General features: G+C 45.9%; 2 protein-coding genes across 2 annotated transcripts; both read left to right on the top strand.

The window, feature by feature from the left end:
• Positions 1–20262: 20262 nt before the first annotated feature.
• Positions 20263–21210, top strand: LOC142202484 (olfactory receptor 11A1-like). Its single transcript, XM_075272617.1, has one exon. The coding sequence runs from the start codon at positions 20263–20265 to the stop codon at positions 21208–21210; it is 948 nt and encodes a 315-aa protein (XP_075128718.1).
• Positions 21211–37174: 15964 nt separating this feature from the next.
• LOC142202483 (olfactory receptor 5G9-like) lies at positions 37175–38122 on the top strand. The gene has a single exon (XM_075272616.1). It carries the CDS (start codon positions 37175–37177, stop codon positions 38120–38122), a length of 948 nt encoding a protein of 315 aa, XP_075128717.1.
• Positions 38123–51523: the final 13401 nt, after the last annotated feature.

Here is a 51523-nt window from a genome sequence, read left to right as displayed (position 1 = left end):
TGGGACATAATACTGTGTGCAGGGGCCACTATGGACATAATACTGAGTGCAGGGGGCCACTATGGGCATAATACTGTGTGCAGGGGCCACTATGGGACATAATACTGTGTGCAGGGGCCACTATGGGGGATAATACTGTGTGCAGGGGCCACTATGGGGCATAATACTGTGTGCAGGGCTTACTAAGGGACATAATACTGTGTGCAGGGGCCACTATGGAGGATAATACTGTGTGCAGGGGCCACTATGGGGGATAATACTGTGTGCAGGGGCCACTATAGGAACATAATACTGAGTGCAGGGGCCACTATGGACATAATACTGAGTGCAGGGGCCACTATGGGACATAATACTGTACGCAGGGGCCACTATGGGGACATAATACTGTGTGCAGGGGCCACTATGGGACATAATACTGTGTGGCAGGGGCCACTATGGACATAATACTGAGTGCAGGGGCCACTATGGGACATAATACTGTGTGCAGGGGCCACTATGGGACATAATACTGTGTGCAGGGGCCACTATGGGGCATAATACTGTGTGCAGGGGCCACTATGGACATAATACTGTGTGCAGGGGCCACTACAGACATAATACTGTGTGCAGGGGCCACTATGGACATAATACTGTGTGCAGGGGCCACTATGGACATAATACTATGTGCAGGGCCACTATGGGGTATAATACTGTGTGCAGGGGTCACTATGGACATAATACTGTATGCAGGGGCCACTATGGGACATAATACTGTGTGCAGGGGCCACTATGGGGAATAATACTGTGTGCAGGGGCCACTATGGGGGGATAATACTGTATGCAGGGGCCACTATGGGACATAATACTGTGTGCAGGGGCCACTATGGGACATACTGTGTGCAGGGGCCACTATGGGACATAATACTGTGTGCAGGGGCCACTATGGGGAATAATACTGTGTGCAGGGGCCACTATGGGGGATAATACTGTATGCAGGGGCCACTAGGGGACATAATACTGTGTGCAGGGGCCACTATGGGACATACTGTGTGCAGGGGCCACTATGGGGTACAATACTGAGTGCAGGGCCACTATGGACATAATACTGAGTGCATGGGCCACTATGGACATAATACTGAGTGCAGGGGCCACTATGGGACATAATACTGTGTGCAGGGGCCACTATGGCGCATAATACTGTGTGCAGGGTCCACTATGGGGGATAAAACTGTGTGCAGGGGCCACTATGGACATAATACTGTGTGCAGGGGCCACTATGGACATAATACTGAGTGCAGGGGCCACTATGGGACATAATACTGTGTGCAGGGGCCACTATGGGACATAATACTGTGTGCAGGGGCCACTATGGGACATAATACTGTGTGCAGGGGCCACTTTGGGACATAATACTGTGTGCAGGGGCCACTATGGACATAATACTGAGTGCAGGGGCCACTATGGGACATAATACTGTGTGCAGGGGCACTATGGACATAATACTGAGTGCAGGGGCCACTATGGGACATAATACTGTGTGCAGGGGCCACTATGGGGACATAATACTGTGTGCAGGGGCCACTATGGGACATAATACTGTGTGCAGGGGCCACTATGGGACATAAATACTGTGTGCAGGGGCCACTATGGACATAATACTGAGTGCAGGGGCCACTATGGGACATAATACTGTGTGCAGGGGCCACTATGGGACATAATACTGTGTGCAGGGGCCACTATGGGGGATAATACTGTGTGCAGGGGCCACTAAGTGGCATAATACTGTGTGCAGGGCTTACTAAGGGACATAATACTGTGTTGCAGGGGCCACTATGGGGGATAATACTGTGTGCAGGGGCCACTATGGGACATAATACTGTGTGCAGGGGCCACTATTGGACATAATACTGTGTGCAGGGGCCACTATGGACATAATACTGAGTGCAGGGGCCACTATGGGGCATAATACTTTGTGCAGGGGCCACTATGGGGCATAATACTGTGTGCAGGGGCAACTATGGGGATAATACTGTGTGCAGGGGCCAATATAGGACATGATACTGAGTGCAGGGGCCAGTATGGACATAATACTGAGTGCAGGGGCCACTATGGGACATAATACTGTGTGCAGGGGCCACTATGGGACATAATACTGTGTGCAGGGGCCACTATGGGACATAATACTGTGTGCAGGGGCCACTATGGACATAATACTGAGTGCAGGGGCCACTATGGGACATAATACTGTGTGCAGGGGCCACTATGGGACATAATACTGTGTGCAGGGGCCACTATGGGGCATAATACTGTGTGCAGGGGCCACTATGGACATAATACTGTGTGCAGGGGCCACTATGGACATAATACTGTGTGCAGGGGCCACTATGGGGCATAATACTGTGTGCAGGGGCCACTATGGGGCATAATACTGTGTGCAGGGGCCACTATGGGACATAATACTGTGTGCAGGGGCCACTATGGACATAATACTGAGTGCAGGGGCCACTATGGGGCATAATACTGTGTGCAGGGGCCACTATGGGACATAATACTGTGTGCAGAGGCCACTATGGGACATAAAAACTGTGTGCAGGGGCCACTATGGGGTATAATACTGTGTGCAGGGGCCACTATGGACATAATACTGAGTGCAGGGGCCACTATGGGGCATAATACTGTGTGCAGGGCCACTATGGGGGATAATACTGACTGCAGGGTCCACTATGGGACATAATACTGTGTGCAGGGGCCACTATGGGTATAATACTGTGTGCAGGGGCCACTATGGGACATAATACTGTGTGCAGGGGACACTATGGGACATAATACTGTGTGCAGGGGCCACTAAGGGACATAATACTGTGTGCAGGGGTCACTATGGGACATAATACTGTGTGCAGGGGACACTATGGGGGATAATACTGTGTGCAGGGGCCACTATGGACATAATACTGTGTGCAGGGGCCACTATGGGACATAATACTGTGTGCAGGGGCCACTATGGGGGATAATACTGTGTGCAGGGGCCACTATGGGACATAATACTGTGTGCAGGGGCCACTATGGGGTATAATACTGTGTGCAGAGGCCACTATGGACATAATACTGTGTGCAGAGGCCACTATGGACATAATACTGAGTGCAGGGGCCACTATGGGACATAATACTGTGTGCAGGGGCCACTATGGGGGATAATACTGTGTGCAGGGGCCACTATGGGACATTATACTGTGTGCAGGAGCCACTATGGGACATAATACTGTGTGCAGGGGCCACTATGGGACATAATACTGTGTGCAGGGGCCACTATGGGCATAATACTGTGTGCAGGGGCCACTATGGGACATTATACTGTGTGCAGGGGCCACTATGGGGGATAATACTGTGTGCAGGGGCCACTATGGGGTATAATACTGAGTGCAGGGGCCACTATGGGGTATAATACTGTGTGCAGGGGCCACTATGGGACATAATACTGTGTGCAGGGGCCACTATGGGGTATAATATTGTGTGCAGAGGACACTATGGACATAATACTGAGTGCAGGGGCCACTATGGTGGATAATACTGTGTGCAGAGGCCACTATGGACATAATACTGAGTGCAGGGGCCACTATGGGACATAATACTGTGTGCAGGGGCCACTATGGGGGATAATACTGTGTGCAGGGGCCACTATGGGGCATAATACTGTGTGCAGGGGCCACTATGGGGGATAATACTGTGTGCAGGGGCCACTATGGGACACAATACTGTGTGCAGGGGCCACTATGGGACATTATACTGTGTGCAGGGGCCACTATGGGGCATAATACTGTGTGCAGGGGCCACTATGGGGCATAATACTGTGTGCAGGGGCCACTATGGGGGATAATACTGTGTGCAGGGGCCACTATGGGGGATAATACTGTGTGCAGGGGCCACTATGGGGGATAATACTGTGTGCAGGGGCCATTATGGACATAATACTGTGTGCAGGGGCCACTATGGGGCATAATACTGTGTGCAGGGGCCACTATGGACATAATACTTTGTGCAGGGGCCACTATGGGGCATAATACTGTGTGCAGGGGGCCACTATGGGGGATAATACTGTGTGCAGGGGCCACTGTGAGGGATAATACTGAGTGCAGGGGCCACTATGGGACATAATACTGTGTGCAGGGGCCACTATGGGGGATAATACTGTGTGCAGGGGCCACTATGGGGACATTATACTGTGTGCAGGGGCCACTATGGGACATAATACTGTGTGCAGGGGCCACTATGGGACATAATACTGTGTGCAGGGGCCACTATGGGACATAATACTGTGTGCAGGGGCCACTATGGGGGATAATACTGTGTGCAGGGGCTACTATGGGGGATAATACTGTGTGCAGGGGCCACTATGGACATAATACTGAGTGCATGGGCCACTATGGACATAATACTGAGTGCAGGGGCCACTATGGGACATAATACTGTGTGCAGGGGCCACTATGGCGCATAATACTGTGTGCAGGGGCCACTATGGGGGATAAAACTGTGTGCAGGGGCCACTATGGACATAATACTGTGTGCAGGGGCCACTATGGACATAATACTGAGTGCAGGGGCCACTATGGGACATAATACTGTGTGCAGGGGCCACTATGGGACATAATACTGTGTGCAGGAGCCACTATGGGACATAATACTGTGTGCAGGGGGCCACTTTGGGACATAATACTGTGTGCAGGGGCCACTATGGACATAATACTGAGTGCAGGGGCCACTATGGGGACATAATACTGTGTGCAGGGGCCACTATGGACATAATACTGAGTGCAGGGGGCCACTATGGGACATAATACTGTGTGCAGGGGCCACTATGGGACATAATACTGTGTGCAGGGGCCACTATGGGACATAATACTGTGTGCAGGGGCCACTATGGGGGATAATACTGTGTGCAGGGGCCACTATGGGGCATAATACTGTGTGCAGGGCTTACTAAGGGACATAATACTGTGTGCAGGGGCCACTATGGGGGATAATACTGTGTGCAGGGGCCACTATGGGACATAATACTGTGTGCAGGGGCCACTATTGGACATAATACTGTGTGCATGGGCCACTATGGACCTAATACTGAGTGCAGGGGCCACTATGGGGCATAATACTTTGTGCAGGGGCCACTATGGGGCATAATACTGTGTGCAGGGGCAACTATGGGGATAATACTGTGTGCAGGGGCCAATATAGGACATGATACTGAGTGCAGGGGCCAGTATGGACATAATACTGAGTGCAGGGGCCACTATGGGACATAATACTGTGTGCAGGGGCCACTATGGGACATAATACTGTGTGCAGGGGCCACTATGGGACATAATACTGTGTGCAGGGGCCACTATGGACATAATACTGAGTGCAGGGGCCACTATGGACATAATACTGTGTGCAGGGGCCACTATGGGACATAATACTGTGTGCAGGGGCCACTATGGGGGCATAATACTGTGTGCAGGGGCCACTATGGACATAATACTGTGTGCAGGGGCCACTACGGGACATAATACTGTGTGCAGGGGGCCACTATGGGGTATAATACTGTGTGCAGGGGCCACTATGGGCATAATACTGTGTGCAGGGGGCCACTATGGGACATAATACTGTGTGCAGGGGGCCACTATGGGGTATAATACTGTGTGCAGGGGCCACTGTGGGGCATAATACTTTGTGCAGGGGCCACTATGGAGGATAATACTGTGTGCAGTGGCCACTATGGGACATAATACTGTGTGCAGAGGGCCACTATGGGGGATAATACTGTGTGCAGGGGCCACTATAGGACATAATACTGAGTGCAGGGGCCACTATGGACATAATACTGAGTGCAGGGGCCACTATGAGACATAATACTGTGTGCAGGGGCCACTATGGGACATAATACTGTGTGCAGGGGCCACTATGGGACATAATACTGTGTGCAGGGGCCACTATGGACATAATACTGAGTGCAGGGGCCACTATGGGACATAATACTGTGTGCAGGGGCCACTATGGGACATAATACTGTGTGCAGGGGCCACTATGGGGCATAATACTGTGTGCAGGGGCCACTATGGACATAATACTGTGTGCAGGGGCCACTATGGACATAATACTGTGTGCAGGGGCCACTATGGGGCATAATACTGTGTGCAGGGGCCACTATGGGGCATAATACTGTGTGCAGGGGCCACTATGGGACATAATACTGTGTGCAGGGGCCACTATGGACATAATACTGATTGCAGGGGCCACTATGGGGCATAATACTGTGTGCAGGGGCCACTATGGGGACATAATACTGTGTGCAGAGGCCACTATGGGAACATAATACTGTGTGCAGGGGCCACTATGGGGTATAATACTGTGTGCAGGGGCCACTATGGACATAATACTGAGTGCAGGGGCCACTATGGGGCATAATACTGTGTGCAGGGGGCCACTATGGGGGATAATACCTGACTGCAGGGTCCCACTATGGGACATAATACTGTGTGCAGGGGCCACTATGGGGTATAATACTGTGTGCAGGGGCCACTATGGGACATAATACTGTGTGCAGGGGACACTATGGGACATAATACTGTGTGCAGGGGCCACTAAGGGACATAATACTGTGTGCAGGGGTCACTATGGGACATAATACTGTGTGCAGGGGACACTATGGGGGATAATACTGTGTGCAGGGGCCACTATGGACATAATACTGTGTGCAGGGGCCACTATGGGACATAATACTGTGTGCAGGGGCCACTATGGGGGATAATACTGTGTGCAGGGGCCACTATGGGACATAATACTGTGTGCAGGGGCCACTATGGGGTATAATACTGTGTGCAGAGGCCACTATGGACATAATACTGTGTGCAGAGGCCACTATGGACATAATACTGAGTGCAGGGGCCACTATGGGACATAATACTGTGTGCAGGGGCCACTATGGGGGATAATACTGTGTGCAGGGGCCACTATGGGACATTATACTGTGTGCAGGAGCCACTATGGGGGATAATACTGTGTGCAGGGGCCACTATGGGACAATTATACTGTGTGCAGGAGCCACTATGGGACATAATACTGTGTGCAGGGGCCAATATGGGACATAATACTGTGTGCAGGGGCCACTATGGGGCATAATACTGTGTGCAGGGGGCCACTATGGGACATTATACTGTGTGCAGGGGCCACTATGGGGTATAATACTGAGTGCAGGGGCCACTATGGGGTATAATACTGTGTGCAGGGGCCACTATGGGACATAATACTGTGTGCAGGGGCCACTATGGGGTATAATACTGTGTGCAGAGGACACTATGGACATAATACTGAGTGCAGGGGCCACTATGGTGGATAATACTGTGTGCAGAGGCCACTATGGACATAATACTGAGTGCAGGGGCCACTATGGGACATAATACTGTGTGCAGGGGCCACTATGAGGGATAATACTGAGTGCAGGGGCCACTATGGGACATAATACTGTGTGCAGGGGCCACTATGGGGGATAATACTGTGTGCAGGGGCCACTATGGGACATTATACTGTGTGCAGGGGCCACTATGGGGCATAATACTGTGTGCAGGGGCCACTATGGGACATAATACTGTGTGCAGGGCCACTATGGGACATAATACTGAGTGCAGGGGCCACTATGGGACATAATACTGTGTGCAGGGGGCCACTATGGGGCATAATACTGTGTGCAGAGGCCACTAATGGACATAATACTGTGTGCAGGGGCCACTATGGACATAATACTGTGTGCAGGGGCCACTATGGGGCATAATACTGTGTGCAGGGGCCACTATGGGGCATAATACTGTGTGCAGGGGCCACTATGGGACATAATACTGTGTGCAGGGGCCATTATGGGACATAATACTGAGTGCAGGGCCACTATGGGGCATAATACTGTGTGCAGGGGCCACTATCGGACATAATACTGTGTGCAGAGGCCACTATGGGACATAATACTGTGTGCAGGGGCCACTATGGGGTATAATACTGTGTGCAGGGGCCACTATGGACATAATACTGAGTGCAGGGGCCACTATGGGGCATAATACTGTGTGCAGGGGCCACTATGGGGGATAATACTGACTGCAGGGTCCACTATGGGACATAATACTGTGTGCAGGGGCCGTTATGTGGTATAATACTGTGTGCAGGGGCCACTATGGGACATAATACTGTGTGCAGGGGACACTATGGGACATAATACTGTGTGCAGGGGCCACTAAGGGACATAATACTGTGTGCAGGGGTCACTATGGGACATAATACTGTGTGCAGGGGACACTATGGGGGATAATACTGTGTGCAGGGGGCCACTATGGACATAATACTGTGTGCAGGGGCCACTATGGGACATAATACTGTGTGCAGGGGCCACTATGGGGGATAATACTGTGTGCAGGGGCCACTATGGGACATAATACTGTGTGCAGGGGCCACTATGGGGTATAATACTGTGTGCAGGGGCCACTATGGACATAATACTGTGTGCAGAGGCCACTATGGACATAATACTGAGTGCAGGGGCCACTATGGGACATAATACTGTGTGCAGGGGCCACTATGGGGGATAATACTGTGTGCACGGGCCACTATGGGACATTATACTGTGTGCAGGAGCCACTATGGGACATAATACTGTGTGCAGGGGCCACTATGGGACATAATACTGTGTGCAGGGGCCACTATGGGGCATAATACTGTGTGCAGGGGCCACTATGGGACATTATACTGTGTGCAGGGGCCACTATGGGACATAATACTGTGTGCAGGGGCCACTATGGGGGATAATACTGTGTGCAGGGGGCCACTATGGGGTATAATACTGAGTGCAGGGGCCACTATGGGGTATAATACTGTGTGCAGGGGCCACTATGGGACATAATACTGTGTGCAGGGGCCACTATGGGGTATAATACTGTGTGCAGAGGACACTATGGACATAATACTGAGTGCAGGGGCCACTATGGTGGATAATACTGTGTGCAGAGGCCACTATGGACATAATACTGAGTGCAGGGGCCACTATGGGACATAATACTGTGTGCAGGGGCCACTATGGGGGATAATACTGTGTGCAGGGGCCACTATGGGACATTATACTGTGTGCAGGGGCCACTATGGGACATAATACTGTGTGCAGGGGCCACTATGGGGCATAATACTGTGTGCAGGGGCCACTATGGGACATTATACTGTGTGCAGGGGCCACTATGGGACATAATACTGTGTGCAGGGGCCACTATGGGGCATAATACTGTGTGCAGGGGCCACTATGGGGGATAATACTGTGTGCAGGGGCCACTATGGGGGATAATACTGTGTGCAGGGGCCACTATGGGGGATAATACTGTGTGCAGGGGCCATTATGGGACATAATACTGTGTGCAGGGGCCACTATGGGGCATAATACTGTGTGCAGGGGCCACTATGGACATAATACTGTGTGCAGGGGCCACTATGGGGCATAATACTGTGTGCAGGGGCCACTATGGGGGATAATACTGTGTGCAGGGGCCACTATGAGGGATAATACTGAGTGCAGGGGCCACTATGGGACATAATACTGTGTGCAGGGGCCACTATGGGGGATAATACTGTGTGCAGGGGCCACTATGGGACATTATACTGTGTGCAGGGGCCACTATGGGACATAATACTGTGTGCAGGGGCCACTATGGGACATAATACTGTGTGCAGGGGCCACTATGGGGGATAATACTGTGTGCAGGGGCCACTATGGGGGATAATACTGTGTGCAGGGGCCACTATGGGACATAATACTGTGTGCAGGGGCCACTATGGGACATAATACTGAGTGCAGGGGCCACTATGGGGCATAATACTGTGTGCAGGGGCCACTATGGGGGATAATACTGTGTGCAGGGGCCACTATGGGGGATAATACTGAGTGCAGGGGCCACTATGGGACATAATACTGTGTGCAGGGGCCACTATGGGGGATAATACTGTGTGCAGGGGCCACTATGGGACATTATACTGTGTGCAGGGGCCACTATGGGACATAATACTGTGTGCAGGGGCCACTATGGGACATAATACTGTGTGCAGGGGCCACTATGGGACATAATACTGTGTGCAGGGGCCACTATGGGGGATAATACTGTGTGCAGGGGCCACTATGGGGGATAATACTGTGTGCAGGGGCCACTATGGGACATAATACTGTGTGCAGGGGCCACTATGGACATAATACTGAGTGCAGGGGCCACTATGGGGCATAATACTGTGTGCAGGGGCCACTATGGGACATAATACTGTGTGCAGGGGCCACTATGGGGGATAATACTGTGTGCAGGGGCCACTATGGGGCATAATACTGTGTGCAGGGCTTACTAAGGGACATAATACTGTGTGCAGGGGCCACTATGGGGGATAATACTGTGTGCAGGGGCCACTATAGGACATAATACTGAGTGCAGGGGCCACTATGGACATAATACTGAGTGCAGGGGCCACTATGGGACATAATACTGTACGCAGGGGCCACTATGGGACATAATACTGTGTGCAGGGGCCACTATGGGACATAATACTGTGTGCAGGGGCCACTATGGACATAATACTGAGTGCAGGGGCCACTATGGGACATAATACTGTGTGCAGGGGCCACTATGGGACATAATACTGTGTGCAGGGGCCACTATGGGGCATAATACTGTGTGCAGGGGCCACTATGGACATAATACTGTGTGCAGGGGCCACTACAGACATAATACTGTGTGCAGGGGCCACTATGGACATAATACTGTGTGCAGGGGCCACTATGGACATAATACTATGTGCAGGGGCCACTATGGGGTATAATACTGTGTGCAGGGGTCACTATGGGACATAATACTGTATGCAGGGGCCACTATGGGACATAATACTGTGTGCAGGGGCCACTATGGGGAATAATACTGTGTGCAGGGGCCACTATGGGGGATAATACTGTATGCAGGGGCCACTATGGGACATAATACTGTGTGCAGGGGCCACTATGGGACATACTGTGTGCAGGGGCCACTATGGGACATAATACTGTGTGCAGGGGCCACTATGGGGAATAATACTGTGTGCAGGGGCCACTATGGGGGATAATACTGTATGCAGGGGCCACTAGGGGACATAATACTGTGTGCAGGGGCCACTATGGGACATACTGTGTGCAGGGGCCACTATGGGGTACAATACTGAGTGCAGGGGCCACTATGGACATAATACTGAGTGCATGGGCCACTATGGACATAATACTGAGTGCAGGGGCCACTATGGGACATAATACTGTGTGCAGGGGCCACTATGGCGCATAATACTGTGTGCAGGGTCCACTATGGGGGATAAAACTGTGTGCAGGGGCCACTATGGACATAATACTGTGTGCAGGGGCCACTATGGACATAATACTGAGTGCAGGGGCCACTATGGGACATAATACTGTGTGCAGGGGCCACTATGGGACATAATACTGTGTGCAGGGGCCACTATGGGACATAATACTGTGTGCAGGGGCCACTTTGGGACATAATACTGTGTGCAGGGGCCACTATGGACATAATACTGAGTGCAGGGGCCACTATGGGACATAATACTGTGTGCAGGGGCCACTATGGACATAATACTGAGTGCAGGGGCCACTATGGGACATAATACTGTGTGCAGGGGCCACTATGGGACATAATACTGTGTGCAGGGGCCACTATGGGACATAATACTGTGTGCAGGGGCCACTATGGGACATAATACTGTGTGCAGGGGCCACTATGGACATAATACTGAGTGCAGGGGCCACTATGGGACATAATACTGTGTGCAGGGGCCACTATGGGACATAATACTGTGTGCAGGGGCCACTATGGGGGATAATACTGTGTGCAGGGGCCACTAAGTGGCATAATACTGTGTGCAGGGCTTACTAAGGGACATAATACTGTGTGCAGGGGCCACTATGGGGGATAATACTGTGTGCAGGGGCCACTATGGGACATAATACTGTGTGCAGGGGCCACTATTGGACATAATACTGTGTGCAGGGGCCACTATGGACATAATACTGAGTGCAGGGGCCACTATGGGGCATAATACTTTGTGCAGGGGCCACTATGGGGCATAATACTGTGTGCAGGGGCAACTATGGGGGATAATACTGTGTGCAGGGGCCAATATAGGACATGATACTGAGTGCAGGGGCCAGTATGGACATAATACTGAGTGCAGGGGCCACTATGGGACATAATACTGTGTGCAGGGGCCACTATGGGACATAATACTGTGTGCAGGGGCCACTATGGGACATAATACTGTGTGCAGGGGCCACTATGGACATAATACTGAGTGCAGGGGCCACTATGGGACATAATACTGTGTGCAGGGGCCACTATGGGACATAATACTGTGTGCAGGGGCCACTATGGGGCATAATACTGTGTGCAGGGGCCACTATGGACATAATACTGTGTGCAGGGGCCACTATGGACATAATACTGTGTGCAGGGGCCACTATGGGGCATAATACTGTGTGCAGGGGCCACTATGGGGCATAATACTGTGTGCAGGGGCCACTATGGGACATAATACTGTGTGCAGGGGCCACTATGGACATAATACTGAGTGCAGGGGCCACTATGGGGCATAATACTGTGTGCAGGGGCCACTATGGGACATAATACTGTGTGCAGAGGCCACTATGGGACATAATACTGTGTGCAGGGGCCACTATGGGGTATAATACTGTGTGCAGGGGCCACTATGGACATAATACTGAGTGCAGGGGCCACTATGGGGCATAATACTGTGTGCAGGGGCCACTATGGGGGATAATACTGACTGCAGGGTCCACTATGGGACATAATACTGTGTGCAGGGGCCACTATGGGGTATAATACTGTGTGCAGGGGCCACTATGGGACATAATACTGTGTGCAGGGGACACTATGGGACATAATACTGTGTGCAGGGGCCACTAAGGGACATAATACTGTGTGCAGGGGTCACTATGGGACATAATACTGTGTGCAGGGGACACTATGGGGGATAATACTGTGTGCAGGGGCCACTATGGACATAATACTGTGTGCAGGGGCCACTATGGGACATAATATTGTGTGCAGAGGACACTATGGACATAATACTGAGTGCAGGGGCCACTATGGTGGATAATACTGTGTGCAGAGGCCACTATGGACATAATACTGTGTGCAGGGGCCACTATGGGACATAATACTGTGTGCAGGGGCCACTATGGGGGATAATACTGTGTGCAGGGGCCACTATGGGACATAATACTGTGTGCAGGGGCCACTATGGGGGATAATACTGTGTGCAGGGGCCACTATGGGACATTATACTGTGTGCAGGAGCCACTATGGGACATAATACTGTGTGCAGGGGCCACTATGGGACATAATACTGTGTGCAGGGGCCACTATGGGGCATAATACTGTGTGCAGGGGCCACTATGGGACATTATACTGTGTGCAGGGGCCACTATGGGGGATAATACTGTGTGCAGGGGCCACTATGGGGTATAATACTGAGTGCAGGGGCCACTATGGGGTATAATACTGTGTGCAGGGGCCACTATGGGACATAATACTGTGTGCAGGGGCCACTATGGGGTATAATATTGTGTGCAGAGGACACTATGGACATAATACTGAGTGCAGGGGCCACTATGGTGGATAATACTGTGTGCAGAGGCCACTATGGACATAATACTGTGTGCAGGGGCCACTATGGGACATAATACTGTGTGCAGGGGCCACTATGGGGGATAATACTGTGTGCAGGGGCCACTATGGGGCATAATACTGTGTGCAGGGGCCACTATGGGACATAATACTGTGTGCAGGGGCCACTATGGGACATTATACTGTGTGCAGGGGCCACTATGGGGGATAATACTGTGTGCAGGGGCCACTATGGGGGATAATACTGTGTGCAGGGGCCACTATGGGGGATAATACTGTGTGCAGGGGGCACTATGGGACATAATACTGTGTGCAGGGGCCACTATGGGGGATAATACTGTGTGCAGGGGGCACTATGGGACATAATACTGTGTGCAGGGGCCACTATGGGACATAATACTGTGTGCAGGGGCCATTATGGGACATAATACTGTGTGCAGGGGCCACTATGGGGCATAATACTGTGTGCAGGGGCCACTATGGACTTAATACTGTGTGCAGGGGCCACTATGGGGCATAATACTGTGTGCAGGGGCCACTATGGGGGATAATACTGTGTGCAGGGGCCACTGTGAGGGATAATACTGAGTGCAGGGGCCACTATGGGACATAATACTGTGTGCAGGGGCCACTATGGGGGATAATACTGTGTGCAGGGGCCACTATGGGACATTATACTGTGTGCAGGGGCCACTATGGGACATAATACTGTGTGCAGGGGCCACTATGGGACATAATACTGTGTGCAGGGGCCACTATGGGACATAATACTGTGTGCAGGGGCCACTATGGGGGATAATACTGTGTGCAGGAGCTACTATGGGGGATAATACTGTGTGCAGGGGCCACTATGGGACATAATACTGTGTGCAGGGGCCACTATGGGACATAATACTGAGTGCAGGGGCCACTATGGGGCATAATACTGTGTGCAGGGGCCACTATGGGGGATAATACTGTGTGCAGGGACCACTATGGGACATAATACTGTGTGCAGGGGCCACTATGGGGCATAATACTGAGTGCAGGGGCCACTATGGGGCATAATACTGTGTGCAGGGGCCACTATGGGGTATAATACTGTGTGCAGGGGCCACTATGGGACATAATACTGTGTGCAGGGGCCACTATGGACATAATACTGAGTGCAGGGGCCACTATGGGGGATAATACTGTGTGCATTTTTTTAACTGCTAATGAAGAAGACCGTTTTAGGTGAATATATATATATATATATATATATATATATATATATATATATATATAGCGCCAACATATTCCGCAGCGCTGTACAATTTGTAGGGTTCAAGTACAATCAAAAAAGATACATTGCAAATAAATAGTCATTTCACACAATGGGACTCAGGGCCCTGCTCACAAGAGCTTACAATCTATGAGGTAGAGGGGGTGACACAAGAGGTAGCAGGGGCGGTATTGCTTATACAGGGGTCAGACACTTTTGTAATAGAGGTTGCAGCCATTACACAAACATAAAGCTGTCACCAGTCGTGTCCTGTAACATGTGGATGGTGCCTGGACATATAAAGTTAGCCTGAAATGGCCTCATACCGTGTGGGGTAATGTGGGACCACAGAGTGATTCAGTGACAGATTGGGTAGGCCAGTGACACAAACTGTACCCGCTGACGATGGTGGCTGTAAGAAGGAGCACTTGGCATCAGATATGTGGCATCAGGAGGGTGACAGCATCAGAATAGTAGCTGAGGCAGGTAGCCAGAAGAAACTGGTCTCTTATGTTAAGGTTTGGGAGAGGCGGCATAGGTGTTTTCATCTTATGCATCAGGCAATGGTGGAAATCCTGGCTGATCCCATTCCTGATTCATCTTGACAAAGGTCAGTCTCTCTACATTTTGGTGAACAGGAGAGTTCTCCTTGGGGTAACTATGGCCACTGCCACACTAAAGACACACTCTAATGCCACAGTACTAGCCGGCAGTACAGCTTTTCCAGGGTAAACTTGTCCAGTTGTGGCCACAAATCCATTTAGGCTACCTAATAGTCAAGCAGATCTTCAATGACGGGTGCCAGGGTGCATTCCAAGTATGCCACCACTTGCTGGATTAGATTCTGCTTCATATCTAGCTTCTGGTGAGTAGTTTCTTCACTACGTAGGCAAAGAAAGCTGCTTATCAGCGACTCTAGGCTCAGGCTGCTGCTGATGGAGCTGATACTGCTCCTGCCCATCCCCCCTCCCATACTATCCATGGTTGTGCAATTTGAGCGCCCAGGGCACCCCCACCCCCGATTAGACCTGCGAGAGGATGGACGATGGTGCAGATAGGCAGTGGCCAACTGTCTATATAGGATGTGTCTATTGTAGTTCAGTTTGTCCTCCTTCTCAGGGGGTGTAAAAAAAGGCCCCCATTTTTGACAGGTAGCAAGTTTCTAATATGGTGGGGAGCCAGTAGTCATTCCTCTGCTGCCGCTATGAAAGCAAGTGAGCATGCATCATGCATAAGTCACTCAGATGGACTCCCTGCATCCATTCCCTATTGCTCTTCCTGGCTGCTCCTGCTGTTCCTCTCCTGTCACCTGTGTTCAAAAGCCAACCATTTTGCTACACATTGCTTGTTCTCCAATGTCCTCCTTCTCCTCCAGTTAAATAGGGCTCATGTGGCCAAGAAATGTAGGGGCCACATCTCTAATCTGCTGACCAGTGAGATTTACCAGCATCTTTCCCAAAGGGCAAAAAAGTGGCCTCCTCAAAGGACACAAGCAAATGGCAGGTGTCACGCATAAGCTGCCACTGACTAATATTGAAGATACACAGGGGAGCAGCTCTGTCACCTTGGCTCATCAAGAAATTGTTTTTGGCCTTTCTGTGTTCATGCAGTTGGTCCAAAATATGAAGGGTAGAATTTCAATGTGTGGAAACATCCCATATTAGACAATGTTGTGCGAGTGCAGTTCAAGGGTGATTTACTTGACAGTGTATGAGTGGCTGAAGTGTATGCAAAGTTTCCTTGACCTTTTTAGGATGTCTTGCAGATGGGTGGAAGCCTTAAAGAAACACTTGACAACCAGAATGAACATGTGCAGCAGATCCACACGTTGGCGCTTCCATGCACTTTGGCAGACACCAACAGGTTCAGGGACTGGCCCACCTTCTGTTCTACTTATTTATGCAGGGCTGTTGCTGCCTTTTTGGCAAACAAATGATGACGTGGGACCTTCCACCTTGGCTCGGCACAAGCCATCAGTTCTCCGAAAGGTGCAGAGTGCACCAATTGGAAAGGGAGGGACTGCAGCACCAGCAACTTGGACAGGAGTATGTTCAGCTTCTGCACATTGCACCATTAGATGAATGCACACATACTGTTATCTCTTCTAAATAGCTTTGGTGATCGAATGCTGATGCAATGACTGACTAGGAGGAGGAGCAGGGGCAACAGAACTGTCAGATGATGGGAAGGACACATACCTTCCTTTAGCTGAGATGGTGGAGTCTTAACTGCTTGAAATGGGGTGTATGCCACTGGGTGATGGAGCGGTTGCTACAGCAGGCTGGCACCCCACCTTGGAGCCATAATGGTTCTCCCAAGCCACTTTATGGTGATGCTGCATATTTTGATGCAGGGCTGTGGTGCTAACATTGGCACCCTAGCCATGAATCACCTTCTGCAAACAGATTTGACATATGGCCATGTTCAACACCCCGGTGAATTAACAAAAAAAAAAAAATCACAATGTCGAGTATGTGATTTTACCCTCAACACTCTGCACTAACTGATTGTCATTGCCTCTATCTCCATGAGACCCTGTACCACTTCTTTCTGGGCAGGAAGGCTCCTTCAAATCTGGTGGTCTACGCCGGGCACATTTGGCTCCCGCCTCCCACTGCTGCCACCCTGCTGAGTCCCCGGCCACACTACCTACTTGCTGATTCTGTGTTAAGACTGTGCGGCAGGTGCGGCCAAGGGATTAGGGTCGCAACCTGTTCCTCTGTCATTGATCAGTGGCAGGGGTTAAGTCCTTACAGCTAGGTGGGCGTGGTTGGTCGCCTGACTGATAGGGGTGTCGACCAGTGAGCACCTTGGCTTGGGCAGCTGGGCTGGCTGCTTGGGACTGCCATTCCTCTATTTAATGAGGCAGGTCACTCAGTATGTGGGTCACTCAATATGTGGGTGTGTGACTCAGGTCACACACCCACATATTGTAACACCAAAGACAATGAGGAGAGAACAGAACATATGATAAACCCGGGCTGCCTCGAATTCTGTGGAGGAAAAACTCAGTGACCACATGGCTGGTTGCTGATTGGCTGCACGCATAGCATTGTGGATGATCCGAAATTCCTAGATTTTGTGTGCCCTGTCTTAACAGGTTACGACTAAGGGGATCATCCATCCTCGAGACACGTCAGCTAGGACATTGCTGATATGTTCAATATATGAATCAGATTCAAAGAATATTCCTGATGTATGGTCTTTAACTATGGAACAATAAAAGCGAAGTTTTAAGAAACATCACGTTGGTGCCAGATCCCGTTTTGTGAACTATTCGCCATTATCCAAACCGATGGAGCTCCATTTTCCTGGACATCCGTGATTGTTTTTAATACTGCACGTGTTGACATACATTTTGTTGCCATCTGATACAAGTAAGTGGGTTGTGATTTTCCCTTTTTCCCCTTTCCCTTTTCTTTCATATATGTCTTAACATGTGCAGCAGCCATTTTAGAAAGAAATGTGATTCGTTACCACGATGCGCGTGGAAATCTGGATTAGAAGCAAATCGAATTTTTCCCAGAAATTTGGAATGAATTCCACTTCATCACCTTTGGTTCGCTCATCTCTAATTACAATTCTTAATGACGACATCATCCCACTGGCTTTTGTCTAAGCACTTTCTCTTTATAAAGATGTGTAACTGTCAAGCTTGTGCCTTCACTGGCTAATGGTAACCATGTGCTAGTTGCCTATGGTGAAACTTTTCTGATAACTTTGTTGTGTCTTTGCCTCAAGTTCTAAGTAAGATAACTAAATAACTGTCCCTGTTATATACAATGTATGGTTGAATCATTGTGCCATTCTTACGTGGGACCCACCACATGATAAGGACTCATCCCATACTACTGCTATAGTAGGGAAAGTTACTGTTAGGAACCTGATGCAACGAATAACTCAGTAAGTCCTGGGCAACTAGAATCCCCAAGTGATGAGGCAAAAACAGTCCTGAGTGTGCCTTGCTCTTCCAACCAGAGCGGAACCAGACCCCGGAGTTCTTCACCAGAGCTCCTAATGGTGGAGTTGGACTTGGTAATAGTCCAAGGCTCGGACCCACAACTGCCCAGAGAGTGACACACACTCAGCGAACCTCAAGAAGGAGGACCCAGAAGGAGGCAGACACTATCCTAACTGTGAAGTCCAAGAGAGCGGGAAGGAATGGAGTCGCAGATGAGCAGGAGAATAATCCAGGGAATACACAAAGATATCCGGGGAACAATTCTGTGGACAAGCAAGCCGGGTCAATAACTTGAGGAAGCAGAAGGCAGAGGCAGAAGCATAGTCAGGGAATCTGGATCATACATAGGAGGTCAAAGGAGTAGCCACACCAGGATCCAAAAAGGAGGTCAGGAGGGAGCCAAAAGTCATACACAGGAGATCAGGATGGTGCCAAATCAGGATCATGGAAGAGAGGTCTGTAAGGCAAGTTGGGTAAAACAATCCTGGGAATCCAAGAGCAGGGACAGGAGGCAGGAGACAGGTGAGAGTAAAGGATCATCAGGAGAGGTGGCACTAGGGAGCTGATACCGTAGGAGTAACAAATAACTAGACCCCTGACCCAGAAATGCTGGCTCCGGCACCAGGGGAAAACTGGAACCTCTGCAAACTCCAGCAGAGTCCTGCGGTCTATCCTGTGCTGTAACCAGCATTCATTCCGGCGCTGGACACAGAGTGGACTGGGAGCCTCCGTTCAGCACAATGGAGGCCCCGGCCCGACCTCACAGTTACTTTCTCCGGCTCCTCCTCCTGAAGTCCGCCTCTGCTTAATTATTACATCCTGGCTGTATTACAGATGGGAAACATCTAGAACTCTGTATGCAGAACATAGACTTAACACTATGCTTATCAAATAGAGGTAACAATTTCCTCGTGCAATAGAAAAAAATTGGGGCAACAAGTTTGCCTTATCTCACATCACTCAACTTGTGATATATTGATTCCAAAGTAAAGGTAGGGAAGGACAAATTTCTTTTATTCTTTCATTGTATCCATTTTACATATCGAATATTAGACTGTAACAAGAATCTCCTAAAGCCCAAATCAGTCAACAATTATGGAACCCTCCAGTGTCCTCTGTTTACTTCATCCTCTTCAGTAGGATTATTATATCAGAATCTTCTGGGGATTTTCTTGTTTATCTGACACAATAAAAACCTCGACATCTATGCAATATCCTCATTCACATGTGAAGCCTCGGCAATGCTTATACATCATGTCTGATTATACCTCAGACCTCTTGGGAGCCTTTACATCTTAGATTTTCTAAATTTAAGATTTGTTAAATTTATTTTTTGGAAATTCAACCATACAAAAAATATGTGCGAGGAGAACCAGACACAAGTCACTCAGATACGTCTTCTTGGATTCCGAGGTCTACACAAATATAAAATTCTTCTGTTCATCGTGTTCCTCTTGACTTACATATTTATACTGGCCGGAAACCTTCTGATCATCCTATTAGTGACCACTATTGACCACCTGAAGACCCCAATGTTCTACTTTCTGAAACATTTATCCACCGCTGATGTCTTACTCACTACCAGCGTTGTTCCCGTGATGTTGGACATAATATTTGTTGAGGAGGGTATTTTGTCTCTTTGGGGCTGTATGATACAGTTGTATTTATTCGGCATATGTGGATTTGTTCAATGTTTCCTCCTTGCCGTCATGTCCTATGATCGATATTTGGCCATTTGTCATCCATTACGTTACTCTTCACTGATGAGTCCATACCTTTGCCTGCAGCTTGTCCTTATATCGTGGCTCTTAATCAATGTGGCAATGTCAAGTGAGTTCATTATTGTTACTCAATATAACTACTGTGGCCTGAATTCCATCGACCACTTCTTCTGTGACTTTGGACCCATCGTGGCGTTGGCCACTTCAGATACTTCTCCCTTGTTATTACAAGACTTTATAGTTTCCATTTTTGTGATGTTTTTCCCATTTGCTTTTATCATTGTGACCTACTGTTGTATTTTCTTCACCATCCTTAAAATGTCTTCAGCTTATGGTAAAAGAAAAGCCTTCTCCACTTGTAGCTCCCACCTGATCATAGTGTGTGTGTATTATGGAACCCTGATGACAGTATACATGGTCTCAACCGATGAGAGCGCATCCAATATCAACAAGTATATATCCTTGTTGTATACAGTAGGGACACCATTGATGAATCCCATTATCTACAGCCTGAGGAACAAAGAGATCAGGAGAGCTATGCAGAAAATGGTCAGTCACATCTATAGTAATGGATGGAAGAGATGAAATATTTGAGACAAAGGTATCATAGTGTATGATTCTCTTACTGTAAGGTAAAAGACTTGTGTAGTAAGTATCACATTGCTGACTACAATAAAACATTGAAATACACTACTTTGGTAAAATTTCTGTATGTGAACACTCTTCTAATAGTACGGTACAATAGTTCATAGCTGCGGTTCAAGGTTATGACTAGAGTTCTCAGTGATGGGTAATGCTACAAGACATGAAGATATGTTGGATGATTGTCCCTGACAATAATTTGGTTGAAGGCCCTGTGTAAGCTCAAAGTGAGATCAATAAATCCTTAAGGTGCTGAGTTTGGGGGGAAAGAAAATAAATGGCAGCTGAGAGCTGCGACCTCAAAAAACTAAAGCAAAATTTGAAGCAGAAGAAGTCACTAAAATTCTCCATGTCTGTCCAGCCATTACCAGGAATGAGGTCCAGTTCCCGATTATGGCACAAGGTTTTAGATTGGGTTGTCCAATGAATTCAATACAGGTCTGATGTCCATATTCTTTTAGTCAGACAGTGAACTTTGCAGGACAGTCACAAAACAGAAGTATAACCCTACATTCTGGAAATGTTCCCTCTAGAGTCAACCAAGCTTCTATACAGTAGAAATCTATCAGAAAATGCAAAGAGCTCTTATTATAGATTAGATTTATTATAGTCCATATTTATATTGTCTACATCTGATCACATGAGATGAACTTTTGTATCAATTATTAATTTGGGTTAATAGGTATGGTCAATGACATTCAATAAACAATACAAATGATGTTCTTCCAATTCCTTATATACAAGTGCATGACCCTATTTAAGACTCTGGACAATGGAATGAATACATCACATGTGTTCATGTCATTTTATACAAATCACTGAACTAAGACAGCCATAAAGATAAAGAACCTGGGGACTGGGAATTGATTATTTGTTTTTATATGTATATAGTAATAAGCCTCTTCCCCCCTCCCTCCTGTAATCCTATCCCTGTGTCCTGTTATACATAAATATGCAGCCTGAAGAAAGTGTTTTTAGATATATCTGAGGAAGAAGCCCAGAATAAGCTTCGAAACGTCATATTCTGTCATCATTATGAGTTAGCCATTAAAAAAGGTATCACCTACTGAAGACTTGCAAGTTTTTTTTGTTTTTTGTATACTGTAGTGCCTCAATCTGCAAGGGACATAACTATGAGGTGTGTATAGGTTGTAACTGAAGCCAGATCCTGTGGCTATGAAGGTACTCAGATATGGGAAGAATATGCAAATCTGTCTTCCCTGATGTAATTAGGAAGTCAGATGCTGCCTCAGTATTGCAAACCAATAGAGGGCGCTCACTGGAATGGGCAAGCCTATCTTCCCTGATGTAGTTGGGAAGACAGAATTCCAGTGAAATAACCCAATAAAGGTTGCTCCCTTTTGCATCATGCACGACCTTCCAAGAGGCCTTTGTTTTGCAATGACGCTGGGATTATTACCAGGTATAGTCTCTCAATCAAGGACAGCTGTTTCGATGTACTTGGAAGGTCGGGCATGATGCAAAAGGGAGCAACCTTTATTGGGTTATTTCACTGGAATTCTGTCTTCCCAACTACATCAGGGAAGACAGGCTTGCACATTCCAGTGAGCGCCCTCTATTGGTTTGCAATACTGAGGCAGCATCTGACTTCCTAATTACATCAGGGAAGACAGATTTGCATATTCTTCCCATGCTCCTTTGCAAAGTGGAGTGCTAAAGGCCTAATGAGTCTCCACACATGTATATGGTGGTCTCTCCCCAAGGAGTGACAATATCCCCTTAACCCGGTATTCAGATAGTAACTGTAACCCTTAGTAGTACCAAAATACTAAATATGTTCCAGAATTGTCGGGGCCCAAAGCTTCACCTAACGCCTTTGCATGTACGATGGCCTTAGGGTCACAAAGAGTCTTTATATACATCAGTCTATAGTGTTTTCTCAAAGCGCCGCACCCAGTATTGTAGGACCCACTAGAAAGAGGTTGCCTTGAAGTAGCTAGTCGGCTTATACACCTTGATCAATATGTATATTAAGAACCTCATGTTCAGTATTGTAGAATCTCCTGAGAAGCCGAGATCCTGTCCATAGCATGTGGTCTGTGTGGTGGTCAAAATACATGGATTGAACTCAGCCGTATGCATAGGAGTCACTACGTCATAGTCAATTGTGATGCAGTGAGATTCCAAATGGACTGGTCTCTACAGTAATGAACTGATGTAACATCAACCATTTTCCATGTACAGGACACATATGTAAGGGCCCTAAATGGAGAGGAGCTTATTAACCTGTTCTCAGTCTACGACGTACTAATATGTTGAGCTGAGCACATAGCTAACACTCAGCTCAGTAATAGTATAGCTTTGTAATGCCACAAGCACAGAAGCTGACATCCCACTAGAGGAAGGTCTTAGAGAGACTGGTCGTGGCAATTCTCCGCTTTTTAGTGAGGTCCGCTCTGGACCCCCTCCAGTTTGCCTATCGACCGGGCATTGGGGTAGATGACACCATCATCCACCTTCTTCATAGAGCTCTCTCTCACCTGGAGAAACCCAGGAACACTGTGAGAATAATGTTCTTTGATTTCTCCAGTGCGTTCAACACCATTCAGGCAGGGCTACTGAGGGAGAAGCTGAACCTTGGTGGTGTGGACCACCACCTGTCCTACTGGATCCTAGACTACCTGACAAACTGCCCTCAGTATGTGAGAGCCCAGGACTGTGTGTCTGACACTGTGATCTGTAGTACGGGGGCACCACAAGGTCCAGTTCTTGCCCCATTTCTCTTCACACTGTACACTGCTGACTTTAGGCACAACTCCTCCAGCTGTTACTTACAGAAGTACTCCGATGACTCTGCTATAGTAGGCCTCATCACTGATGGCGATGATAGGGAACACAGAGACTTAAACCGGGATTTTGTGGAATGGTGTCAGCAAAACCACCTCAAGATTAATGCTGGGAAGACCAAGGAGATGGCGGTGGATTTTAGTAAGTGGAGGAGTGCCCCCGAATCCAGTGGAAATCCAGGGGACATGCATTGAGATAGTCAAGACCTATAAGTTCCTGGGTGTGCTCCTCAATAATAAACTGGACTGGGCCGATCACCTGGATGTGCTGTACAAAAAGGGCCACAGCAGACTGTACCTGCTCAGGAGGCTGAGGGCCTTTGGAGTACAGGGGCCACTTCTTAGGGCGTTTATCAACTTTGTGATAGCATCAGCCATCTTCTTCGGAGGGGCATCTGAGGGAACAGTATATCAACCAGGGACAGAAATAGACTTGACAAGCTGGTTAGAAGGGCCAGTTCTGTCCTAGGGAGCCCCCTGGACGCAGTTCAGGCGGTGGGTGACAGAAGGACACTGTCCATAGTGAGCTCCATGCTGGAGAACAACTCCCACAGTATGAGGCTGTGATAGCACTGGGCAGTACCTTCAGTGACCGACTGCTTCACCCCAAGTGTGAGAAGTAACGCTATCGGAGATTCTTCCTTCCAACCGCTGTCAGGCTGTATAATCTACATCAGGCTAAGTAAAGATCACTCCGCACAGAGAATTAAATGATCCTGAGTCTTATATATATATATATATATATATATATATGAAGAGCTCAACGGAAAAATGGCCTAAGTCCAAAAATCAATATTGTGAGAAAAACGAAATTTAAAGTTTTAGCCTAAAGCAAACGGGCATTATTGTGGAATATATCTATCCAATGTAATCAGCTAATGAACACCGTTAATCCTAATCATAAATTGTATTATTTATTAAAAAAATTGCAGCTTCATGTATAAATATTATTTATTTAATATTATTAATTAATTACTACTATTATTAAACGATGAAGAATAATAATTACCTGCCTCCCTTTTCGGCGCTAAATATGTGCAAAAGTCGATTTCGAGCCTTTTAAACAATAAGACAAAGTTTTTACACTAATATAAACAACAGACCGGAAGTCACGATTTCAATGAAAAAATGACCAACGAGAGTGAAGTAAGTAAGTTTGTATTGGACTTAGGCCATTATTCCATTGAATGTAAATTCTTCTGCATTGAAATATATGGACTTAGGTCATTAATCCTAGGTACCTTGTAAACCCAATGCATAGAACGAGGTACAAAGAAGCTTTCTAGGTAATAATTTGAAATATGACAAAATGTGGACTTAGGCCATTTTTCCGTTGAGCTCTTCATATATATATATATATATATATATATATATATATATATATATATATATATACTGTTCAAAAAAATAAAGGGACCCCTCCAATAACACCTCCTAGATCTGAATGAATGAAATCTTCTCATTGAATACTTTGTTCACTACAAAGTTGAATGTGATGACAACAAAATCACACAAAAATCATCAATGGAAATCAATTTATTAACCAATGGAGGCCTGGATTTGGAGTCACCCCTAAAATTAAAGTGGAAAAACACACTACAGGCTGATCCAACGTTGATGTAATGTCCTTAAAACATGTCAAAATGAGGCTGAGTAGTGTGTGTGGCCTCCACGTGCCTGTATGACCTCCCGACATCGCCTGGGCATGCTCCTGATGAGGTTGTGGATGGTCTCCTGAGGAATCTCCTCCCAGACTTGGAGTAAAGCATCTGCCAACTCCTGTACAGTCTGTGACGTGACAGGTTGGAGGTGCTACCAGGAGACAGGGCAGTAGACCAGGAGACATGGAGGGGGCTGTAGGAGGGCAACAACTCAGCAGCAGGACTGCTTCCTCCGCCTTTGTGCAAGGAGGAACAGGAGGAGCACTGCCAGAGCCCTGCAAAATGACCTCCAGCAGGCCACAAATGTGCATGTGTCTGCACAAAGGATTAGAAACCAACTTTATGAGGATGGTTTGAGGGCCCAACGTCCACAGATGGGGGTTATGCTCACAGCCCAATACCATGCAGGGCACTTGGCATTTGCCACAGGATTGGCAACTTCACTACTGGCGCCCTGTGCTCTTCACAGATGAAAGCAGGTTGACACTGAGCACATGTGATAGAATCTGGAGACGCCATGGAGAATGATCTGCTGCCTGCAACATCCTTCAGCATGACTGGATTGGCAGGTCAGTAATGGTGTGGGTGGCATTTCTTTGCAGGGCCGCACAGCCCTCCATGTGCTCGCCAGAGGTAGCCTGACTGCCATTAGGTACTGAGATGAGATCCTCAGACCCCTTTTGAGACCATATGCTGGTGCAGTTGGCCCTGGGTTCCTCCTAATGCAGGACAATGCCAGACCTCATGTGGCTGGAGTGTGTCAGCAGTTCCTGCAAGATGAAGGCATTGAAGCTATAGACTGACCCACTCATTCCCCAGACCTGAATTCAATTGAGCACTTCTGGGACATCATGTCTCGCTTCATCCACCAACTTCACGTTGCACCACAGACTGTCCAGGAGTTGACAGATGCTTTAGTCCAGGTCTGGGAGGAGATCCCACAGGAGACCATCCATACCCTCTTCAGGAGCATGCCCAGACATTGTAGGGAGGTCATACAGGCCCGTGGAGGCCACACACACTACTCAGCTTCATTGTGACACGTTTTAAGGACATTACATCAAAGTTGGATCTTTGGATTGGCCTTTAGTGTGCTTTTCCACTTTAATTTTTGGGGGGACTCCAAATCCAGGCCTCCATTGGTTAATACATTTGATTTCCATTGATGATTTTTGTGTGATTTTGTTTTCATCACATTTAATTTTATACTGAACAAATTATTCAATGAGAAGAATTCATTCATTCAGATCTCGGAGATGTTATTTTTTTGAGCAGTGTATATATTAAATGTTATGTTATATTAGGCGCCAGATATGTAGGTAATTTAGTAGGCATAACCTTTTTGGTATCTCTTTACATATTCTCTATTATAAAGTTTTTTGTGTGGGTTCAGGATTTCTGCACTCTGCACTATTTTATTTAATGGATGCATGTTTAATACATTATGGTAATTCTGATTGGAAGCGACACCCTAAAGACATCATTTACATTGGATGATATCACATTTGAAATTTTAATACTATTACTATAAAAAATATTGTTTCAAGGTCATTTAGAAGATTTTGGACATGCTCTGGAATATTCCCTTTCCCCCCAGAAGGATACTTAACAATTAGAAGCTCACAGAGAATAAGTCTGACGATTATAACCAAATTCTTCCATTCCACATCAGATGATATAACACAATAGTTTTGAATGTTTAGTTACAACATTTCCTCCCTCATTCATTGCCCAGAATGCAACAACATCAAACTGTTCCATAATGCAGAACTACATATGTGTCCTTCCGTACTGTTCAAGGTTTTTGGTTCGTATCAGAAATCATGGGATATCTTCAGACAAGAGGGAAGATGAGGAAGAACACTTGCTAAGCTAAGAAAATAAAGAAGGTTTTGTATTATTTATTATTAAAGGGATCCTATCATTTAATCACTTTTTTTTTTTTATCATTAATACGTTGGAATAGCTATAAGAAAGGCTATTTGTCTCCTACCTTTCGTTGTCATCTCCGCGCCGCCGTTCGCCTAAAATTCCGGTTCTTGTCGGTATAAAAATGAGTTCTCTCGCAGCACTGGAGACGGAGCCCAGCACTCAAGCTGCACTGGGGGCATCCCCATTGCTGCGAGAGAACTCTCCGGCGCCGCCTCCATCTTCTTCTGGAACGGGGTCTTCACCGTGTCTTCTTCTGGTACGGCTTCTACCTTCTAGGCCTCGGGCCTATGGAAAAGCCGACTGTGCATGCCCACTGGCCACAAGGAAAATGGCTGCTTCCATAGTATTGGAAGTGGCCATTTTCTTGTGGCCAGAGGGCATGCGCAGTCGGCTTTGCCCTAGGCCCATGGCCTAGAAGGTAGAAGCCGTACCAGAAGAAGACACGGTGAAGACCCCATTCCAGAAGAAGATGAAGGCGGCACTGGAGAGTTCTCTGGCAGCATTGGGGATGCCGCCATTGCTGTTTGAGTGCTGGGCTCCATCTCCAGAGCTGCGAGAGAACTCATTTTTATACCGACAAGAACCGGGATTTTAGGCTAACGGCGGCGCGGAGGGCATTTTGTCTATTTGGTGCTGTATGATACAGTTTTATTTCTTCGGTGTATTTGGTTTTGTTCAATGTTTCCTCCTTGCCGTCATTTCAGACGATCGATATTTGGCCATTTGCCATCCATTACGTTACTCTTCACTGATGAGTCCATATCTTTGCCTGCAGCTTGTCCTTATATCGTGGCTCATAATCAATGTGGCAATGTCAAGTGAGTTCATTATTGTTACCCAATATAACTACTGTGGCCTGAATTCCATCAACCACTTCTTCTGTGACTTTGGACCCATAGTGGCGTTGGCCACTTCGGATACTTCTCCCTTGTTATTACAAGACTTTATAGTTTCCATTTTTGTGATGTTTTTCCCATTTGCTTTTATCATTGTGACCTACTGTTGTATTTTCTTCACCATCCTTAAAATGTCTTCAGCTTATGGTAAAAGAAAAGCCTTTTCCACTTGTAGCTCTCACCTGATCATAGTGTGTGTGTGTATTATGGAACCCTGATGACAGTATACATGGCTTCAACTGATGAGAGCGCATCCAATATCAACAAGTACATATCCCTGTTGTACACAGTAGGGACACCATTGATGAATCCCATTATCTACAGCCTGAGGAACAAAGAGATCAGGAGAGCTATGCAGAAAATGGTCAGTCACATCTATAGCAATGGGTGGAAGAGATGAAATATTTGTGCCAAAGGTATCATAGTGTATGAGTCTCTTACTGTATGGTAAAACACTTGTGTAGTATCACATTGCTGACTACAATAAAACATTGAAGTACTCTACTTGGGTAAAATTGTTGTATGTGAACACTCTTCTAATGGTTTTCAGTGATGGATAATGCTACAAGACATGAAGATATGTTGGATAAATGTTCTTGACAATAATTTGGTTGAAGGTCCTCACAATCTGGGCACTAATTCTGAGACACAGTTGGACATATGCTGCAGAGTGTGGCGGATATGTCTATGGCACCGACAGATGAACGTACAACTGATGGGGCCTATTATAAATTACCTTGCCAATATGTACTCACTTTCTCTGACCACTAGCACCACCCTGGATGAAGGCTCAGCATCGTAACATGCATTGGGTTGGGTCAGCAAGGTAGAGACCATTCGTCCATCCTCCTGAATCACTTGATTGATTTGTTCATTCCATTGTATGTTTGGATGTATATATGTTTCCACCATATATTTGGGGTACATGATTGCAAGCTTGACATTATGCGCCTCTTTATATGTAGATCTGCATTTCATTATTCTTGACTACCATAATTCTTTTGTTGCATGATTGTTTGTTATAACGTTTTGTCCATCCCAATTTCTTGACTTGTCTTATACTTTTGAGGAGTCCATGACTGCGCCCCTTGATGTTGTTACTTATTGTGGATTATCCATTTAGTTATGGTCCTTAACCCATGCTGTTTTTGTAATTGTCTTATCTCTAATATCTTTACGTACTTTTTACTTGATTCCAATAAATTTTTATACATTTTTAATACTATGTCCTGTGAGTTCCTCTCTCCATGTATCTTTTGGTCTGTTGCGTTGTACGTTGGTGCTTTTGGTGCGTTTTCCAAACATGGTCGGCTTCTGTTACTAAAGTGATCACATCAACGTTTACATATACAATATTGTTTATACCATGTCCTTGTTTCTATTGTTCCATATTTATATTGTCTACATCTGATCTCATGAAATGAACTTTTGTGCGAATTATTGATTTGGGTTAATAGGTATGGTCAACGAAATTCGATAAGCAATAAAAAATGATGTTCTTCCAAGTTTTCATAAACTGTAGCACCTCAAACTGCAAGGGACATAACTATGAGGTGTGTATAGATTGTAACTGAAGCCAGATCTTGCGGCTATGAAGGTATCTCTGACCTTTAGTAGAAGTCAAACACTAAATATGATGCAGAATTGTTGGAGCCCAAAGCTTTACTTAACCCTTTGCATGTGCCTTAGGGTCACAAAGAGTCTTTACTTCCGTCAGTATGTCGTGTTTTCTCAAAGCGTACTCAGTAGTGTACGGAAACACTAGAAAGAGGTCAATTTTTTAAATTACATTTTTATTGTTTTTTTCAGAGCCATAACAGTAAGTAGAAGCAAAAATATGCAAACCTGTACATAATAACAGCATAACATTGAATCTCGCCTAAACTTAACAAGCGAGCAAAGTGGTACACAGATAAAGAAAAAGAGAAAATACTTAATGGAATAGGAACGTTAATAGGGATATACCAAAGGTCTCATAATGTCAGTGGGGATCAATCAAGGGGTCAGCCCATAGGTGTGACAAAGTAGAGTCACAGTAGGGTACCCATGAAGTGGGTAGCGCATGATGGAGATTGAAGATTCAGAGGTCCAGTTCAGGGGAATCAAAGCTTGGTAGCTGAAGGTAAGTAGAGCCATAGTTTGATGTAAGAACTAGGAAGGAATTTGGGCCAAATATTCATGAAGATGCCTCAGAGCTAAAGCTTGGTTGGCAAATTTCTGTAGAAGCCATGAGGCTTCTTTAAGAGGGAGGCCCACCTTTATTTCCTCCACTGGCACATGTAGTCTAGTGGAATATGATGCAAATTAGTCAAGTGCCTTAGAGAGTTGGGCTGCTTGGTAGTACGTTTCAATGTCTGGGCGGCCTATACCATCTCGTCGTTTAGTCCTGGTGAGCGATAGAAACGCCACTCTAATATGGGAATTGTGCCAAATATATTGTGACAAGAGTCTGCATAACGAGGTGAAGAAAGAGAGGGGAAAAGGTTTGGGCAGGGATTGGAAAAGGTACAGAACCTTGGGCATAATCATCATATTAGTTAGGTTAAATCATCTGATCCATGAAATATATTGGATCTGCCAGGATGATAGAAGCATCTTAATATGTGAAAGGAGCGGATCATAATTAACAATGATCTGGTGAGGGCATTAACATGAGGTCAAGACATTTGATGGAATTGGTGTGAAGTGAGAATGGTGAAGCTCTATCTAGAATTGATTGGAAGGCATTCTTCACCCAAAGTCTTCCTAATTCTAGGAGTCTAGTCTAGGAGTCCCAGGTCTTCTACCATACTCCAGTGACCTAGATCCAGTTTATCATCTTCCTCCAGTTCTCTTTTTCATCACCCTTGGTCAATGACAGTGGCCAAGTGGATGGATGCTGTTCTTCTTCTTCTTCCATCCTTTGTTGCATGAGAATAAGTGTTTCCTTTAAGCTATAATTAAAGGGAGATCATTAATAATGGTGTTGTCCATGTTATCAAATTTGGTGGCCTTCTCAAAGGGCATGAGAAGGTGACACAATTCTCTCATGAGCCTCAAATGGTAGATTTCAATGTAACAAATGTCATCACTTAGCACTTTCCCCAACATGAAATTTAAACATGTTGAAAAGTCACAGATGAGGATGAGCAAGGACGGGTTTTGTTGTTGCAAGTCCAGAAGAGCATTTTAACCACATAAAACTGCTGAAATGTGCAGATATGTATCTGGTCATAAATATTTCATCCATTAAGTCACTATAAGCATTCATCTTCATGAGTATCATAAAATTCACCACAAACAGAAAACAGGGACAATGTTCTACTCAACTGCAGTGCAGCCACAATGTTTGTTCTATCATCACTGGCAGCACTCTCTAGGTGTAGCTGACAGGGAGCCATTCAGTGGTATTCTTACTGCAGGATACAGCAGAGCAGCTCCTCTTCTGTATAAGTTCAGTAATCCATGCTTATTCGATGTAAAACTGCATGGCAGAATTTCACCTTACACCCATGAAAGAAAGGAGGGAGGTAATGTCTTGTAAATTTGGTAAGGAATGGTCTATCGAGGAGGAATCGGCAGAGGCAGATGGACACTGTCTGCTATTTTGGAAGTGGACTTGCACAAATGGGGTGGTACTAGTACCTGGTCTTGTATTTGTGGACTGGGACTGCAAATGCTTAAAGCATTGACTCAGTTGGACATGGAAGAAATGTATTTTCCTTTCCCATAATTTCTGCACCTCGTGTCAACTTGGGCGTGCACCTGTTCCCAAGGAATATGCCCCTATTCTCCGACACATGGCAATATCCAGCAGGGACATCTTTCCTAAAGAAACTATGACAACTAATGATTTTCCTTCTACCTCCATATTTTGTCCCCTTTTGCGCCACAAATTCTCCCATAGTCCCTACTTGACTATATGTTGCTCATAATCTGCTCCTTTTGAAACTAAAACCTTAAATGCATCCGTTCTGACAGCAAAATCTTTTCTATCATCTTCACCTGTCACCCAAGTTGTCAAGGATAAAGCATTGATGAGTGCCGGTCACCAAAGGAAATCAGAAAGGAGATCAAAGAATTTTAATCCGTTTTAGCATGGGAAGGGGAACCTTTGGACCCTCCATGATGGAACCACTGTGGCTCCATTATAGTTCCTGGCTCCAGAAGTGACTGCATCATCTGCAGTCCCAATTTTAATTTTGTTAAGGACTAAACTTGTTCTAAAATTGTTCCTGCTTCTAGAAATCCCAAGATGAGTGGCAGAAGATGACCAGCTTTAACCCCTTAATACTTTGTGTTGTATTATTACATTGCGCATAATAATATGACTTATTAGTATTATGTAGTATGTGTTATACATCCAAGACCCTGGACTAGCTACCAGAATCAGAAAATACTCTGACTCCAGCAGACTAACCCTGGGATACTGTGATCAATAGAGATCATATTATCCAGTGGGTCTGGGTCAAGATCACCACCGCCACCACTCTTATCCACTCCAATAAGAATTGCGGGTTCGCACGGGTTGCCCTGGTAGCCAGGACTGTCTACTGACAGCTTATGCACCTTCCCCATAGGGAATCTATGTGTGATGATTCTATTGCTCTAAAGATCAGAGATCCAGCTTCAAGTCCCCTTGTTTATATTTATATTTTACCTATATTTACATTAAAACATAATAAAAACCAATATTAGGGCTCATTCACACGGAGTAAACGCATGAAATGAATGGGCTGCTTTTTTCACTACGAGCAGTCCGATTGAAGTGAATGGAAGTGCACGCGTGTACGGCTCGGCATGAGCAGAGCTAGCCGTATATGCGGGCACTTCCCATTCACTTCAATGGGACTGCTCGTAGTGAAAAAAGCAGCCCATTCATTTCTATGGGGAGCGCTCGTATGCCGGCTCCCATAGAAATGAATGGAGCTGCTTTATACGCCGCTTATTCTGAACGTGTTTTACGTTCAGAATAAGCTGGTGTTTACTCCGGGTGAATGAGCCCTTAATCTGATATTGCTGTAATTGTAATGACCCACCGGACAAGGTTGCCATGTCCTTGATAGAGATGAGCGAACACTAAAGTGTCCAAGGTTCGAAATCCGATTCGAACAGCCGCACACTGTTCGGCTGTTCGAACGGATTTCGAACCCCATTATAGTCTATGGGGGGAAATGCTCGTTTCAGGGGTAGGCAAAATTCGATAAAATCATACTTACCAAGTCCACGAGTGACGGTCGGGCTGCATTCCCCTTGAAGTCTTCTCCCGGCGCAGGGTCCCCACATCCTCTTCCAGGTGGAATTCACTCTGCCTAGGCATCCGGCCTAGGCAGAGCCGACTGCACATGCGCGTGCGGCTCTGCCGGATGCCTGGGCAGAGTGCTCAGCTTACATTTATGCTCTTGCATAAATGTAAGCTGCCAGCTCTCCCGACTAGAAAGGATTAGCCTGCTGCAGAACCAGCGTTGATTTGCCGAATGCTATACAGTGTATAGCATTCGGCCAATCAATGCTGGTTCTTCAGGATGAGTAAGGGCCGGTTTACATTAGCGCTTGTCTCCCGTCTGGAATGAGTCCGCAGGAGGACCCCTCCAAATGGAATATCAGCGCAACTGTAAGCGCTGTGCAGTTAAAGGGCACAGACCCCATAGACTATAATGGGGTCCGTGAGTTTTAACTGCACAGGGCTCCTCCTAAACACTCTCCTCCTGCTACAAATGGATTTGGTGACTCTCCTTTAGTTGAATAGTGATTTCCCCTGAAACAAGCATTTTTTCCCATAGACTGTAATGGGATTCGATATTCCATCAAGTAGTTGAATATTGGGGCTCTACTCGCTCATCTCTACTAGGCAGCACTGTAAGTGACCGACTACTTCACCCCAAGTGTGAGAAGGAGCGCTATCGGAGGTCCTTCCTCCCCACTGCGGTCAGGCTGTATAATCTACATCAGACCAAGCGAAGAGAGAGCTAAATGATCCTTAAGTCTTCTTTCTTTTCATCCTTAGCTGCTATGGATTCCAAGTATTTTTCTCAGCCTATGTGTGTCTCCTCCTATAATATATTACTGTCAGTGGTGTAACTAGGAATGGCGGGGCCCCGTGGTGAACTTTTGACATGCCCCCCCCCCCTTCCTGACCGAAGACCTTGACCGACCGACCCCCCCACACACACGCCGCATTCCTGCACACTCTATTATGTCCCTCAGTTTCCCCTGCACACAGTATTACACCCCATTGTGGCCCCTGCACACGGGATTATGCCCCATAATGAACACCCATGAACAAATATTATACTCTGGGGTATTTTCAGACCCCAGAGTATAATAATTGGAGACCGAGGGTAGATACAGACATAAAAAAAGTTACTTACCTGTCTCCGGCTCTGCTGCAGTCTTTGGGGGTGTTGGCCATCTTTAATAACGCACAGATGTCACATGACATTTCATGTCCTCCCTCCATCTGCCCCCAGTTTCATGCACCCCTCATCTCTACCTCCATTTTCATGTTCTCCCTCCATCTCTGCCCCTAGGTTACTGTTGCTCCTCAATTGCTCCATACCACACATACATACACACTCACACTCTCCATTCTGCATCTCACATTAATCCCTCCCCTTCAGTACAATACAATACACAGAGCACCCCCTGACTACTATTAGACAGTCATTAGTAACAGCAATTGCAGGCAAGTCTGAATACAAACAATGTGCAGATTACTGATCCCTCTACTGACACTGACCTCCCCCTCCTCATAATACACAGATATCAGGACACTGTCCTCTCCCCTCCTCCTAATACACAGATATCAGGACACTGACCTCCCCCTCCTCCTAATACACAGATATCAGGACACTGACCTCCCCCTCCTCCTCATACACAGATATCAGGACACTGACCTCCCCCTCCTCCTCATACACAGATATCAGGACACTGACCTCTCCCCTCCTCCACACCACGCATACATACACACTCACACAGACACACACCCTCCATTCTGCATCTCACATTACCCCTCCCCCTCAGTACCTAGCACAACATCTCTCCTTCTCTTCATCTCTTGCAGGACTGCACAGGCTATAAAGACACGCCCATCTAGTCATGTGACGGCTGACGTCACAAAAGGGCCTTCATCTACAGGTCCTACAAGCTTTCCCCCGATCTTATCGTAGTTACAACGGTTTGTCTGTGATAAGAGCGGGGGTAGCAGGGGTAGCTGTCACCAGACCCCTAATGTCCCGGGACCTGTGGCAGCTGCCTCTGCTGCTATGGTGGTAGTTACGCCACTGATTACTGTGTTTTATCCTGTATCTGTATTACTATGCTACTGTAACACACTGAAATTTCCCCAAGGTGGGACTATTAATGGATTATCTTATCTTATCTTAAATTTAGAAACTGCAAGGAGTCAAAGAAAGATAAGATCAATTGTGTTATCATCTTCATATGTGCCAGAAAAGGAAAGTTGTGAAAGACCAAAAGAAGCGGTTACTGAGAGAAAGTGTGAGGCAGCTGGGGAGACAGGGGTGTCAATAGGGATGTTAAAGTCACATATGATTGAGGTAGGAATTTCACAGGATAGAAAGAGGGGAAGCAAAATGATCCTGAAATTGGTAGGGTGAGGAAGGTAAATGGTAGATAACGCCTACGCGTTAGGAGAGTGGGCAGAAAAGTCTGATGGCATGGATTTCAAATGAGGGGAAGATGATTGAAGGTATCGAGGGAATGACCTGAAAAGTGCACTGTGGTGATAAAAGTATGCCTACCCCTCCAGCCTATCTGTTGTCAGGCCTAGAAATTTTGTGAGAAATGTAGGCCACCATGAGCAGCAGGGGAGGCCGTATCAGACTGTTGGATCCAGGTTTCAGTAAGGGAAAGCAGGTTTAGAGATTTACTAAGGAATAAATGATGAATATACTCTAGTTTGCTACACACTGAGCAGGCGTTCCAGGGAGAACAGGTATATGGAACAAGAGAAAGATAAGAAGAAGAGAACATGGTGACTATTGATGAGGTTAGTTTGAGTTCTATGTGTGCCGGAAGAGGAAAAGCTAGAGAAAGAAGAAGGGCCGTGGTTAGGAGAAATATCCCCAGCATCTAGTAAAAGCATTGGAAATGTTTCCCCCATAAAAATGATGGAGAAACTTATTTATCTAAACACAGGGTTGCAACATAACAAAATATGAAAAACATGAAAGAGTCTATAGACTTTTCCAATCTATTGTAGAATATTAGGACATAACAGGCATCTTCTAATGAGAAAATTAACGATCAATTAATGTAACCTCCAGTCTCACCTGTTTACTTGTTTCACTTGTTTATGATCATTACTTCCGGATCCTTTGGGGATTTTCCACCTTTATCTAACACTATAAAAACATCAACATCTGTGACATTCACCATTTACTGTACGTACAGGAAGCCACGACGCCTGTATGTCTTATCTCCACTTAACATGGCCTAAAATCCTCTCGAGAACCTCCTCTAAGAGGAACCATTCGTAAGTAGAATCTACTGCACAATGTAATATTATTTCCATGTGATACATTTCAGGTCCTTATAGATACATTTCTGCTTAAGTAGTCTCAATCTATAAGAGAAGAACAATTTCTGGATCATCCTCAAGATTCTAAAGATGTGCGAGGAGAATCAGACACAAGTCACTCAGATACGTCTTCTTGGATTCCGAGGTCTGAACAAATTTAAAATTCTTCTATTCATCGTGTTCCTCTTGATTTACATATTTATACTGGTTGGAAACCTTCTGATCATCCTATTAGTGACCACTATTGACCACCTGAAGACCCCAATGTTCTTCTTTCTGAAACATTTATCCACAGCTGATGTCTTACAAACCACCACTGTTGTCCCCGTGATGTTGGACATAGTATTTGTCCATGAGGGCATTTTACCCTTGTGGGGTTGTATGATGCAATTGTTTTTGTTCGGTATATTTGAATTTGTTCAATGTTTCCTCCTTGCCGTCATGTCCTACGATCGATATTTGGCCATTTGCCATCCATTACGTTATTCTTCACTGATGGGTCCAGATCTTTGTCTCCAGCTTGTTGTCTGGTCATGGCTTATAATCATTTTCATGATTGTCAGTGAGTCAGTTGTCGTCATCCGTTTTAACTACTGTGGCTTGAATTCCATTGACCACTTTTTCTGTGACATTAGACCGTTATTGGATTTGGCTACGTCAGACATTTCTATGTTCATTTGGCTAGACCTTGTTCTTTGCATAATCGTTCTTTTTCTCCCATTTGCTTTTATCATTCTGACCTACTGTTGTATTTTCTTCTCCATCCTTAAAATTTCTTCGGCTTATGGTAAAAGAAAAGCCTTCTCCACTTGTAGCTCCCACCTGACCACTGTCTGTATATATTATGGAACCCTAATGACAGTATATATGGTCCCAACTGATGAGAGCACATCTTATATCGGTAAATACAGATCCCTGTTGTACATTATTGTCACCCCATTGATGAATCCCATTATCTACAGCTTGAGGAACAAAGAGATGAAGAGAGCTATGGAGAAAATGATGAGTTGCATCTGTCACAATGGATGGAGAAGATGAAACATTTGACTCATATTATTTGGCTAAATTATGTGGACAATCTTCTGTTTATTGTAAGGGTTAATCATGTAGAACTGTGTTTCAAGGTTTGGACAAAATTTGCTTTTGTAACAATTTTATTTTGGATTTAACAGTATATAATATAAGCTGGGTACACAGACCCTAATATTACAGAACATACCTGCAGACGTGTGAGAAAGTAGTAAGTAACAAACAACTATAGAGTATCATTCTAAGCACCTAGTTTAAAAAAAAATTGGTAAGCTCCATTGGGGAAGTCTCATCTATCTCATATCCTGGAATAAAGAGTTACTTTGTAGTGGAACATTAAAGAACATGGAAAGAACCAATCGATGGACTTGTGTCCAATGGGTTTTTGGCCCAAGACCATTATCCATTATATAAATCCATAAGTTATGTTGTTGACAGTTCGGGCAATGTATCAGCTTATCAGGTTTGGTGGGGCTTGGGGAATATCAAAAGCTAAGAATGCTTTATACATGATTCTACAATGGATATAGAATCTCTGAGTATGCTTTAGCTTCTGGTTCTATTACCTGCATCAGTTACATTAAACTGCTTGTACCATTAGCAAAAAGAGTATTGGGATGACTAGTGGGCCACTAACCTCGTAGTTTGGCATGTATCAATATCTCATAGATCGTAAGCTCTTGTGAGCAGGGCCCTCAGTCCTATTATGTGAATTGATTATTTCTGTGTAATGGATCTTTATTTCTGGACTTGAACCCTACACATTGTACATTGCTGCAGAATATGTTGGCTCTATATAAATAAAATATGCATTAAAAATCAGTCTACTAGATGGATGGTCTTCGCAAAGAACATGGTTGACTGTGGAAAACTGAAAATCCATCACAGAATGTGTGGTTTGGGTAAGGGGGAGGTCTCTATTATGAAAATTGAATTAAGCTTGATATAGTAATCATATAGGAATGTCTATGAGCCTATATATAAGCTATAAGTGTATGGGGTCATTATTGTGCATAACGGAAGAAGTTAAGGAATGTGCTGAGTGGTGTTTGGTGGGTGCAAAAATGAAGACAATAACATCCCGCCTTGTAGATAATGGCCAAGGTTCGAACTGATAAGTTTTATATATCATAACTATCTTCTTGGGTATTTAATAGGGTTGAGTGATTGGGATCGGCTGGAAAATGATCATAAAACAGATTTTGAAATCTCATAGAGAAGCATTGACTAGTGTTGAGCGATTGGGATCGGGAAAGATCAGAGCCCGATCGAGTAAATTTCACAATCGCGATTGGGATCGTCTGGAGAATGTTCAGATATCGAATTTTAAAATTCATCCTTGAAATCTCAAGATCAACTCAACCCTAATAATAATTAGACAGGGACATGAAGACATCCAAATAGATATGAGGAGCTGGAGAACGTATCTTTCCTTAACAAAACAACTGTAAGGGATCAGTCCTTGAAGGGTCCCACATAACGATGGCGCAGTAATTCAACCACTCACTGTATATAACAGGAACTGTTGCTTTACTGGATGACCATTTGGCAACATTACATATTTTTTCAATTATTATTAATATTTATATTCTTTTTATTTTAAGTGGAGTTATTTCTCTATTATGTAACCAACCAGTAGTACTAAGCTAGCATTATGAGGCTCATGATTTTTGGCTCTTCCTAGCATAATAATAATAATAATAATAATAATAATCTGTGGTTTCCCCAATATCTTTCTATCACTTTAGATTTCAACTGATACCCAGCTCTTCACGGTGCCCCTGATGTTGGTGGGTATCTCGTTAATAACTAGAGATTAATGTTAGCATAGTAACTAATACTAAATCTCACCTTACTAATGCACACTGTCATTAAGATAGTGGCCATTACTACAGAGACAATAAAATTCCCATATACAACCTTGAATGAAGATTTAATTAAAACCAAAATGATGAACATTAATAATGTCCAAGGAACCCTTCATGGTCTAAATGATCTTACAGTAAGTAATTTGCAAAAAGAAAAAGAAAGGTCACCAGCAAAAGTATATATTTACTCGCCTAAAGTGGCCTACTATCTACTTCTAAAATACCTTTGGATGACAGGTTTTATCTTTTCCATCCATTGTGATAGATGTGACGGATCAGTTTCTGCATATCACTCTTCATCTCGTTGTTCCTCAGGTTTAGATAATGGGATTCATCAATGGGGGTCACTACTAGGTACAACAGGGATCTGTATTTACCAATATAAGATTGACCCATATATACTGTCATTAGGGTTCCATAATATATGCAGACAGTGGTCAGGTGGGAGCTACAAGTGGAGAAGGCTTTCCTTTTACCATAAGCCAAAGACATTTTAAGGATAGTGAAGAAAATACAAATATCTTGAGACATTCATGGTTTGTTATAGTTTGGTTGAACTCTACTACCTGTTTGATATTTGTTGTACTGTCTGTTATCGTATGTTTCTTAATTGTTGCAAAAGAAAGGGTTAAAGTCTGTCACGGTTAATCATGGATGAAGGACCCCACTGTCTGAAAGATGTGTTTAGGTAAATTATGTAGGAGCCTTCTGGTGTCTGAAAGTGGACAACCATATAAGACTTTACCAAAATGCTTAATTCTTACAATAACTAAGTTTCAGTCTTGAGGCAGTTTCCCTGGTTTTCTTGGTAAGGCTGTATGACCTAGCGATACCTTCTGTAGAGAATACAGTACACTAACTATGGTAATGTGACATAGGGCGACAGTCCAATAATCGCCAATGTCATTAGTCTTTGCCCTGAGTATTATACAAAAATGATAACATATCTGTTATAAGATAACTAGGATATAGAGGCTTAATAATTATTAATTATTATAATTTGATGACCAGAGGAAAAAATGAAAGTTGAAGATGGCTCCCAGAAAAAGAAGAGAGCGCCCCACTTGCTATGTCGCTGTGGTTCCCCCGCTCATGCCGCTCCCAAAAGGCAGTCCTCTACCCATTGTTGCCAGATACAACTATCTCTTGGATAGAATTGATGGATGCGCTGCTTCCATCTCCTTCTCCTGTTTTGCCTCTAAATTTGTTACCACACTTGCTTGGACTACCTTCAGACGCCTATGGAGATTTATATATCAGATTTCGTGGTCTCTCTCTCAGGGATGTTGTCACCCCCTCTGGCCTGATATCGGTAGATGACCTCTGTGCGCTTGTACCAGAAAAACACTTCTCCTTCCTACACAAGAGACATCTCTATGGATCTTTCCAAAAGCTGAAACAACAATTTTCGCTTCGTGTGAACCTGACGGCATTTGAGAAATTGCTTCTTTCCCAGACCAAGATGTTGCGGAAAATCTCGCATTGTGTCACTCACTTCGTAGATCCTCACCGGTCTTATGAGCCCTTGTATGTACTGGAATGGGAGAAGGAGCTACAGATTTCTCTCTCAGACGATGAGGTGGACACTGTTCTGTCGCAATCACACGGTTTCTCTCCGTGTATTAGACTCCAGGAGAACAACTACAAACTGGTCTCTCGATGGTACAGGACACCGGAATGGTTATTTCGTAAGGGCCTACACGATTCGGATAGCTGCTGGAGGTGCCGGTCCGATAAAGGCTCATATCTTCATATATGGTGGTCCTGCCCGATCATCCGGGACTTCTGGGAAAAGATACAAGATGTAATCCGAGATGTAAGTTATACATACTTTCAACTCACGCCTGAAACGATCTTTCTCTTTCTACCGTCTGGTGACTACAAACCCGGTAAGGATAGACTGGTTACACACCTAATTTCGGTCGCAAAATCGCTTATCCCTCTGTATTGGATGAATCCAGCTGCTCCTCTTTTCCCGATGTGGGTAGACAAGGTTAATCAGGTGGCGCGATTCGATAAACTGATGTGTTGGCCCGAAAGATCTCATGATCGCTATGTGAAGACCTGGACCCCTTGGCTTCTTCATAAACATTGAGACTATCATAGTGTAGGAAATGCGGTTTTGTTGTCTCATGCTTTTATGCTCTGGCCTTCTTTCCTTCCCCCCCTCCCGTTTGCCTCAGTCCACCCCCTCTTTCTCCCCCTTCTCTCTCATCTTTTGCCTCAGCCTCTCCATACCCATTATTTTTTCCTCTATCCCCTCCGTTTCGTATTATCTTACCCTTCTCCTTCCTCCCTCTTCAACTCTCCTCCCATTCTCTCTCTTCTTTCACCCTCTACTTTCTTGTTATGTTCTCCTTCACCGTTGTCTGTTTTCTGCGCCTGTTTTCACATCCTACTTTGTTGCCAAACGTCCCCGATAATGTATGCACAATTTTTCTGACTCTTGATAGATTAAGATGACACCTAGCTATCTTAAGTGTTATGTATTATTTGTAGGAAGATATCGATCGGACACTTGTTCTAGTCTTCGTAAGCTGTTGTGTCGCCAATCTTGCTACTTGTCAGGTGTCACATTTTGACACCATCTGTTATGTTCTTTTACAAATGTTATTGAAAACACAAATAAACATTTGATTGAAAAGAAAAAAAAAAAAAAAAAAAGAAGACAGCTGCTCGTTCTTCAGGCCATTTCACCTCGCGATTCGGCCTGAGGACACTCCCTCCTCCGGACTAGGCCCATTCATTAGGCCTAATCCGGACAGGAGTGCTATCATTTGCGGCGACCCGTCTTTTGGGCCGGAACCTGAGGCGGTCCAAAAAACTCTGTGTGAAGTTACCCTAAGAAAGACTGTGAAAGACCTGAGAAAGGTCTATCCCTGTGCTAAAAGAATATGATTTGGATGGATGTCTTGTCCTCCGAGTGTCTTAGGACTAATACTGACTATTTCTGCCGAAGGTCGGAGAAGTCGTTGATGTGAGTGAAGCTTTCATAGAGAATAAAACAGAATATTGTCATTTAGATCACAGACATCTTCTGTACAAACACCTGTAGGAAGTGTCACATTGTAGACGGTCGTATATTCGCACCTAAAGATACTATTTGTAGGTGGCCACTGAATAAAGAGAGACCTGAGGACTTTTCTACTTTAGCTAAATTGCCGGACCTCAACTGGGGATACAAATTGTAAAATGGGAAACTGTGTGACAAAGGCATCAGGATGGGGTTGCTTTTTCTTGTTGCGTCGGTCAGCAGATCATCCTGACCGGTGATGGTAAGTAGATGCATAAGGTAGAGCTGGAAGGGGCTCAGTATGTGATGATGTGACAGATAGAGATGTGAATGCTGAAGATGGAGAAAACATATTAATATAACATAATGGAGGATAATCAGACAAGGATGTGACTGACAATATAACTCTATATAAGTCTATAAGGGCGGATCTAATTCGGGGAAATGAACAATGTTCCCCTATTCCCGATTTGCGTATGGCTATTTTGTAGTGATAAGTTCTGTTATGGGGAGAGTTCTAAGGAGCTTGTGTGGGTCAAGGTGATCAGGGGATTGATGTGAGCCCGTATTTAATACTCTCCCATCTCTATTGGTTGCTATATTCCTGTATATAATTGATGTCATTAAAGTCTCTGCATTGCTGGTACTTTTTCCTCTCCTTACACTGAAGTACCTCATGCGGTGACAGTAATTCTGTTGCAGAATAAAATCTCATATTTATCACCATCAAGACACTTATCCTGCTTGACACTCCTGCTATCCTAACCACATCTCACTCTTGAAAGATGTAATAGTCTAAATCCATCCACCCTGTTACCCCCATCCTCTGATGGGGAACGACACAACTGTCTATCAGATATGGCAGAGTGAGTGTTACCATGAGCAGACCTTAAACATACTCCTTATGCCTGGTCCACATCTGCATTTCATAACCTGTTTGGGGAGTCTTCATGGGATCCCCTGCTTTCTGAACAGAATACCGAACGCATTGGCAAGTGGAGAACTTATGAGAGCACACGGACCCCATAGACTATAATGGGGTCCATGTGCTTTCTGCGTGGTGTCCGCACAAGTCATGCGGAGAGAAAAGTACCTTGTGCGGGCAGCGCGCGGAAAGCACACGGATCCCATTATAGTCTATGTGGTCCATGTGCTTTCACTGCTCACCTCTTGTCAATGCATCCCCATTCGGACTCCCGGAACAGGTTAACAAACGCAGATGTGAACCAGGAGTTACCTAGATAGGGAGATAACTTTATTTGTTGATGGATCTTTCAAAAAGTTCCTGATGGAACAAATGCAGTCGGCTATGCCGTAGTCACACAAGAAGAGACACTTGCCGCTATATCACCCCCACAACGTTATGGAGTTCATTGCACTGGCAGAGGCTTGTGAGATAGCAAAAGAAAAAAATAGCCACTATTTCCACATCCAATATGCTTTCTCCACAGTTCATGTCCATGTCTTTACCCAGGAGTGGAAGAAGAGAGGACTGGAAAACTCCTCGGGGGAAGGGCATAAACAGCTAATACTGCAGATATTGGATGCAATACGGCTCCCAAAGATAGTGGCCATCTGTAAATGTGCAGCACATACAAGAAAAGATGGCCCGGTCTCTGTAGGAAATGAGAAAGCTGATGTGGCAGCAAAGCAGATACTCCCACTCCAAACAGAACCAGAGGTCATAGACTTAGACATACTCAGGGGTATACAACAATCCTTACCTAACTATGAGCAGAACAAGTGGCTTCATAACGGAGCCACATTACAAAATGGTATTTATGTATCACCACAAGGGAATATATATTACCCAGTAACCTTTTTAGATACGCCGCCATCTTGTGTCATGGGCAGAGCCATGTGCCAAGTGGAGAGATAATGGGTGTTATATCTAAGATGTTACAGCGTACGGGTTCTCCAATTATTCTAAACTTGTTCTTTATCCTGCACTAGATGTGCAAAGCACAAGCCACAAGGTAGCCTAAGACCAGAAGAGTCACTGTCCACAGCCACAGTTTCCATTCCAACACTTCTGAATGGACTTTGGAACCTACAGTGATAATGGGGCACATTTTGTGAATAAATTGATCTCCTTGATAGCTCAGAACTAAAAACCCCTGAGCTTGGTGAGAAGACATAACGGGATATTAAAAAGTAAAGTAAAGAAGACAATGGATGAGATGGAAAAATTGGATCTATTGTTTACCTTTAGTAATATTGCATATGCACGTGACTCCTACATCACAAGGACTTACCCCATTTGACCTTATGTGATTCCACAACTTAGACCTTTTACTAGACCAGATGAGTATATTGATCAGACCTTATGCCTGGTTCATATCTGCGTTTGGGAATCCGTTCTAGGAGTCCACATGGAGGCCCCCCGAACAGGATACCGAACACATTGACAAGTGGTGAGCAGTGAAAGCATATGGACCCTATAGACCAGGGGCGCTCACACTTGTACAGGGGTTGAGCTACTTATAAATTGACCAAGTCAATATGATCTACTGTGTTGTCGGGGCCTGGGTCTGCTGTGTGGGTGGGGCCCACAAGTCTAACAAAACTGGGCGGGGCTTAACAAGTCAAGGGGTGGGGCCTGCTTTGATGTAGACATTCTGATTTGCTCAGAGCTCACATGGCACCCAGCACAGAGCTGACACCACTGCCAGTAATGCTGGTGCCTGCAGCACAGACCCCAGCCTGGAAGGCACCTGCCCGCGTGGAGACTGGAGAGCGGAGAGCGCATCATCCCCCGGAGCTGCTGCTGCTTCTGTCTCGACGGAGCGGAGGGAAAAGACACACGGGACAGAAGCAGCAGCAGTTCCGGGGGATGACGCGCTCCCCGCTCTCCAGTCTGACACGGTAACTAGGCGGGGCTGCGGCCCAGGCCCCGTCCACACAGCAGACCACACCCAGAATATGTCTGCGCTCTCAGCCTCACGATCGACCCATACTTCCTTCGCGATTGACTGGTAGATCGCGATCGACGTATTGGGCACCCTTGCTATAGACTATAATGGAGTCTGTGTGCTCTCTGCTTGCTGCCTGCATGAGTTAAAAAGTAGATCACAAAGTACTTTTCTGTCCGCATGTTCCATGCGGACACTGCACGGTATGTACACGGACCCCATTATACTCTATGGGATCCGTGTGCTCTCATCAGCTCTCTGCTTCGGTATTCCGTTCAGGGGGTCCCTATGTAGGCTCCCCGAATCCCCAGGCATTAGCTGACTATATGGTAAAAATACTAAACCATAAAAAAGTTTCTGTTCCAAATTTCATTCCAAGGCTGGATAAAAGTAATTAAGAGAAAAAAATGGAACCATCCCAGGTGGGGAGAACCATATCAAGTCCTCTTAACTGCCCCTACAGTGGTAAAAATAGCCGAGGAACCTTCCTGGATTTATATTTCCCACTGTAAGATAGCCAGTGGGTTAGAATAAGATTTGGTCTGATTTGACAAAAGACCCGCAACAAATGGCAACTTTCCATAAGGGAATATGGGAATATATTCCCAACGATATTCTCGACCAACAAAGGCAAATTCAAGAATATCAGGGAAAGATAAAAATGAATGGAAAGCATTGGGGAGTTGGACTCGGAATCTTGTTTGTTCTTGACTTCCTCTTTCTGATACAGGTAACCTGGCCAAGACTTGAAGGAGAACTTATAGGGAAAAGGAAAAAAGATCAGTCAAGAGTAGGGTTGAGAGATCGGGATCCGAAAAGATCGGATTCCGATCGACGATTGAGTAAATTCCGATCCCGATCTTTTTAGGCGGGATCGAGGTCGGAGGTTATTTCCCACAATGCTTTGCTATTGGCCAAGCATTTAGGGAAAAGCTAACAATGTTAGCTAGGTCCAATAAAATGTGGATTGTATCCAAACAATTGGTAGGTTATGCGCTCACACGGGATAAATTAGTATAATGAATATGTTGGCAATAAACACTTTATTTGGAATATGATAACGTGTTTCTTGGTGTTGAAGTCATACAAGTGGCTTCACCCCTTCATCAGATCTTTTCCTCATGAGCTGACTAGCATTTTATTTTTAGCCAGGTCCCATAGGAATGAATGGATGCACGTAGACTGTGTCGGCGTCCGGCCGCTTAACCCCCTGCATGCCGGCTATGTCCATTCATTCTAATGGGAGACTAGCTAACATCTCTAGTAGCTAACACTTACCTGTACAGATCGCTGGTACGGTCCCCGCTGTTCTCGCTCCTCTTCCCGCCTTGCTGCCCCCGCCTCCCAGGTTAGTGTTACAGACCTAAGAAGAAGGCAGGGCTTGTGGCTTAGGAGAATGTGGGTGGGTACATTCCTCGGCCTTTCCCACACTAGATCATTTCTGATGAAGGTCGCCTGACCGAAACGTCAGTATTTCCTGATCTAGTCCTCAACTTGTTCATAAATACGATTTTGCAATATGTCTATGGCATAATTACTGTAATAATCCCTTGCCTTTCTAATTAATGATTGCACCCTTTGGAACATTTAGTGTGTGCAGCAGTATTTATCCTCATTCATACAGTAAATTAGTGACAGAGATGTATAGATTGCAGAAGCCTTATGAGGCCATATAGTAACCCAGTGGCAGAGTGTGGAGATTGCAGTAGCCTTATGAGGCCATACAGTGACCCAGTGGCAGAGTGTGGAGATTGCAGTAGTGTGAGGAGGCCTTACAGCGAACCAGTGGAAGAGTGAGGAGGTGGCAACAGCGGGAAAAAGTCATACAGTAACCCAGTGCAGAGGGTGGAGATTGCAGCAGCCTTATGAGGCCATACAGTGACCCAGTGGCAGGGTATGTAGATTAAAGCAGTGTGAGGAGGTCATATAGAGACCCAGTGGCAGTGGCAGCAGTGTGATAAGCAACAGAGTGGCAAGTCGATATATTGTGGAGGTCACAGCAGCCTTAGGAGGTCATACAGTGACTTGGTGATAGAGTATGGTGAGGCAGCATGGATCATTAAATTTGCTGCATCAGGCATTGATGGGTAGAAATCCTGGATGATCCAAGCCTGATTCATCCTCATAAAGGTCTCTGCAAATTTTGGGTGGACAGGTGCATTTTCCTTTGCTAACTCTGGCCCCACCACACTAAACACCCACTCTGATCCCACACTACTGGCCTGGCAGGACAGCTTTTCTCAGCCAGTTGGAGGCACAAAATCAAGTTTGGCTTTCCAGAAGTTCAGTGGTTCTTCCACAATGGGTGGTAGGGTGCACTCTAAGTATGCCATCACCTGCTGGTTCAAGTTCTGCTCTGTGTCTAGCTACTGATGAGCAGCTTCTTCACTATGCCGGTTAAGCAATCTGCTCATTAGTGACTGTAGATTCAGGCTTCTGCTGATGGAGCCCATACCGCTCCTGCCATCCTCCCCCCATCTAATAACTACCATGCCAGTGCAAGTTGAGTGCTCAGGGCTCCACCGGTAAGACATGCAAAAAGATGGATGATGGACCAGACAGGCAGCGGCCAACTTGCTACATAGCATGTCTCTATAGTAGTTCAGTTTGTCCTACCTCTCAGCGAGTGTAAAAAAAGACCACCATTTTTCCCTGGTAGCGAGAGTCTAACATTGTAGAGAGTCAGTAGTCGTTTGGGATCAGGAACATCCTCATCCAATAATGTCTGGAGGTCACTGATAGCCTCCTCAATGGTCTCTAAGCCAGGAGCCTGACCACTCGCAATAGCAGGTCCCCCGCCACTCTCCTCATCACTACTACCGGAGGAAGTGGCAGATGTCTCCTCCAGATTTTGGCTGGGCACTTGCTGCTGACTGTCCTGTAGTATCTCATCCTCACAGTATAATGGATCTGAGCCCGCAAAATACAGTAATTAGAGATGAGCGAACAGTGTTCTATCGAACTCATGTTCGATCGGATATTAGGCTGTTCGGCATGTTCGAATCGAATCGAACACCGCGTGGTAAAGTGCGCCATTACTCGATTCCCCTCCCACCTTCCCTGGCGCCTTTTTTGCTCCAATAACAGCGCAGGGTAGGTGGGACAGGAACTACGACACCGGTGACGTTGAGAAAAGTAGGCAAAACCCATTGGCTGCCGAAAACATGTGACCTCTAATTTAAAAGAACAGCGCCGCCCAGGTTCGCGTCATTCTGAGCTTGCAATTCACCGAGGACGGAGGTTTCCGTCCAGCTAGCTAGGGCTTAGATTCTGGGTAGGCAGGGACAGGCTAGGATAGGAAGGAGAAGACAACCAACAGCTCTTATAAGAGCTAAATTCCAGGGAGAAGCTTGTCAGTGTAACGTGGCACTGACGGGCTCAATCGCCGCAACCCAGCTTTCCCAGGATCCTGAATGGAATACACTGTCAGTGTATTCCCGTATACCCGATATATACCCCCGATACCCGTTCCAACGGTGTGCCCCCCCCACCTTCACCCCAGAAATACCCTGCAAGTCCCCTAGCAATAGAATTGGGGCTATATACACCCACTATTTTTGCTACTGCCATATAGTGCCATTGTCTGACTGGGAATTCAAAGAATATATTGGGGTTACGTGCACCCACAATTTTTACTACTGGTATACAGTGCCAGTTTCTGACTGGGAATTCAAAGAATATATTGGGGTTACAAATACCCTCATTTCTTGCTACTGCCATATAGTGCCAGTTTCTGACTGGTAATTCAAAGAATATATTGGGGTTACAAATACCCTCATTTCTTGCTACTGCCATATAGTGCCAGTTTCTGACTGGTAATTCAAAGAATATATTGGGGTTATGTGCACCCACAATTTTTACTACTGGTATACAGTGCCATTGTCTGACTGGGAATTCAAAGAATATATTGGGGTTATAAATACCCTCATTTCTTGCTACTGGTATATAGTGCCATTGTCTGACTGGGAATTCAAAGAATATATTGGGGTTACGTGCACCCACAATTTTTACTACTGGTATACAGTGCCAGTTTCTGACTGGGAATTCAAAGAATATATTGGGGTTACAAATACCCTCATTTCTTGCTACTGCCATATAGTGCCAGTTTCTGACTGGTAATTCAAAGAATATATTGGGGTTACGTGCACCCACAATTTTTACTACTGGTATATAGTGCCATTGTCTGACTGGGAATTCAAAGAATATATTGGGGTTACGTGCACCCACAATTTTTGCTACTGGTATATAGTGGCAATTTCTAACTGGGAATTCAAAATGCGCAAGGCTCCCGGAAAGGGACGTGGACGAGGCCGTGGGCGAGGTCGGGGGAATGGTTCTGGGGAGCAAGGTAGCAGTGAAGCCACAGGGCGTCCCGTGCCTACTCCTGTGGGGCAGCAAGCATTGCGCCACTCCACAGTGCCAGGGTTGCTTGCCACATTAACTAAACTGCAGGGTACAAACCTTAGTAGGCCCGAGAACCAGGAACAGGTCTTGCAATGGCTGTCAGAGAACGCTTACAGCACATTGTCCAGCAGCCAGTCAGACTCTGCCTCCTCTCCTCCTATTACCCAACAGTCTTGTCCTCCTTCCTCCCAAAATTCCCAAGCTTCACAGAACAATAACCCCAACTGTCCCTGCTCCCCAGAGCTGTTCTCCGCTCCTTTCATTGTCCCTCAACCTGCCTCTCCACGTCACGATTCCACGAACCTAACAGAGGAGCATCTGTGTCCAGATGCTCAAACACTAGAGTCTCCTCCATCTCCGTTCGATTTGGTGGTGGATGACCAGCAACCCACCCTCATCGACGATGATGTGACGCAGTTGCCGTCAGGGCATCCAGTTGACCGGCGCATTGTGCGGGAGGAGGAGATGAGACAGGAGTTGGAAGAGGAAGTGGTGAATGATGAGGACACTGACCCGACCTGGACAGGGGGGATGTCAAGCGGGGAAAGTAGTGTGGATGTTGAGGCAAGTACAGCACCAAAAAGGGTAGCTAGAGGCAGAGGCAGAGGTCAGCAGCTTAGGCGAAGCCAGGCCACACCCGGAATCTCCCAAGATGTTCCAGTTCGTACCCAGCCCCGAAAAACTCCCACCTCGAGGGCACGTTTCTCGAAGGTGTGGAGTTTTTTCAAGGAATGCGCCGAGGACAGATATAGTGTTGTCTGCACAATTTGCCTCTCGAAATTGATTAGGGGCTCTGAGAAGAGCAACCTGTCCACCACTTCAATGCGCCGTCATTTGGAATCCAAGCACTGGAATCAGTGGCAGGCAGCAACGGCAGGACAAAGGCCGCCTGCCGTTCACGCCACTGCCACTGCCTCTGCCACTGCCTCTGCCTCTGCCACTGCCACTGCTGACTGTGCTGGCGATGCACTCCAGAGGACGAGCCAGGACACCACTTCATCTGCCTCCGCCACTTTGTTGACTTCTCCCTCATCCTCCCCTGTTCCTGTCTTATCTCCTTCTCTTGCACCATCAAAGGCACCATCAGGCGCTTCTTTACAACAACCCACCATCTCTCAGACATTGGAGCGGCGGCAGAAATACACTGCTAACCACCCACACGCGCAAGCCTTGAACGCCAACATCGCTAAACTGCTGGCCCAGGAGATGTTGG

The sequence above is a fragment of the Leptodactylus fuscus genome, chromosome 5 (assembly GCF_031893055.1).
Source record: "Leptodactylus fuscus isolate aLepFus1 chromosome 5, aLepFus1.hap2, whole genome shotgun sequence".
Classification (NCBI taxonomy): Eukaryota; Metazoa; Chordata; class Amphibia; order Anura; family Leptodactylidae; genus Leptodactylus; species Leptodactylus fuscus.
This window is presented reverse-complemented; position numbering and strand designations above follow the sequence as displayed.

Excerpts from the sequence above, each read along its gene's own strand:
- LOC142202484 (XM_075272617.1), top strand. The coding sequence starts at position 20,263 with ATGTGCGAGGAGAACCAGACACAAGTCACTCAGATACGTCTTCTTGGA.
- LOC142202483 (XM_075272616.1), top strand. The coding sequence starts at position 37,175 with ATGTGCGAGGAGAATCAGACACAAGTCACTCAGATACGTCTTCTTGGA.